At 38.8% G+C, this 72,089-nt stretch overlaps 2 pseudogenes; both read left to right on the top strand.

The window, feature by feature from the left end:
- The first annotated feature begins 41,652 nt into the window (after nucleotides 1-41,652).
- On the top strand, nucleotides 41,653-43,306 carry LOC101040055 (alpha-1,3-mannosyl-glycoprotein 4-beta-N-acetylglucosaminyltransferase B pseudogene; annotated as a pseudogene).
- A 23-nt stretch (nucleotides 43,307-43,329) lies between these two features.
- Nucleotides 43,330-44,279, top strand: LOC101028966 (condensin-2 complex subunit G2 pseudogene; annotated as a pseudogene).
- Nucleotides 44,280-72,089: the final 27,810 nt, after the last annotated feature.

Genomic DNA, 72,089 nt, shown 5'->3' with positions numbered 1-72,089 from the left:
AGAAATGAAGTGGAGAGAGGAAGAAAAACTCTATATAGTGTCTGTGTGTGTATTACCCAAGAGAGGGATGGATCTTATAAATCTTTAAATTTTAATTAAATTCCTGGTGTCTTGTTGCATTAGAAGAATAGTGGGGCCACTGAGGCTGGGATATTTCAGCTACAACAAAGAGACCGCCTTGAAATGCTTTCTGTATAGTGTCATTTGATATTCATGTTTTTCTTTCCCTCAAAGGTACGTTGAGTTCAAATGCAGTTCTCCGCATTCAAACTGCATAGACTTGGGAAATGAAGGTTTTTCAAATAACATGAAATGGTTACTAAAACTCCAGTTTTATTTTATTTAGATTGGGTGAAGCTAATTCAGTTGGATTTCATTTATTCCTTTTTTTTTTTCACACTGTGTAAAAATGGAGATTCAGGTTACTCGATTATTTTAGAGAAACTGACAAACTGCATGTGACATTTTCTTCCCTGAGCATTGATCTTCTCATTTGCAATAACAATAATTTCTCATGAATCAGATTTTAGGACATGCACATTAGCTGCCTCCTGAGGACTCTGTACTCAAAGTCTTCCCCTTGACCCATTCTCTCAAATGCCCCTCATTGATCCATGAGCAATTTTCTCATTCAGTTACTGTGGATAACAGCCACCCACAGATTCTCTTTTTGGATATTCTGTCAATTTTTTTGACTTTTTGTGACAAACTAAAAGATAGAGTGAACAATGTAAACCAAAAATTTTCAGAGAAATGGAAGAGACATTGAAATATATAAGCCTTTCTCATAAAACCCAAAGCCAAAATCCTCTGAGACTTGAATCAAAGAAAAGCTCCCCAAAGTGAATAAATAGGTTTGAAGTGATTGCAATGCTGTTCATTCATTAAAGATTTGGCACAGAATAATAATACTAAGATGCTTTTGCAGCTGATATATGAAATGGTGTACTAAGTAGACATAGATAAACTTTACTTAAGAGCCTACTGATTACAAATTTAAACTCTTATAACAATGTAAGTTTGATGTGCAGCTATATTACAGAAAAAGTTTTAAAATGAGAGATTTCAGCAACAAAGAGTCAAAATTTGAAATCTACAAAATTTTAGGCAATATGATGTGACTTAAATATCTGAATTGTCCTTGTACATAATTACTGAACCATGAAATTAAAAAAAAAAGTGGGAAGGATTTTCTCTTTTAAAAGAGAAGATGGAGGAAAATCAACCCTAGTCTCAGCGAAGTTTTGTGGTGCACATGCAGTCTACATATATGTCACCTGGGAGCTTGATAGATAGATGCTCAAATGCCCAGCCCTGTCCCTGCCCCATCTACTGAGGAACCCAAGCACACGAAGTTCCACAAATGCTGCAGGTGATTTCTATTTACACTGTTATTTAAGGAACACTGATTTAAAGTGACTCTCAAAGTTTCACGCAAATTGCTTCAGTAAGTTTATTTTTTCTCAGCAAACTAATTCAGGAAGTAACTTTTAAAAGCCTGCATGATACTCATTACCTTATTGAACTATGCTCTCGTATTTTCACTTACTGGCTTGGTTTTTAAATAGCCATAGAGTAGTTATGGGACACAGTGTTTTGCTATGGCACCTTAGCAGACCAATGTGGACCCCAATTCTCTAAGCCCAGAAAGGAAAATAAGACGTTATTGTAAATAAAATCTCTTGGCCAGAAAAACAAAGTAAGGTTTCCATCAAGATGAGGCAAAAATTTCCTAGGTAGTTCTGGCTAGAAGGTAAGAACCCCAGAAAGAAAAGACTGACTTAGACGACACTACAGGCAGACTCATCATAATGTTCGACAGTGGAGTTCTCTTATCCATACTTTTATTTTCTCCAGCTTACAAAATGTCACATTTCTACCTCCTGTCTCTCTGTTGGTCATTAAAAGTTTCTTTTTCTCAGCTTTGTATGAGGGAGAGCAGTACTTTGACATCTCAGCTGCAGATACTTACTTTCCACCTTCTCTTGATACCGTGTATGATGTTTATTGTCACACACTTGTTAAATGCTATTTTAAAAAATAAAAAATTATTTCCCCTATGGATTTTAACTTTTTCAAGTAAGAAGGTCATTCTGAACTCGGGCTACACAAATATTTTCCTGAATTTTATTCTAACATTTTATAGTTTTATTTGTTATATAGAGCTCCCACTGGGGTTCATTTATATGGCGAAAAGTGAGATGCTAATTTTACTTTCTTCCACATGAAAAGGGAATTTTGTGAACATGAGTTGTTAAAGAATTTACTTCTTTCAGTGATTTGTAATGCAAACTTTAACAAATATATTTCCATATATATTTGTTTCTCTTTCTGGAGTAATGTATTTATTGTTCTCTTGGCACCACAGAACAATAATGGCAAGTCAATTTAAAAATGAGACAAAAATTTTAATTGGCATTTCTTCAAAGAAGATATGCAAATAGCCAGTTAGTACCCAAAGAGGTGTTCAACATCATTAGTCATTAGGAAAATGCAAATCAAAACCACATTAAGATACCACTTTATACAAATTATTAAAAAGATGGGAAATAACAAGTGCTGGTGACAACTTTTACAACTTTCTTGGCATTATGTTTTTCTTCTTTTAAAATTGAGGTATATTTTTCATATACTATAAGATTCACCATTCTAAAGTGTATGACTCAATGGTTTTTAGTGGATTCGCAAAGTTATGCAAACTATCACCAGCTACCTAATTCCAAAATGTATTCATCACCCCAAAAAGAAGCCCTATACCTACAAGCAGTTAATCCCCATTTCTCTTCCCCTCATTTTCTGGCAACCAATAATCTACTTTTTGGTTCTATGAATTTACTTATTGTGGACATTTTATATATTAATGGATGGAATTACACAACTTGTGGCCTTTTGTGTCTGGCTTCTTTCACCTACTTAAATGTTTTCAAGGTCTATTCATGTTATGCCACATATCAATTCCTCATTGCTTTTTAGAACAATGTTCTATGGTATAAATATACAACATGTTATCTATTCACCGCTGAGATACTCAGGTTGTTCCTACTTTTTGGGTAAAAAATGTTGCAATGAACATTAGCATACTAGTTTTTGCATAAACATGTTTTTAATTCTCTTGGTTATATGCTTAGAAGTGGAATTGCAGAGTCATATAGTAAGTCTATGCTTTAACTTTTTGAGGAACTACAACATTGTTTTCCAAAGCCACTACAACATTTTACATTCCCACCAGCAATATATGAGGCTTCTAGTTTCTTCATATTCTCACCCACACTTTTTATTTTCCATCTTTTTAAAAATAATATTTGTGTAAAGTGGTATCTTAATGTGGTTTAGACTTGCATTTTCCTAATGACTAAGGATGTTGAACACCTCTTTAGCTGCTTACTGGCTATTTGCGTATCTTCTTTGAAGGAAAGGTCAATTAAAGTTTTTTGTTCTGTTTTCAAATTGACTTGAAATTTTGTTGCTGAATTGTAAGACTTCTTTATATGTTTTAGATATTAGGCCTTTATCAGATACATGATTTGCAAATATTTTTTCCCATTACGTAGACTGTATGTTCATTTTCCTGATAGTGCCCTTTGAAACACACAAGTCTTTTAAAATTTTTGATGAACACCATTTTATCGATTTTCTTTGGTTGCTTTGTTTTAAAAATCACATCTAAGAAACCCTCGCCTGATCTAAGATTACTAAGATTTACACCTATGTCTTCTTCTAAGCATTCATAGTGTTAGTTCTTACACTTAGGTCTTTGATCCATTTTGAGTTAACTTCGAGTACGGTGTGAGGAAAGAGCCCAGCTTCTTTTTCCATGCTTATATCCAGTCCCTCCCTCACCATTTGTTAAAGACTATTCTTTCACCAGTAAATTGTCTTGGAACCCTTGTTGAAAATTAATTGCTCATAAATGTATAGGTCTATTTCTGGACTGTCAATTGTATGCTACTGATCTACATATGTATCCTGATGCCAGTACTACAGTCATGATTACGGTCATTTTTATTGTTTTGAAATTAAGAAGTGTGTATTCCAACTTTGTTTTTTTCAAGATTGTTTGGGCCATTCTGAGTCCCTTGCATTTCCATATGAATTTTTTTTCTTCTTTTTTTTAGATGGAGTTTCACTCTGTTGCACTCTAGGCTGGAGTGCAGTGGCATGATCTTGGCTCACTGCAACCTCTGCCCCCCTGGGTTCAAGGGATTCTCCTGCCTCAGTCTCCCAACTAGCTGGGATTATAAGCACCTGCCACCACGCCTAGCTAATTTTTGTATTTTTAGTATAGATGGGGTTTCACCATCTTGACCAGGCTGGTTTTGAACTCCTGACCTCATGATCCAACTGCCTTGGCCTCCCAAAGCGCTGGGATTACAGTCATGAGCCACCGAGCCCGGCCACATTTCCATTTGAATTTAAAGTCAGCTTGCCATTGTTATGCAAAAAAAAATCTATCTGGGTTTCTGATAGAATTGTATTAAATATGTAGATCAGTTTGAAGAGTATTGCTGTCTTAACAGTATTACGTCTCCTAATCCATGGTTGTGTTTCCATTTAAGTCTTCTTCAATTTCTAGCAATGCTGTTTTGTAGTTTTCACTGTACGAGGCTTACACTTCTTTTCTTAAATTTATTCTCAAGTACTTTATTCCTTTTGATGCCATTATAAAAAGTTGTTTTTTTTTGTTTTTGTTTTTGTTTTTTGAGACAGAGTCTCAGTCTGTTGCCCAGGCTGAAGTGCAGTGGCTCGATCTCGGCTCACTGCAACCTCTGCCTCCTAGGTTCAAGCAATTCCCCTATATCAGCCTCCTGAGTAGCTGAGATTATAGGTGCCCACCACCACTCCGGGCTAATTTTTGTATTTTTAGTAGAGACGAGGTTTCACCATGTTGGTTAGGCTGGTCTTCAACTCCTGACCTCGTGATCCACCCACCTCAGCCTCCCAAAGTGCTGGGATTACAGGAGTGAGCCACCACGCCCAGCCTAAATATAATTATTTTTAAATTTTATTTTTGGATTGCTTTTTGCTGGTGTATAGCAACGCTATTGATTTTTGTATTCTGAAAACCTTGTATTCTGAAACCTTGCTGAAAGTATTTATTAATTCTAACAATTTATGTTGTGTATTCCTTAGGATTTTCTGTATAGTTGGTCAGGATATCTGCAAATAAAAATAGTTTTATTTCTTTTTTTCCAATCTAAGAATCTTTTATTTCTTTTCTTTCTTTTTTTTTTTTTTTTTTTTTTTTTTTTTGGCTTAATTGCCCTCTAGCTTTATTGAAGTGGCAGAAGTGGAAATCTTTGTCCTATTTCTAATCTGGGGAGAAAGCTTTTAGCCTTTCACCATTAAATACTATGTTAGCCATGTGTAATATATTGTTTTGACTATAGACATTTTAATAATCATTAGCGTAAATCCCCACCAAGAATTTTTTGAGATTTTTAAAATTATCCATCAACGTTTATTTTTCCACATAAAGTTTAAAATGAGTATATTACCTTCAAAAATGTGGAAGATTCTGGTTGGATTAAGCAGATACTGAATATGATAGGAATGTACATTTTTACAGCATTAGGGCTGATCACGCAGGAACATGGTATATATTCTGGCTTGCTTTCATGGCCTTAATTATCAGTTTTGTACTCATCGTCATATAGGTATTATACCACTATTAAAGTTCCTCATAGATGTATCTATATCTTTTTAAGTTGAGAATATAAGATTTTAAAAATATACATCCAGTATATAGAGTTGCTCATTTCTTACCCTCTGCTTTGTCTTGACCAAACCTTGGTCAGGTTTCTTTCTTTGCTGTAGTGGCCTGAACTCCTCTCGCTCCCCAAGCCTGAGAAAGCACACACAAAAAAGTGGAAAGCGTCTCCTTTCTGAGTTTCTCCTGGGAACCAGGTGGCCACACAGAGAGCCCTTTTCCTGTGAGACCCCGCAGGTCTCTTCCCTTTGCCTGTCCAGCCTTGCCTTTAAACATTCTGCTAATCTCTGCTTGCTTTTCCTTTACCCTAGGACAGAAAAATGTTTTTCTGCTTGATTCTGAAGTGCTCGTGAATTTCTGAGACTGGAGCATTCTTCCTATTGCAATAGTCTTTCTTTCTAATTAGTTTCCTTAGTGCATATAAAACTTTAGATCCACCTATCATACTGAAATTTTTATTTGGGTCAGTACATTGCTTTAATTGAGTTTCTTATGTTTTCTCAGTTTATAATCAAATTATCCTCAAATAATTAGAATTTGTCTCTTCTTTTTCAATATTTATGCTACTTATTTCTCTTTCTTATCTTATATTGGTGAAAACTGCTAAAAACACTGTTGAATAATAGCACAATTAGCAGGTATCATGTCTGTTTTTCAGTATGATGGAAAAAATCTATTATGTTCATCAATTTAATGTATTAGTAGAGGTTAGATATAAGTTGTGTTGAGTTTAAATGTGTTTAAGAAAATGATTTTCCTTTTCTATTTTACTTAGAGTTTTTTCATCTTAATCATGACTGAAATTTTATCAAAGGCTGTTTTAATAAAATGTTTTAATAATTTCACATTTTCCAATAATTCATTTTATATAAATATATAGAATAAAATCCCTACATACAATAAAATCCTTATATAAATATATAAAATAAAATCCTTATATTTATAATAATATAAGGAATTTTACTGATAGAATCCTAATGATAAAGCCTTGTAATATATCTGAAATAAAACATATGTATTTTTCAATATGCTGCTAAATTTTGTTTGCAAATATTTTATCTAGATTTTTTTTCCATATTTACAAGTAAGATAGACCTATAATTTTTATTTTTGATATTGTATCTTTATCAGATTTGGCATATAGGATATATCTTTACCTTGGAGAAGTAGATAAAATATACCATAAAACCATGTTTTAAAATCATTTCAAATCCTTTTACGTATATTGATATTAGTCCACGAAAAAGATTTAATAAACCATGGTAGTGGTGTCCAAATTGTTAAATGTCTAGGATTGGAGAGGCATTAGATCCTGAGAGTCCATTTCCTTCACCTCCTTTAAATAGCATCCTTCCTAAATCCAGGGCCTGGTTCTCCTACTAGTTTCTGACTACACCGCCCATACTTACTATCCTTCTACTTGAATTCCTTTTTTTCAGCATTATGTTAGTAGATCGTACTACATTACCACATAGTATATCATCTCCCAGAAGAGATTACTGTCATTGTAATTGCATTTTCAAGGCCCCATTGCTTCCAGTGGATTGTCACCATATGTCCTCTAAATGTTTAGCTGAATTGAAAAAAAAAAGTAATTATACAAAAACAATGTGTTTCATATTCTATTACTATTAGACCACCTTTCCAAGAAGCATTTTATTACCACTTTAATTCTTCCAGAATCATTTTTCAAATGTATCTCATGGATTTATTACACTGATTCATAATTAAAGGTATGTGTGTCTGTCTCCCAGATTCAAGGGTGAAGCCCAAAGTTTGTTTACGGTTGTGTACTCTGTACACAGTGCAGCGCCTGAGTCACATTAAATCTGGTTGAGAAAATTAACAAATTATGTCTACAAGCCTCTGGGGTCAATTAACTCATCAACATTCATTAATGAATTCAAAAAAGCTGATGAGTTTGAATACAATGGAAATAATTTACTTCAAATAATCACTCAGTCATGAGTCCTATATTAGAGACTCCTCCAAAGCATGGTTCAACATTAACACTAAACCTTCTCCCCTTAACAAAACAAACATTAAAGAATTCAAAATAGCATTCATGTAAGCATTCCAGACAGATTAAATTAGTTGACTTCTCATTAAAAATGTTTGATTATAAAGAAATTAAGAATATGTTTGATTTTGTTTTAGAATCTCCATGAATGGCATATTGTTCTACTTTTACAAATAGACCTGCCAGCTAACACTTGACATTTGCTTCATTGACTACGTAAAATAAGTTTAAAAGACATGTAGCAATGTAGACACACTAGCTTTTTCCAACTTGGAAATTTTATTTTATTATTTTATCATCTAATCTTCAAATGCTAAGTGACAATCAGAGTCCATATTGCTTTGTCATAATAGACGCTAATTCCAGTGACAATTCTGAGGCCTCTGTTCTTTAAAAAGGGGCACAATTCTTAAAAATAAAACTGTAATTCATTTTAAGGAGGAGTTAAACTTGTCATTCTCTGTATAATCCCTTACAAGGTGTGAATAAAGCATTATTCATGGTTAAAGAAAAAAAATTAAAAGCCATAAAAGGGAAAAAAGATTCTTGTTTAAGCAAGAGGTAGCAGAAGTTGTATGGATAGAAAAAAATAACTCTTGTTTCCCTGCATAGAATGAATCACCTACAATGAGAGGCCGTAAGTTCTCCTGCCCTTGAACTAACCTCACATAGGACAGATCCCTATGTTTCTCTGACATTTTAGCAGCCATCATATCCAGTCTTGTGGGGAGGGCCTGAGGAAATGTAGGGACCCTATCAACTATTTGTCCTGTGAAACACACATGAAAGGCAAACAGCTCTGAGTATTTTATAACTGATAAGGTCCTGGACGTGCACAGAAGACACAAGATTCACAAATCAGAGAGTGTAAAGTCGAGTCCCTATCTCCTTCCTTACCCACCTTAAATTCCATCCACCATCAAGCAATGAAATTACTTCCTAGGATACACTCATCCCTCATGCCTTTCCCCAACTCACCTTTCCTGAGCTAAGCCACCACACACCTTCTGTCTGCTCCCACCCTGCCCAGCTGGATGTGGCTGGAGAAAACAACACAGCCTTGCACCGGATCACTTTCAGCCTTGCCCAGGACCACTCACCACTGGGGCTGCCTCATGGCTGCCTGACTCTTTTTTCATCCAGTCTTTTCCCTCTTTTCCTCTTGCAAGAAGAGTGTCACTCTCTGCTAATGACTTCTGCTCCCTGCCCCACTGAGAGTCTTCCCAAGCATTCCATCCTCCTGCTTTTGTGCTCACAGGCTGGACTTTGCTGCACAGTGCGCCTGTCCCTGCTCACTGACCTGACTCTGGCAATTCTCCTTCTTTCTGCTGTATCAGCAGTTCCTCCTCTCCATTCCCTTTTGTAAAAATCACACAATGAATATGTTATTATTTCTCCCAAGTTCAAAAAAAGAATCCTTTTGGTCCTATTTCACTCCCCTGCTGATATTCCACTTCTCTTCTTCCCTAAACAGTCAAAGTCTTCAAAAGAGTTACCTATATTTGCTGTCTCTGATTTACGGTCTCCCTGCTTTTCTTTTGACCCTGCTCCCACCAGGCTGTCACCCCGACTACTTTAGCTAACATCTTGGTTGAGATCACTAACGGTGAATTCACAGCATTCAACTTATTTGACCTAAGAGCATTTGAGATCACAGACGACCCCTACAGCTCTGACCACCACTTCTCAATGTTTTCTCAGCCTCACGTTCTCTCTCTGACCCCTCAACACTGAGTGCCCTAGGGCTCCCTCCTTGAACCTCTTCTGTTTTCTTTTTGTGCTCATGCAACCTCATTCTAATCTGGTTATTTTAAATATCATTATATACTGAGGCTCTATCATCTCTGTGGCTATCCAGGAGCTCTTCCTTGAATTCCAGGCCCACATAGCCAACTGTGTACACAGCTCTGCTTGGGCACATTTTGAGCAGCTCAAACTTAATATGTCCAATATTAACCTCTTAATTCCTTTATCCCAGATATGCTCTCCTATTGTTTCCTCCATCTGTGATGAGAAGTCAATTATTCCTAGTGCCCAGGCCAAGCACCTTGGAATCACACTTGACTATTTGCCTTCTGTTATATTCCTCATTCAAATCCTATTGAAATGCTGTTAGATCTACCTTTGAAGACATCCCAAATCCTACCACTGTTCACCATGTTTTCTGCCATTACTCTGGTTCAAGCAACCGTCATCTCTCACCTGGATTATTGCTTAAGTAACACCAATGACTGGTTTATCAAATCAGGCCACCAAATCAAAAGTGTTATTCAGTATCAAGCTACACTACTACGCATAATATCAAGGGTACAAGTACTCATGAAATGAAACACACACACAGAGAGACCCAATATCATTATTTCTTTCTCTGTATCATCTCATGATTACTTGAGATTCCCTGATCCTTCCTTCTCTCCTCAGAAGCACTCTAGCCCAGTGTAGCAATGAGGTTTTAAGTGAGGGCTGCAGTAACCAGATTTTCACAGATGGGAGAATTTTGATCATGAAACGTAGCATGCATAACATATTCCAGGAAAGCTATGCCTCATAAATCCACAAATGCAGGTTTGTTTACCACAAGCAAGGCTAGAAACCAGATATATCCTTGTGAAAGCACTCCAGAGATGACGACAGTTAGCACAAACCACTTTGCTTTGTGGCCAGGAGGCCTGCCATTACTCTGTTTGCAAGAACAGACTGAGTCAATGCCTTCTTTCTTTTCCAGGAGTGTGCTCCCTCCTTGATGTGTGGTAATTCCTACCTCACATAACAGAAGTGAGTGAAATACAGAATTCTTGTTTTATATAAATAAGATCTATTTATTTCCCAGTAGCAATAATCTTTCTCAATAATTTGATTTTCCTTTTCTTCGCTTGGCCCCCTGCTCAGTCTCTTCTGAAGCAGCAGCCAAACTGATCTCTGTAAAAAGTCAGTCAGATCATGTCACTTCTTTGCAAAAGCCTTCCAACAACCAGACCCGCTTCTGCCACAAGACCTGAGTTTTGCTTTCCTCCGGGTTGCATCACTTCCTCCAGCTGCACCCTGAGCCTGCTCCTTACTAACCTTAGGTCACTTTTCAAATATCACTTCTGTGGCCACCCCATGGAAAATTACAATTCTCCCAAAAACAATCACATGGCCTATCTCTCTTTCCTGTATAGTTCTGCTATTAGAACTTATCATCCCCGTGGGAATGCAGGCTTCATGAGGTTTTTTGTTTTTTTTTTTCTGTCTTATTCCCTGTTATGTACTCAGACCCTACCTAGAAATATGCCTGACACACTGGCATGTAAAAAGAACTCAATAAAGATTTGCTGAATAAATGAATACATTTTCCCACTCTCATTTTTAATTCCCTTTAAATGTGTGAGTTTTTAAACAATTATTGATAAGGTGAATGATGTAGTTTGGATGTGTGTCCCCACCCAAATCTCATGTTGAAATGTAATCTCCAGTGTTGGAGGTGGGGCCTGGTGGGAGGTGATTACATCATGAGGGTGGATCCTAAACGGTTTAGCACCATCTCCTTGTTGCTGTCCTCATGAGAGTGTGAGAGTTCTTGCCAGATCTGATTGTATCAAAGGGTGTGGCACCTCCCCCTTCTCTCTTGCTCCTGCTTCGCCACATGCCTACCATGCAAGCTCTTGCCTCACCTTCTCCCATGGTTGGAAGCCTCCAGAGGCCTCCCCAGAAGCAGATGCTAGTGTTAGGCTTTCTGTACAGCCTGAATCACTCTAAGTCAATTAAACCTCTTTTCTTATGAATTACCCAGTCTCAAATACTTCTTTATAGCAATTCTAGAATGGCCTAACACAGCTACTAATTTAATAGTGTGATTCCTTATTTTCTCAGGGAAGCAACTCTTGGTTTATTCAAAATTTTTTGTTCTTTTCTTGTGCATTACATTCCATTTTAAATTTTATTCCTTTTTCAGATCTGTTTCCTAATTCTTAAGATGAAAGATTAATATATTACCATCCTTTTTTAGGTTATATAAGTATTTTATAATATACATGCTATACATATACAATATAATGTACCCATCTCTCTGAGCCCAGCTTTAGCTGTAGATACATATACATATGTATATACATATACATATATATGTTGTGTTCAACACTCTATTTTTGTCCAATTTTAGTTTTCAATTTCCTTTTAACCAAGAGTTAAGAGAGCATATATAAAGAAACGATAAAAATTTCTAGCTTATAAAAACTTTCATTTTTCTGACATTAATATTACAAACAAGGTCAAATGACTAGAAGACACATACACCACCCAGCAGAGGGAATATTCACTTAGGAAATCTCATGGAGACAGAAGCAGAAACGGATGCAGGGGTCCTTTTGCCACTGCATTCTAGGGCATAACACATGGATTTAGAAGGTTTGGACTTTTGACTCTGGGCAAGTAATCCCAATCCTTAGATCTGGAGCTTTTCAGTTTCCTGATTAGGGAAGTACCAGCCCCTCCCCTACCATGATCAAGAACCAGGACACAAGAGCAGTACAAAGTGGTAGAGCTTTGACTCCAGCCCTGTCCTGTCAGCTTAGCTTCAATTTGGGAAACTCGACCAGCTGGTCCCTGGCATGGCTGGAGGCTGCGGTCCAAGCCTTTGGGTTGTAGCTGTATGACGTGCAAGAATCAGTGCATCAGGATTTATGGTTAGGAAAACATCAGCCTCTCTCCTGGCATGATTGCTGAGGACAAAGTTTCAAATGGGAGAATGTCCAAGATTGATTGCCTGGGTACTGGGCTAAAGCTGGACTCCATGGATCTTTTCAGAAGGCCAATCCTTTTTCTGGAATGTTAGGCTGTAAGAAGTCAATCTCAGTCAAGTAAAACCTTACATTTCAATTTTTAATTTAATATTAGCAATTTAAATTTTTGCCTGAATTTTTCCTCTCTTTGTAATTTACTTAAATTTTTTGGGGGGCCTATATATGTTTGGTTAAAATTTAATGGCATTTGAAATGGAAGTTAATTCTCTAATTTCAGTGTGTAAAGTTGGATAAGTGTATGTGTTTGTTCAACCCTAATAATTATGTTGTTTAGATTCAGAGCCTTATTTATTTTTTGACTACTTGATCTTTTATGGAATAAAAGACTTGAGTTAAATATTTTAACTACTATTTTTCCCATGCCAGATCTGTGTATATTTTCTGCAGTTTTGCACTTTCAAATGCTTTGTTATTTAGTAGGAAGAATATAATGAACATTAGATCTTCATTTGGGTTTGTACAGATTATTCTAAGCATTAGGTTAGGAATTAGTTAATTTTTTATTTCAACTTATCTAAACATCCTGTCCTCTATTTTATTTTGTCTTTGTCTAACATATTTTTATCCTTTTAATCTTTCTATGCCATTTTGTTCCAGGCATATCTCTTGTAAATAGTTCATAACTTTTAAAGTCATTCTGAGAGTCTACTGTCATTGGTGTTTTATTTATATTTGTAGTATAATATGTTAGCCTTAATGCTGGAGATTTATTTTATAATATAATTTCTTGATTTTATTACTTTCTTTTCCCAACTATAGTTGCAATGTGTTCTGTGTGTTCTTTTTTCTTTTGTTTGGTGTATTTCTGGGTAGGATTTTTCATTATGCTAATAGGGAGGATTTATAATTACATTTCGTTTTGTTGGCAAATTTTTTTCTCTTTTTTAATAATGGCATTTTATGAATTCTTTCTCTTTTTAGAAATTAAAAAATAACATTAGGTATTTTATTTAAATATCTCTGTGATGATTCATTAAACTTTTAGACAGCATTTATTTATTCCCAACTATAAAAAGGAGAATGTGAACACATTTATAGTTGCCCCTGTAACAAAAAATACTCTTAATCATCCTAATAATTGTTTTTCTCATACTGCAGGCCTGTACTATTACCTCATATTATGTAATGAGAAACTCCACAGTTGTTTGGCCCTATTTCTATTTCCCAGTGGTCTCAGGGCACATTGCCATTCCTCAACTTCTTTTCAGCTTTTTATTCTCTACTTAATTCTATTTTTGTTTGGCTATATTTTATTTTATCTTCACAGATTTTCTTTTCAAGAGATTCCATGGCCATTATATTCCTCAAGCCTTTGCAAGTGGAATAGATCTGTTGCGGTCGTCTATCAATAACAAAGTAGCCACTCAGCTGTGTAATCCCTGGGTCACTCTACCTTTTCCCTTTCTGGACCCATAGGTACTGCTCTGCTGTCTTCTGGCCCTGACTGCTGCCCTGGAAAACTCAGTGGTCTGTGAGGTCGCACCCCTCACAGGTTACTTCCTCCTCCCATTGTGTCCCCAGAAACCTTTGTTATGTCGTTGCTGACATTCACTAACTTTATAAGGATGCATTTCATTCTCTGTAGTTTTTCTTGGAATATCTTTGCATGTACAGATTTAGTTCTTTGTTTTAGAAAACTGTTTCTCTTTAATATCACTGAACATTTGGGAGTGTCACTATCTCTTCCCATTTTCAGAAATGCAATTCTGTTTTCGAAGATTTCTTTGTTTCTCTGTTTCATCTTTTCTCAAAACACTTTTCTCTTATTCTTTCCATTGTATTTTTATGTAATATTTTTGTGTTTATTCCATATCCTGATTTTTTTTCAGTTATTTTTTTTCTTTCCCTCTTTGATTGTAGTTTTATTGCTAAATTCTGTGGTAGTTTTATTGCTAAATCGTAGTTTATTGCTAAGGTCTGTCAGCTTACTTTTCAACTCTTTACATGGGCTTTTCTCATTTTATTTAATCAACATTTTCCCTTTGAAAAATTATTTTAAGTTATTATTTCTTTAAAATATTTTGCAAGTATAGAAATAGTCTTTCTTCTAATTTTTTTTTTTTCTGTTTCTTGGAGTAATTCTTCTAATGTGCATTTTTCTCCCGCTCTGCTTGTTATGCTTATCCCTGAGTATTGTTTTCAGATAATATCTATGCAAAGCATTCATGTGGATTCTTTCTGCTTGCTTTTCAGTTTTAAACTAGGACCATTCCTTCTAGGTCTGCTGTTTACTCAAGCCTGGGATAGGGGACTTGTTCGGAGAAAAGAAGTCTGTGAGCAGAGGATGTGAAATTTTCTTCTTCTTTTTTCCTTTTTCCTTCTTTTCTTTCTTTCTTTTGTGGCCTGGTGCACTATATCTGCTACTTCCTGTGACTGGGTATGTCTCTCTGCGAGTGTATTATGCTGCCCACTCTGGGGTGCGCATTTCACTCAGAGACATCTGTGTGGTTCCTGGTGTTACACTATGTACGTACGGATCTGTGTATGTTAAACACTGAGTGTTGTTTTCTCCTGTTTCCATCAGCTTATCTCCAAACTATTTCTCATTATAAGGAGGATAATTAGCAGAATGTTAGGAAAACATGGGATTCCTCTTCAGAACCGTCTCCTCTGCTTTTCTGCAGTGGGGAACTTTAGTTATCTCCTCCCCGCCTCACACACCAAGGATGTGCCCAGTTTTCCTCTGGACTGTCCACCTTCTCCAAATGGCAGTTGTTGAAATCAACTTAAAATCTGGAAATGTATGCCCTGGCTCTCAATGGTTTTCCTCGATTGGTTCAAGGTTCACCATATTTGGGTGTGTTTTTCAAAGGCTGTACTTAGGAGGTTTAGCCAGTTCCTTATTTCTCCAAGATGTGGGTTTGCAGTTCTTGTTCTCTTTGTTGATACTGTGGGTTTCGGAGAAGGGAATAGAAAAAAATACATGCTATTTCTTACCAGAAGCATTCCAGTTTTTTAAAGCTAATAAATCATTGTCATTACGCTTGACTACACTCCTAGTCTCTGGTCACATGTCACGTGGGATGGCATCTGCGAACTCTGAGGCGCTCATAAGTTGCCTAGCAACGAGAAGTTCTTTCATTCCTCCCAACAGCCTGCCCCAACCCTATCCCTACATGGCCCAGCCCACCCTGCCTTAAAATAGAACGTGTGGTACCATGAGTCACTTGAAAATGGTTCTCTCACTAAGAGAAAGCCCTGGGCTTCCAAAGGGCAATGCTAATCAAGAGGGGATGGGGTGGGGAGTGGTGTTGAATAGGAGAAGGAAAAGACACCAATATTGACAATAGATATAAAATAAACTATTAATAAATTAAGGAAATGTATATAGGTCAGCAGAACCTTAGAAAAAAGGCAAGAAAAGAAGATGGAAACAGAATGTATGTATTCTTTTTGTCACAAAAGTGAGATGATCATAGCACATATTTGGAGTTTCTGCAAAATAAAGCAAAGTCCAGATGAGAGGAAGCTGACTATGCCCAGACACTCTTGGTTGTCTTAATCACAGAATTTTTCATACATTAAAAATACTAAAAAGAGAAAACGTACATGTAATTGTGATAAATAGTAAATAGGAGGTGGAGAATCACATGGTCTAGCCAACTCACTTTCGGGTAAAGACTGGAGGGGGTTCATGCCCAGAGATGATACCATGAGGACCAACTTTGACCTGTGTTTAAGTGGATCAGGTGGGGTGTTGCACACAGGGGCTTCTGGGACTGTGCAGATGGTGAAGGCTGCCTGGGGCAGGGCAGTGGCATGAATCTCTGGTTTTGGTGCCCTGTCAGTACTTTGTGAATATGTCGGTCTGCTCTGTAGGCACAGTAGGAGTAAGATAGGGACTCATCAGAAATGTTTATGCCCCAGAAGTGGCTACTAATAGAAAGGAATAGAAATAAGTGTACTTGGGTGAGAACATTATATTTTTAAAATGCTTAATCATTTTACATGCTATTTTATACACAATAAGTCATGTGTTTTCCAGATATAGAAGTAGCTTGATTCTCAGGCATCAGATAACTTCTACATGGGATATGCCAAGGGTAAGAGATAAATCTTTTTTGTTTCCAAATTAATAAATATTTTTGTGAGGCTTATTTAAAACCTGTAAAATAAAAACTAACTACAATGCTCATGGGAGGTAGAAAAATTTTAATAAGTGGAATTTCTGTACATTTCTTCCACAAGTCATGAGGACTTCCCATAGTTGTCTGATTCATACATTTAACTTCTTTTTAGTTAAAAAAGTGATTACTGATATTTACAAACAGACTATATGTTTTCTGTCTTTTAAATAAAGTAAGAGCCCTAAATATAGAGTAGTTACATAGAAAAATGTAACAGTCGATAAACCATGTCTAGATTGTCATACCACAATTGCCACGTGGGCAGATGAAGACCCCAGGGCTGGAAACTGATTCATGCTGGACTGTACCCTCCAGGTAACGCATCAGCAATACCAGTCAAATTCCACTCACATTGTAAAGAAATTTACATTATTTTTACTCTGCAAAAAAATAATTTTAACAGGTCTTCTGTGCTAGATAGAAACGAAAGGAATAGACCTTTGCAATGGGTAAGGACAAGTCGCTTTTAAGCTATACTCAGATAAAACCTAATGTCCTGATCAGCAGAACTAGAAGATGATAGTAATTAATCACAAATATCATTAATCATAGTTTCCCACATTTGACAATATAATTTTACCTATATTTTCTTGGGTTAGTATGCTTTAAATTTCTGTGCACAAGTCTCTTTAGCATCCCTTAAAAAAACTACTTTCTAATTTCATGTCATTTGATGCTAAGACTCTATGAGATTTCTCTCTAGCCTCTGAAACACTGATCTGTATTAGCTTCAAGGTCTATACAACTCATATAAAGAGTCAAAATTACAGACATGAAAAATACATACAGAAGTTTTTATGCCTTTAACAATTTTGAAATACTGTTTCCTTCCCTGGGAGTTTGGGCATGGGATTTCTGCATGATTATTTTATGCTCATTTCCCTCTACTATCAATTACAATAATGATGTTCATCTACCTGTTAAAAAATGGATGAAGCATCTTCTTGAATTCCATCCATTCAAATTTAATTTCTGTGATTCTAAGATGCTTTCTTCATTTGAGGCACATTAGAAAAAAGTGAACTTATTCAAGGTGTCTGCAGTCATTTGGAAGGAAGCAAATGTAAAGGAATAATCATAAAATATTCTAATAATACTAATATGTTCACACTGATATTGTATTATAAAATACATTTTACTGTTTTAAGAGTTTTAAAAAAGTGAACTTACATAGAACATCATTGCTTCAGATTTCTTTGGGGAGAAATATTTACCTTCCTTTGAAAATCTTTTTCCATGTGTAAATTCTAGAATCCTAAAATAGTGACAGTATTTGTTTACTATATATTTTGAAAAAGTAGGACAGGAAAAGATAACCCCCTTCTTAATTTTTTTCCGGGAATATTTCACTCAAAAGCTACAGATGAATAAATGAATATTTCAACCTTTTTTTAAGAAAACTTTTTTCTCACAACTTTTAAAGGAATTAAAATTGATTTATACAGAATTAACCAGTGGGGTGAAATACAGCCATTGTCAAATTTTAAAAGCCAGATAAAATTAATTATAAATGTAATAAATTATGAGGTGAAAGTATTTCATAAAAAATAAAATAAAATTCAGCTCTCTACCAGAGCAAAACTATCCATCAGATAATTGCTAATTACTCCTGAGAAATGAATTGAAATGTATTAATAAAATTATAAGACTGAAGAAAGGTTTCTTTAAGAGCTGTTTTAATTATCAGCCATTCAGATGACTTCTCAGATCACATGAGCGTGGACATGAGGCGAATACATGCAAGCAAGTCGATCACCTGCCAGCAGGAACAGGAAGTGTTTTTCATATATTAGAGCAAGGCACACAGGCCAAGGCAGGCCCTAGTGTGAGATGACATTGGAGTTCTAGTTCTGCTGGCCTCCTCCTGGTTACATTTTCTGCAGCAAAGCCTTGATCCCTGGTTAGCCTTAGCTTAGTGTTTAAAATGAAGATGCTGGTTACATGTGATCACAAACATCCCCTGCACATCTCCCAGGCTATGATTAACTCTCTAGACTGGACGTGAAGCCACAAAAATATAGAAGAGGCAGGGGACATGCATTTATTCATTTATTTATATTTAGAGACAGAGGCTCTCTCTGTCTCTAAATATAGTGAGCTATGATTATAGCTCACGGCAGCCTCAAATCCCTGGATTCAAGTGATCCTCTCACTTCAGTCTCTGGAGTGGCTGGGACTACATGCATATACCATCACCCTGGTTAATTTTTGTTAATTTTTTTAAATTTTATTTTGTTGAGTCAGGGTCTCACTATGTTGCCCAGTCTTAAATTCCCTGCCTCAGGTGATCCTCAAGAATATGGATTTATTGAGTGCCTACAGTGTGCTGGGCACTGAGTCTAGCACTTCACATGTGATAATTTATTTAAACCTCTTAAGAATCCAGTGACTCAAGTATTGTCACTCTTCTACTACGGAGGCACAAACATGTCCCAAAGATCACTCAACTTGGAAGTCATCAAATCAAAATTCAAAAGCCTGTTCTCTATTTGGAGAATAAAGTCAGAGAAAATGGCAAACACATGCAATGAAGTTTTGATGTCCCAGGATCAAATAAAAAGTAAATATTTCTGCAAATGAGAGATCTCAAGGAGAAAATTTCAGAACAAGGCACACAATATCTCATTGACTTATTGATCACACAGCTGCAAGCCTAGAAATTTCCCCCAGGTATACACACACACACACACACACACACACACACTCACTCCTCCATTCTTGAATATATGTCTGTTCAGAGTAACACACTTTGATCTCAGTGGGACTGGAGGCATCTTTAATTTTGGTGGTGGATGTAATAAAATGTCTCAGGTTCCATTTTCACTGAATGGCTGAGGTGTTTGCTCAATCACGGTTCTACTGATTTTGTTTTCTTTATAATTCAGTGTGTTCTAGGAACAAAAATTGTTTAATTTACAGGTAATATCTCATTTATCTGCCTGAGACATACTAGCAGTGTTGGTTCTAAATCACACTTCAAAGTCATATAACAAATCTTCAAACTTTTGTGTTTAAAAGGCTGACATTGGTCTTCTAGCAGGGAAGCACAAAATCAGACTCCAAGATTTTCCTTAGAAATTATTTTTTCTTGCTTTCATCTTCTTCCTGTATTAGTTTCAGTCTCAATTTTCATGACTTACACAATGTTCTATCAATCGGCCCAATGCGCATTTGCTCTGAAAAAAGAGAGCCATGCTGGCCTCGATAGCTCATGATTCAGGTTTCTTTAAGAATTATTAAATATATGATATATACCAAACCATTCCCAACATATTCATAAGCCATGGAACATAATAATACCACAAACACCCATGAACCCAGTATTGTAATGTATAAAATCTAAAACATTTCATAAACCTTATATCTAGTCATGTTCATTTCCTGTCTCATCCCCTTGCCTGCCACCAACAAATGCTTCTGTTATCTCAACTTCAGTGTAGATCATGCCCTTCGTTTTTATATAATATAGCTTTATTAGACATTTTTGTATACTTAAGCAATGTTATTTAATGCTGTTCAACTTTTAGTTTCATAGAAATGATATCACACCATATGTGAACTATGTCAATCTACTTTTCTTCTCTTTCCAAAAACAACCTAAGTTTTTGTTTGAAGCTGTGGGTCATTCATTTTCATTTCTGCAGGTTATTTCATTTTGTAGATTTATAACAATTTATCCTTTTCCCCAGCTATGGTCATTTGAGTTGTTTCCAGGTTTTCCGATTAGGAACAATGCTCTGGGGTCATTCTTTTTGTGTTTCCCGGGGCATGTAAGTGTAAGACTTTCTCTGTGGTAGAAGCCCAGGTTTGGAATGGCTGAACTGCAGTGTATGAGTGCTCATCTTTCCAAGATAATGCTAAGTTGGTTTCCAAAGCGGTGTAGCAATTTGCTGTCCCACTCACGGTACACAAGTCTTCCTGTTGATACACATCATTAACAACTCATGATTTACCAGAAATCTTAATTTTACGCAAGCCAGTGGTTTCAATTTTTATTTTTCTAACTACTAACAAGGAATTATATTTTTAAGCTTTTGACCATTCATATTTCCTTTTCTATAAATGTCTATGTCTTTTATCTTTTTTCTAGAGACTAGGGCTCTTTTAGATTATTGTTGTATACGTTCTTTACATTCTTTATGTATTCTGAGTAGTTACTCTTTATCGCTTGTTTGTCGAAAATATCTTCCAGTATGTGGCTTATTTTTTTTTTAGTCTTATTAAGATTTCTTTTGATGATCAAAAATTCTTAATCTTAATGTAATCAGATGTGCCAATCCTTTTCTTTCATGGCTAAAAACTTTTGTCTAATTTAAGAAATCTTTCCTGATCTGGTGTCATAAAAATCTTTCTCTAATTTCTAAACATTTTGAAAGTATTCTTTTTACATTTAAGTCATTAACACATCAGAATTTATGTGCATAATGTGAGGTGACAAATCAGTTTCATTTTTTCCATATGAATCAGTGATACCACCCGCCTTGATCGTATGTCAAGTTTCCTCATGTGTCTGGGCACATTACTAAGCCCTCTGAGCTGCTGCATTTTCACCCTGCAAATCCTGGTGCTGAGACATGTTGTGCTTACTGTGCTAACTATAAAATAATTCTTGATAACTGATAGGAAAACTCCCCTAACTTCTTCTCAGCAAATGTATCTTAGGTCTTCTTGACCATTGTTCTTCCTTATAAATTCTACAATTAACTCTGCTGAGATTGGGAGAGGGACTGCTTGAATTACAGAAAAATGTAGAGGAGATGTGATATCCTAATGATACTGGGTCTCCATAGTGATAAGCATGGTATGTTTCTCTGTTTATGTAATTGTTAACATCATCTAATCAAATTGTATAATTTTTACCACACAAGTTTTACATATTTTTAGTTAAATTTGTTCAGTTGAACTTATATTTTCCATGGCTACTCTAAATGCTATATTTTACTTTATCATACACATTTCTAATTGATTTTTACTGGTGTATACAAATACAATTAATTTGTGTAATTTCATTTCATCACTAGGCAGAGAGGTAGACAATCTTATTATTGCTATTAATTTATTTGTAGATTATTCTGGAGGTTTAGATAGGTAGCTAGATCATCTGCAAATTATATTTATTTATTTTTTTAATACACATACATTTTATCTTTCTTTTTTTTTTTTTTTTTTTGGCCGTACTGCACTGGCTAAGGTCTCCAGTACATTGTTGAATAGGAGTAAAAGCAGTGAGCATGATTTTCTGCTTTCTGTTCTCAGTAGGTTTACTCTAAGTTTTTAGCAGCTACCCTTTACTGGTTAAATAAAAATCCCTTCTATTCATATTTTGTTTACAATTAATTTTTTCAAATAAATTTTTTAGCAACTATTGAGAATATAATATGTTTTGTTTTGTCTTTTGAGATGGAGTCTCACTCTGAGCCCAGGCTGGAGTGCAGTGGCACCATCTCAGCTCACTGCAACTTCTGCCTCCCTGGTTCAAGTACTTCCCCTGCCTCAGCCTCCTGAGTGGCTGAGATTACAAGCCCCTCCACCACCCTCTGCCACCACGAATGGCTAATTTTTGTATTTCCAGTAGAGATGGGGTTTCACCATGTTGATCAGGCTGGTCTCAAACTGCTGACCTCAAGTGATCTGCCCACCTCAGCCTCCCGAAGTGCTGGGATTACAGGCATGAGCCACCTGGGCCTGGTTAGAGAATATCATATAAATGAAATAATGACATGATCATTTTCCCTTCAATTTGTTCATGGAAAGAATGATATATTAATTATCTAATGCTAGATAGACTTTAAAATTCCAGGAAAAAAAAAACTGAATGTGATCATTATGTATTATCTTAACAAACTGAATTCAGTTTGCTAGTAAGATTTCTATCAATATTCATGAGATTGACCTGTAATTTTTCTTTCTCATACTTACTATTCTTCTCAAAGTTAAACTAGCTTCAAAGAGTAGGAAAATATTCCTTCTTTATCTGTAATCTGAAAAGATTTTTATATCCTTTGAAATTTTGGCAGAATCTGCTTGTAAAACCTCAGGCCTGGTGCTTCCCTCCCGGGAATATTAAACCACTGATTCAAATTCTTTAATGATTATAGAAGTGTAATGTTCAAATTTTCTATTTTTTTTTTTCTGGACAGAGTTTGGTGAGTTATATTTTTCTAAGAACTTGCCTATTTTATTTAAGTCAGTGGTTCACACCCAGGGGTGATTTTTGTTTGCCAGAGACATTTAGCCACATCTGTAGACAGTTGTGGGTGAGGTTTGGAGTGCTATTGGCAACCGGTGAATAGAGGCCAAGGATGCTGCTAAACACCCTACAAAGTACAGGGCAGTCCTCTACCTTCACACACACACACACACACACACACACACACACACACACACACGAATTACTCAACCTAAACAGCAACATGGCTGAGGTTGAGAAAACCAGCTAAGGTTTTAAATTTGTTGGCTGAGTTACAGTATTAGCATTCTTTTAAGTTTTGGCTAGACATGTTTATGTCTTAACTTTTCATTCCTAATGTGAATTAATACCTTCTTACTTCTTATTTTCCAGTTAACATCACTCGTGCTTATCTGCTTGACTTATGTTCTCAAAGTACCAATTTGTAGCCTCGATGGTTCTCATTTCTACATGTTTGTTTGCTGCTTCTACTTTCTTTGTAATTACTAGGTTAATTTTTCATTTTTTTCCTTTCTTTCTTCTAATATGAAATTTAAACCCATATACTTTTATGTAAGAAAATATTTGCTATATTCCACGCTTTAATGACATATTCCCTTTAGGGTTCAGACCTTGGTATTTTTAACCACAATTACAGCTTCTTTCAATCACAGTTGTATAGATTTTTAATTTTTAACTCAAAGCATATAGAGATTTTCTATTTATCTTTTGATTTTCGGTGAATAATTTAATTCATCCTTATGGTATACAACACTGATTTTTTTTTTTAATTTCTTGTGACTTGCTTTTGAGCTCATTATATTGTCATTTTTATAAATGTTTGATGTGTTCCTGAGAAGATTGTGCACTGTTAAATTCACGGCTTCACATAGGTGCAATAAATTAAGTTTGTGTGTTGTATTATTCAAATAGTCCCTACTTCTAGCAATTTTTTTGAATATTTGAGATCCCAGCAGCCATGACTGAGCATGGTGATCTGCAATCGCCTGGAATAGTTGCCTCAGAACTGACATGTATTTCCCTTCAGAGAAAACAATGCAGTGAGGTGGGTGGGAAACTCAGAATCCCCAAACTTCAATTTAGTTTCTATAGCATTCGAGATGACAGATCTTGGGGGAAAATGACAATGACCATAGTCATTATCATCAAATTATCCCTACCCCAAATCCAAAGACTTAGGTAGAGGGGAATTGACATTGATCAGAGGAATGTGTGGGGGCAAAAGCAGAGCTGGCCTTTGCAGTCCAGTTTGTCTTTTTTTCTAACTAGTGTTATTCATGAATGATTGAGGAGCTGGAAGGAACATTTCCTTTCTTCTCTGGGGTGTACAAATACTGATATGAATAGCTGCTATACAAACATCCATGTACATACACATATATATATCAGTTATGTTACTACTGACTAGAGGTATGCAATAGCCTCTCCTCTGATTAGGAAAATTTACTTTTTCATCCTCAGAGGTAAAAGAAGACTTACCTAGGCATGTAACTGTATTTGGAGGAGTATAAAGAGACATTATGCCCTTTGAGGTGACATAAGTTTTATAGGCATTTTGTAAAACAAACAAACAAACAAGACTGTCCTAGTGTTTTCATCTATCATTTAGTAAAACTTTCAGTGAAGATAAATCTCAGAATTAATAGGTTAGTTGGTTAACTTCAGTTTACACAATTTCTTCTCTTTGGAGCTTTTGTGTGTATATATATATATATATATATATATATATATATATACACACACACACAAAAGCTCCATATATATATTATATATATATATTATATATATATATATATATATATAAATCCTCATTTGTTCACTGAGAGGCAGTTAGAGACAGTTAATATTTATGAACTGTGTGTGTTAGATGTGCACTTTAGAGGATGGGCACATTAAATTCTAACCATGTAAAATGACAAACCTGGGTCCAGAAACCCCAGCTCCCTAACTGTGACACAGATCCCATCTATTAACTTAACCAGTCCATCTACTTTAACGCTCTCTTCGGGCTTCAGTAATTTCATAGACTATATTTGAATGACTCCATCATTTTCAAAAGATATCTTGAAGACGACCAGCAGTTTCATCTCAAAACATTTCTAATTCTCATCCCAAACTGTCAACAAGATTGAGCTCAATCTTGTCCATAAATGATTACAATTTTCTAACTCCATAACACTACTTGAAGTCTTAGGCACTAGCCGTAACTCAGACATAAATTAATTTTGAGTTACAAGTTTTAAGAAAGACAAATTACTATCATAATTGTCTTCTAACACTTAAAACATTTTCCTTATTTATGGCTTTTTAAAAAAAAAATAGATCTGTTGCAGAAGAGTGACTGGGAATTCAATTATGGCAACTGGAAAATTCGGTCGTTGTAATTAAAATGCCTCGAAGATAAACCTGCATGTTCTTACAAAGACCTCAGAAGACAAATGGGAGCCCTTCCAATGAGCTCCTGTCTCTCTTACTACCCAGCCATAGGTTTCCTGTCTCTCTTACTACCCAGCCATAGGTTTCCAGAAGTATCTAGGAGTCATCACTAATGCAGCTGTGAAATGCCTGTGTGCGAAGCAGGAAGGTAAGAGGGAATGTGGCAATTAATTTGAAAAATGGATAAATACTCTTAAGTAAATTTCAGTCAAAAAAACCCTAATACGCTTTTGTTAAAACGTTAATCCAACGTAGTATCTAAATGGATCAAATGACTCCCAGATGTATATTTCATTTTGCACTGGAAATACATAAATGAATATATTAGTTTGCATGTAGGGGCCGGGTGCGGTGGCTCAAGCCTGTAATCCCAGCACTTTGGGAGGCCGAGGCGGGTGGATCACGAGGTCAAGAGATCGAGACCATCCTGGTCAACATGGTGAAACCCCATCTCTACTAAAAATACGAAACATTAGCTGGGCATGGTGGTGCGTACCTGTAATCCCAGCTACTCAGGAGGCTGAGGCAGGAGAATTGCCTGAACCCAGGAGGCGGAGGTTACGGTGAGCCGAGATTGTGCCATTGCACTCCAGCCTGGGTAACAAGAGCGAAACTCCATCTCAAAAAAAAAAAAAAAAGTTTGCATGTAGGAGCTCTAAACCAGTTGGATGAAACAGGACTAACTGGGATGGAGACCAACACTTCGTTTTATATATGTCTTCAGTTGTGTGTGTGTGTGTGTGTGTGTGTGTGTGTGTGTGTTTCACTGACAATATGTGCAGAAGCTATGTATTAGTCTGTTCTCACACTACTAATAAAGACTTAACCGAGACTGGGTAATTTATAAAGAAAAAGAGGTTTAATGAACTCACAGTTCCACATGTCTGGGGAGGCCCCACAATCATGGCAGAAGGCAAAGGAGGAGAAAGGCCCTGTGTTACGTGGTGGCAAGCAAGAGAGAGCATGTGCAGGGAAACTCCCTTTTATAAAACCGTAAGGTCTTGTGAGACTTATTCAATAACATGAGAACAGCTAGGGAAAGACCTGCCCCCATGATTCAATTATCTCCCACTGGGTCCCTCCCATGACATGTGGGGATTATGGGAGTTACAATTTGAGGTTTAAGTGGGGACGCAGCCAAACCGTATCAAACAGAAATCCCATTTGGATTCTTCACTACGAAATGATAATCCTGTAAAAGTTTGTAAAGTTGTAAAAAATGTGTAAAAATATGTTGATGCTTCTTTCATCTTGGTATTTCATAGAGGAATTTTATGTTTACTTCTTTCTCCAGCATTTTTTCTCCCTTCTTTTGGGAATGAAATTTCTCATTCTTTTAAAAGCCAATCTCTCTCTACTCTTCATCCATGTAATCCTGCTGGAACTACACCACCACCCCCCAGGGCCTAAGTGGGTGTGGCTCTGGGTCAGGTCTGTAGGAATTGAATCAGGTAACAGAATGTTTGTCTCTCTAGTAATTGAATCAGGGTGGTTATGGGAACCATGCTGGGCAAACCAGAGTAACCATGATCGTCACTGCAGCCATGGAGAAAGAGACACACACACTTACCTAAGGTTTAAGACACGGTGAACACTAATGCTATAGCTATTGGTAACATTCTCTCTTATTACACAGCAAGTCTTGGCCTCATTATACACCTGACAGGGTGAATAGTAGGCCTCAAAGATAAAAAAGTTCATCTTGGCAAGACATCATTTGAGCTTCCAGTTCAAACCACACATGAGCCACTAGATTCACATTTCCTTTTCAGCCGTGAGTCATGAAATTCTTTTTTTAATGAAATTTCATTAGGGTTGTATTTCTGCTACTGGCCAAAGGACATTTTCAGAAATACCAGAGTTGGTACTAGGGCTAGCATATTTCAAGGGACAGACTCAAATACTTAGAATTGGATGAGTCAAGATAGGATTGGTTAGTGATGATCCCCACATTCTCAGATAAAGAGTAAGCACTGAACCTGTCTTGTAGCATTTCTGAACATATTTTAGCTAAGTATGGAAGAGTAGATTCCAGTTTTGACTAGTTTTGTGAAGATAGCTTTCTGGCATGTTTTTGACTGTAAGAAACTATTCTGATCCTTGTTCTCTTGTTTTCTTATAACAATTTCATATAGGTTTTCATTTTGAAAGTTATCCATTCTTCATTTTTATGTGAAACTAGTTTTTCTGAACTTTCAGCATGTGCCTACATGTGCACATGTGTATGTCTAGGAGTGAAAACAAAGCCTCTTCTTAGTTGCCAAAATCTGAAGCTACTAGATTATTTGCCACTAATTCTTTTTTGCATTCACTTATCACAGACAGTGTACTTTTTGGGGAAAAAAAAAACCAGAAACAAAAACACAATGTCTTGTCTTTAATATTTTTAGACCCAGATATTTTGCCAGATTACGAATGTTCCAACAGCCATAGTGCTCCCTGATCCTCATGTTACAAACCAGAGGTGATTTGCTTTAGTGCACAGTGTAGCCACCTGCTTCAGAAGGCCCTGCTGTCTACAGGCTCTGTCTCTCAGACTTCTTCATGGCTTAATTGCCACTGTATTCAGCAGTCATTCTCCATATCTTGAGTTTACGTTCATGGAGAAGACGGGGGCAATATCTTTATTCCACCATCTCCAATAGGATGGCTGCCTCTGTTGTTGGGAAGAAAATATTTCGGAAGTTGTCCCTGACCTTGGCTCTATAATTATGCATAATTTAACATTTATTAAATTCATAATAAAGCTGCCTCTAATTATTATTTGGAAATTCAGATCAGGAAATAAATCTTTTTTCTCTAAGGTTAAAGAATGTAATTTGGTAAACACGGTGTTTCACAATTTTATTTAGAGACCAGTTATGGCAACACAACAAATTAAGTTTTCCTGAATCAATTTATGTATACCCAACCGATATTTATGAAGTTTAGTATTATGTTGGAAAATTTATATAAAATGTATCTAAAAGTAATAATTAAATGTTAAAAATTCACCACATATAAGTATATAGTTTATACGGATTGTTTTAAGACACAAACTTTACATTTAAAATCAAGTACTAGCCAGGCATGGTGGCTCACATCTGTAATTCCAGTGCTTTGGGAGACAAAGGTGAGCAGATCATGAGATCAGGAGATCGAGACCATCCTGGCTAACACGGTGAAACCCTGTCTCTACTAAAAACACACAAAAAATTAGTTGGGTGTGGTAGCACATGCCTGTTATCCTAGCTACTCAAAAGCCTGAGGCAGGAGAATTGCTTGAACCAGGGACTCAGAGGTTGCAGTGAGCCAAAATCGCACCACTGCACTCCAGCCTGGTGACAGAGCAAGACTCCGTCTCAAAAAAAAATAAAATAAATAAAATCCAAGTATTATTTTCACTCCACTTAATGATTGCATCATCTTAACATTTTATTTTAAAATGTCTATAATTTATTTGCATTAAATGAGGTTCACTATTTATGCACAGATGGTGTGTTCTGTTTTAGAATCCTTAAAACTATCTGATATGAAAACCAATTTAACATGCCTAGATTACTGGAAATGTTTCTTAAGTAAATAAATATATTAAACATATGCATAAGATTTATTATTATAGATGTATAAGCTGTATTCGTTGCAAGAATGAGTGAACAGAATATCCATCTATGATTCTTACTGTACCTTGGGCTATATCATTGAGAAGTACTGTCTTGTACTTTATGCAACAAAATTTTAATTGGCTAGTAGACTCACATTTTCCTAGTTAAGTCAATATGTTTTAATCAAAACAACAAGAAAATATTTTGTTTCAAAGTACAGTACAAAAAAGTCCTTTGGCAATGTATATTGATTTTCATTTCTGCGTTCATTAATAGAGGATGGAATAGTAGACAGTGCCATGATATATATATATACAATATGCACATACACACAAATCTTGCCTGTCTAACATAGTCACTAGCATATGGTCTTTGCTCCACTATTCCCTTCCACATTCCACCTTTGCCTCTTTTAATCTGACATTCAAGTAAGAGAAGGAACCAGCCATACAAAGTCTAGGAAAAATTCTAGGTAAAGGAAACAAGCACAAAGGCCCCAAAGGTGGAAAGGACTCTTGTTTGAGAAGCTGATTGGAGGCAATGTGTGCAAGAGGTGAGGGTATGAGAGAAATGGACAGCTAGGTAAGAACCGGATCATGCAAGGCATCATACATCTGGACGTTTTTCCCCCAAGAGTAACGGATGCAGAGGAGTGACATTACCTGATTTACTTTTGAGAATGTGGTCACTGGGTAGAGATGGCTCTGGGGAAGCAAGAAGGGGAGTAGCAAGGGCCAGGAGCAGCAGCTGGAGCTGGGTTAGGGGCAGCTGTGCAGCCCAGAGAAGTAGAACAAGAGACACTTGTCACTTAGAGGTGACTGAGGTACAGCAAGACAGAGGGAAAGAGAAGAATCAAAGACAACTCAAGATTTCTGGCTACATAAACCTGACAGGTTTACAAAGGCAGCCAGTGTGAGAAAAACAGGGTGACTGAAAATTCGAAAGTTATATTCAATCTAACAGATCTGTAAGCCATTTAAGCGTCAATGTCAGTCAATTGGCTATGGGTGTCTAATACAAGCATACTGACAAGAGTATTAATACAGTTTAGACAGCCTATTTTAATTCTGATTTTATGCATACATATCCTAGGACTTAATTACTTATATTGTGTTAAGTGGTATTTTCGCATTCATTGAAAGACATTTGAGTCCCCTAAAAACTTCTCACAAATATTTATACAGAAAGTAGACAGTCATAAAATCTAATCCGAGATTTCAAAATAATTATGTGAGGCAATATCCTTTATTTACTCTTAATCAGATGAAGGAATCACAAAAGTAATTTCAGCTAACAGGAGCTTTTTGGATGTGATGAAAAAGAAAATCCTGGATTTCACTGGGGTTAACCAGCTCGAACAGGTGAAGATGTTAATTGTAGTCTTTGCCTGTCGTTTTGCCTGTTATCTATCATTCCTGGTATCTTGAAATAACTCAGGAAAGAAATGAGATAACTTTTTTTTGGCACAGTTATAAATAATAGCTGTTTTGCAAGAACGTTCATTTTTGACAGCTGCTCATTTTTTCTGGAAGATCCTTTGACATCAAAAATCTACAAAGTATTCACTATTGTTTTAGGGAGAATTAAATGTGACAATTGACATATTAAAATCTTCTCATGACTGGACTTTAAATTTGAACAAATAAATGAATAATTCATTCTGAAATATCAATTGGCAAGTCAAGAACTAAAGAAAGATGAATTAGTTGCAATAATTTTGTTCAGTGTTGACTTTAAGATTGTCAGTGTACTTTGATTTCTCGACAGTTTAATTTCATACTAACTTCAAATTATTGGAAAGTACAATGATGAAAAATTGGACTCTGCTGTACTTGCAGAAAATCCATAAAAACTATTAAAATAAGCTGGAAGGTAATGCTACAGAAAAGGGGAACTGATTAATTTTCTCTCAAAAAGTAGTTCTATGTAACTAACTTTGCAAATATGTAGGAAAATATACATAATTAGTAAAAGAAAAGCATGTATTACATAGAGATAAAGCAGTTGCACAAAAACAGTCACAGGAAACTGATACTAGAATATATCAGTATATACATATAATCATATACAATATGTATACACACGTGCATAATATTTATATGTAACACATATCACTAATCATTCATTCATTTATACATGAAACCCAGTAGGAGTTTCTTCTGTGCAAGGCATGCAAGTAGACAAAGTGTACAGTGGTTTTAAAAGAAAGGAAGGAAGAAGAGAAGGAAGGGAGCAGAGAAGGAAGGAAGGAAAGAAGGGAAGGAGGGAAGGAGGGAGGGAGGGAGGAGGGAAGGAAGTTATGCTCCTTCACAGTCCATTTCTCTCTCAGTTCCTGGCACTAGGCAACAACTTATCTGTTTATGTCACTGAAAATTGGTTTTCCTTTTCTAAAATTCAATATATACAGAATCATATAATGCATACTATTTTGTATTTGCTTCTTTCACTCAGCATAATGATTCTGAGATTTCTCCATATCATTGCTGTATCAGTAATTTATTCTTTTTATTTCTGAGTCTTTGGAATGGGCAGCAGCTGGGCCTGCAGTTGCCTGCCTTGCCCTGGTTTCTCCCTCAGCCTCTTCATGTTTTGCTTGAGGTGTATGTTTTAGTTCTCTGAGAGCGCCCAATTTTCTCATTAAGGACTAAGTTTGAGTTATCAAGAGACTGACCCAGGGTCCAGGCCATCCTCATGGGTTCCAACTCATGTATGTGGGTTCCAGCTCCACCTTGTCTCTCTCTCTTCATATGTATCTGTCAATTGCCTTCCCTGGAAAACTCGAGGTCCACATCAGGCATGAAGAGACAGCAGCCTCACCAAGACTACTTAAGCAGCTCTCACAGCTGTGTGAGGTCACGTCCATGGAATAAATCCCTTTATATACATATCACACGTTATCTGGCTTCGTATCTTATATATTATTAATATTATATAATCAGTAGTGCATCTATTAATACATGTTACGTTATATACTCCTTAGTGATTCTTCTCTGGCTGAAATCTGATGCACTACTTTATATAAAAAATTACATTTCTATAAAATACAACTTCCAGGAAGAGTTTGGGCTTAAAAGTGGTTTTGCTTATGTCTATGTACAAACAAGATAAGATAACTGGTTTTCCATTTGTTATAGCAAGAATCGGTTTTAAGACATAATTTCCATTTCAAATTTTCAAAAGCGCAGTTTGTATTTCTATGCGTGAAGTCAACCTTTAAGCATTTTCTAGATAGCAAAGAAAAAGTGTGATGTAGAAAAACAAGCATCATCGTTTTTCTGAAGGGCAGCCTGGTATGTTTTCTATTGTACTTGAGACAGTTGTAATAAGTTTAGGAAGATATTGACTCATTTCTACCATCAATCCAGCCCATCGACTTTTACATTTGATTGTTTGCACTTGTCATTTGTCAATCCATTTTAACAGGTGAGGTGACATTTTTAGATGTAGGATTGCGGATTTGAAGACACAGCCTCCCCCATGGTGCCATATCCTTTTCCCTTGGTGCTCCAGTGAGTTCCGCGTTCCCTCTGACTCTAAGGAGCACACCATGTGCAGAGGCAAAGCTGCGATGGGAATGCATCTGGCCTCATACTCTTCTCTTGGAAACTTAGACATACTGATATCCCACTGCTAACCAACTGTCACCATCACATATAATTCAGACCACAGTGCAGAAAAGCCACATACATTGACAGACCTTTTAACGCAATCAGTACAAAAACCATTTAAAAACAAATTGGGGTATTATTGACTGTGGACTTGGCAGGGCCTTTTGTGTGTGGTTGGCAGCAGGCAATGCTGCTGCTGTTTTTCCCCAGTAATTTTCTACCCTGAAGATGGCCAATAAAACACCAGCTGGAAGCAAGGAGACAACATATCCGACAAGTTTGTTACCCAGATACTGAGACCCAGAATGCAGAGAGTCATCAGACAACACCGGCTCTTTTGCTGAACCATCTGTAGACACGTCTCTTTTGTACCACAGGGGCAGTGTCAGTGAGCTGTGTTTGGTACTTTTAAGAATTGCATTAACTGGCACTGCTTTTGGAAAAGGCTTAGATTAGATCAAGATAAATGCCAAGAATGCTTCAAATGAGCATTACCAAAAATGTTTCAGTATTGCTATTTAATTGTACAATGATCTTTGTGTCAAGATCATTGTGCAATTAAATGATATAAAGCTGCTGGTTTTCAAAAGTTCTGAGTACGTTCTTTGAAGGAAAAGGAACAGCGCACATACGTGATGTCTCACTGCGTAAGTTGCTTTATATCCCTGTATGCTTATTAGGCAAGCTCAGATGGTTCGTGTACACTGCCTAAGGGTAGATCTTCCAGGCCAACCCTCTCCTTACTTCCACCACCTCCATTCCATAGTAGCGTCATTTGGCAAGAATGCTGATTTTCAAATCTTTTTTGAATCCTCCACTCTGAAACTTTTACTATTTATCACTGCTTACTTCTCACAGTGAAACCTCAATTCCAGGAAGCAGAACTGCATCTCTGTCTCTAAAACTCTTTTACTGTCTCCTGTAGAAGGTCCCCAACAGCCAACGTCCTCCTCGGCACCCGTGGCCAGGGCAGATCTATGTTCAGGTGCTCTGTTTGAGAATAGGTGTCATTCATGTCCCTTGTACTATCACTGTTGGAAGTCAAATAACATGTTTTTTCTGTCTATCCTTAAATGTTTTTCTTCATGGCCTTATTTAATATACTACTCTGTGATTTTTTAAAATTATTATTTATTTATTTATTCATTTTGAGACAGTCTCTCCCTGTCACCCAGGCTGGAGTACAATAGCACAATCTTGGCTCACTGCAACCTTTGCCTCCTGGGTTCAAGCAGTTGTCCTGGCCCAGCCTCCCAGTAGCTGCGATTACAAGCACTTGTCACCATGCCCCACTAATTTTTGTATTTTTAGTAGGGACGGGGTTTCACCATGTTGGCCAGGCTGGTCTCGAACTTCTGACCTCAGGTGATCTGCCTGCCTCGGCCTCCCATAGTGCTGGGATTACAGGTATGAGCCACCATGCCCAGGCTGTGATTTTAAATATTAGCACTAACCAAATGCTTTTTGGGAAAATTACTATGAACAGATTCTAGCAGTCTTCATATCTGAAATACTTCTAATCTATCAAGAAGGCTACATATGCACTCATAAAATGACTTTCAAAATAACCGAACTGTGGTTTTAAATATGATCCCTAAAAAAGTCATTTTATATTATTTGTATATAGATTACTTTTCTTCTTTGCCAACTATTTCCATTTCTGCTGCTTCACCAAAACCAATACCAACTCACTATTCCCCATTTTTGTTGTTGTTCTCTAGAAGATTTTTGATCCTGAATGATCTGAATACTATTTCATCCTTTTACTCTGCCTGCATTTATCCCCTCCCCGCACCAAAATGATGTCGGCTTCTTTTTTTTTTTTTTGAGATAGAGTTTCCCTCTTGGAGTGCAATGGCGCAATCTCGGCTCACCGCAACCCCCGCCTCCTGGGTTCAAGCAATTTTCCTGCCTCAGCCTCCCGAGTAGCTGGGACTACAGGCATGCGCCACCATGCCCAGCTAATTTTTATATTTATAGTAGAGACGGGGTTTCACCATGTTGACCAGGATGGCCTCGATCACTTGACCTTGTGATCCACCCACCTCAGCCTCCCAAAGTGCTGGGATTATAGGCGTGAGCCACCGCGCCTGGACTGTCGGCTTTAAAATAAATGTATGAGGTTAGATGTCAAGACAGTCTTATGAGATGGAAGGTGAGGGATGGCAGCTTAAAAGGGGCCTGATGGCAGGGGTCTGAGATGTTGGTAATGTTCAGTGTCTTGATATGGGTGGATGGGTATTTTCTGTTTGTGGAAATGTATCAGTATATTTTAACATGATTCATTTACTTTTATTTTCATTCAAAACATCAACTTAAAGAAGAAAATCAGTTCATTTGACCATCCTTAAATTTTCATGTACTCCATTTCTCATCTCAGCCTATCTTTCCAGTTTGCTCACTAATTTAGCAAATAAAAAAATACTGAATTCATTATAAACAATCTGAGGCAATCATTATTTTTATCATTGATTTCTTCCATCTCCACAGTCACAGTTACATTTTTACCCAGGTAGGCAATATGAATGTTTTTCAAGCAGAAGTAATTTATCCTAGAGTTCTTCCCATTGATCATCTTCCCAACAAGCTACCATGTCACGTGGTCTAATTAGATGTCTAAGAAAGCATCCATTGAGGCTGCATTTGAATTTGTATTGCAGATGACAGACAACAGAGCATTGGAACACAGTAATGACTCCCATAATCAATACCATTCAAAAGAACTCACATGGGTGGTGTGGTGTTATGTCCTTCCTGCCAAATGTGATCAATAGTCCTCAGCCACTGCAGATGATTCATCCTGGTGCTCCTTCATACAAGAATAAAATGGAAAAGTAACTAAAGATGGATTTTGTTAGGAAGTCTTTTACAAATCCATATGTATTTGCTATACTTCTTTGTGCTCACACACACACCATACATGCATGTGCACACACACCATGTCCACACACAGCCATGTATGCACACATACACATACAGCATGCAGGTATGTACATACACTCTTTCTATTTCTTTTTTGGAAGAGCCATAATGTTACAAGCAGCTAGGCCAAACTATATGACAGAGAAAAGAATTAGAATGAGTAAGCTTTTCAGTCCTAAATAACTACATTTCATGTGGCATATTCTTCTATTACTTTAATAGTATTCTGATGAAGAGAAAATATTCAGGCCAAAACTAACATTTCCTTCAGTGGAAATAGAATAAATGATCCACGGGAAAGAAACCTGTCATATATCTGCCCCCACTGTACAGATGGACTGAATTTAACAAAGATAAGCATTTAGTGAGTGCTTCCTGTGGACCTGGTCCTATGTTAGGCACAAAGGAAACCCATGGGGAAATACACAGCTTATGTCCCTAAGAACTGTAGAGTCTAAAGGAGGAGGCGGACCTATAAACATTTAGTTACAACATGGTATTTGGTAGATATTTGTTGATAGGTACTTTTACCCTGCTTCTGGAATAGTAATCCTTATTAAGCACCTAACATAGCAAGTTGGATCATGTATTGCCATCTCAGCCAGCAAATCCAAGAAGTGGTTCTTGCCTATGTTTATTTATTGAAATAAAATAAAATTTTATTTTATTTCAATAAATTACTGGGCTGATACCTATAGGAAACTTGCCTGGGCTTCATAGATCCACTGGCCAATCTTTTGCTAACTAGGCCCAATCATTGCATCATTTCCAATCCAAATGGCCTGTTGATAACAGCCCCGATGACATTCTCCTGTTCTAATTGGCCAACTGCCATCGTGCAACATGGAAGATAAATTTCAAGTGGAGCCAAGAACAAAGTACAGATGACTCTGAACAAATTCTTCTGACTTCTGGGTAAAGGACAACTCAAGTCCCTCATTCCAGTGGCAGTGAATTGATGTGAAGCTTACTATGTGAAGGCAGAGCACGCGTCTGTCTCTGGAGTTTCCTAGAATAAGGGTGTAGGCAGGTGATCACCCATGAAAGGAAATGGCATTTAGCTTCGGGTTTTCAGAGTAAGAAAAAGGTCTAGTTCCTAATACAGAGAGAAGGGAGAAAACCAGAGGAGCAACAAAACCTCTACTGGGGTTTTCCACTTTTCTTTGTCCTTAAGAAATTGACCAACAGAAGCATAGGATTTCTTAAAGCAGTGAGCCCTGGAATATAAGCTGACAAATAACCAACAATTTTTCAATAGTGAAACATTTTGTAATTTTTATATACTCTAGATCATCATAATGTAGTACCCAATATTTCGTGGGCTCTGAACAAATATGTGTTGATTGAAGAAATAAATGAATAACACCTTTGGTACATTAGATAAAAGGAAAGAAAATATATATCAGGAAAAGCTGGGGAATGGGAGTCACATCTCTTGAATTCTATAGCAACTCTGTTACCATAGTCATGTGATTTGGGTTGTCTCATTTGTAAAGTTGGGCGACTGGTTTACTCTTAGCAACCCTTTCTACTTAGATGCTTCATGTTTTTTGAGAGAGAAGCAACTATGTATGTATCAGAGAACTGTACAATACAGTGTATATAAAAACCTAAAAGATTTTATGTCTGCAAAGAGTAGGTTCATTCTAAAACTGTGGCTCAGACTAACTAGGCAGTCCTCAGAATTGGTAATTTATTATGCACAAAACTTATATATTTTACTGCCTCAAATGTGTAATAGGTAGGTAATTTATTATATAGATCTGTGAATTTAAAGAGAAAGCATTTCTGCATTTGGTAGACGTAGAGGATTGAATGGTGGCCCCAAATGGCACGTCCCTCTCCTAGTCCCTGGATCTCTTGCATAGCAAAAGAATGAGTATTACTTTGCATAGCAAAAGATATGATTAAATTAAGGATGGAGAGGAGATCATCCTGGATTACCTAAGTAGATTCTAAATGCAATCACAAGGATCCTTACGAAGTAGACACATGGAGAAGACAGATACAGAGAAGGCAATGTGAAGACAGGATAGAAAGAGATATGGTTACGAGCCAAGGAATGATGACAGCCATCACACATTGGAAGAGGTAAGAAAGAAATTTGCCCCTTGAGCCTCCCAGGTAATTTGTTATAACAGCAACAGGGGCTGAATGAGGTAGACTAGGCTCCAGTTTGAGGGGGAAATATCTAACTACTTTGTTGAAATTTACTGATTCAGAAAAATCCACTATAATATAGTCAATGCAATGCTCCAAGTATGAGTCACATAATAGAATCCTAACTGCAGAACTGTGGGCCAGAGGGCCTTCCATGAACATCCAATGGCCACTCAAAGGAGTGGTTTAGATCCTGGAGGTGCTTCCACATACAAGCAATGTGATTCAGAACAACTTATTTAACCTTTTTAAGCCCAATTTTTAAAAATCTGTATAATGAGGATACTAATTTATATTGTGAAGATTAAACAAATTAATGTATACAAAGCACTTGATAATGCAGTGATTGTTTCATGTATTAGATATTCTTATCAATAGCATTATTAGTAACCACTCCCAGTAATGATAGCTTTTGTAGGAAATACCTTCTAAGGAAGCAGATACTATTTCCAGAGAACTGTATCTATTGATAAAACTGTAACAATTAAACAAATTATGTTGCAGATATCTTCTTTAAAAGGCAGTTGGTGCTGTGCTGTGGATTCTAACAGAGCAGATGAAGGAAAGATACTGTCCAATTTATCACATTCTGTTTCTCATATGGCCGAATTTCTTACATTATTTTCTCATTGGGGTGGGAAAAGAACAAGAATTGATCCTGTTATTAAGTTACACCTCTCACACTTTATCATTTTGTTGGCAAGTGGAATCACGTGTATAAGAATGAATAAAAAAAGTATAAGTTATGATAACGTGACACTTATTTTTAAAATAGAGACATGCAAATTGCAGTTTGTTTAATGAAAGATCTTTTTATAAATATTATGAGGCAACATCTCTCAGGTATCATTGTAATCTGTTAGATTTGAATACCTTTGACAAAAAAATAACAATGTTCACACTGGAAAGGATCACATCATTTCTCATAAGGGGTTGCAGCCTGCAGCGTGGCCATTCTGACAAGCTGAGAAGCATAGCTTCTTGTCAGAAGCCACCAAGAGAGTCCTCAGGGGAGGGGCAAAGGGAACAGAAATTTATGCTGAGCAGAGTAGCCAAATACACACATTTAATAAGCCATGGGAGGGGTCATGAATATTTATGAAAGGAGAGATGCACCATGCACAGTTGAGCTTCATCCCTCTCAGTGGGACACATGTTTTTAAAATGGTGACATTAGCATGATCTGAGGGTGGAGTTTTCAAGCCTCTGGCATCAGAAGGTGAAGCAGGGGACATGAAAAGCCTCACCGCACAGCCTCCTACACTGGCCAGACCAGTTTATGGCCAGTGGTCTCTTAACAGGAAGGAATCCTGGTTATTCATGCCGAAAGCAAGGGAGTGGGGTAAGGCAGAAGAATGGGGTGTGAAGGCAGGGAACATAAGGCTGATCCACACTGACTTCCTCGAACTAAACCAGGCGTCCCCAAACTACGGCCTGCGGACCGCATGCGGCCCTCTGAGGCCATTTATCCGGCCCCCCGCCGCACTTCAGGAAGGGGCACCTCTTTCATTGGTGGTCAGTGAGTGGAGCACAGTATGTGGCGGCCCTCCAACAGTCTGAGGGACAGTGAACTGGCCCCCTGTGTAAAAAGTTTGGGGATGCCTGAACTAAAGGAACATGAACTAAATGAAAGCACCTCAGCAATGACAGGAATGTGAATGACTTTGTAACTTCACTTCATCCTCTCCATTCACACTTTGTTAAGTTCACATTCATCCTCTGTTTACAGAGATCACACACCAAGTAACATCCTCTCCATTTACAATAGGGCGCATTCTGAGTAAATGACCCTGTGGCTTCATTCTCTTCATTTACATAGAATATTAGACAAGTAACCAATGGGAAACCTCTAAAGAATTGAAACCCCCAAGAATTCTGCATGTGGGGCTCTTGAGCCTCCTCTGTGCTGGAGCCTGCTCCCACACTGTGGAGTGTACTTTCGTCCTTAATAAATCCCTGTTTTTGCTTTCGCTGCTTTGTTTGTACATTTTGTCCAATTCTTTAAGATGCCAAGAACCTGGACACCTTCTACCAGTCGTGGGGAGAGGGGCATCAGGCAGTTGGTTGATACCAGGTGGGGAGTGAGTCTTTCAAAAGGGCTGATTTCTAGCCATGCTCAGTGGCTCATGCCTGTAATCCCAGATCTTTGGGAGGCTGAGGCAGGTGGATCACCTGAGGTCAGGAATTTGAAGTCACGACTTCTTTTTTTTTTTTTTTTTAGGGCTGGAACTGTGATTTAATATTAAGTCAAGAAAACGACCTTGAGAGTGTATTTTTGAAACATCTGTCTCTACTTTTAACCTTGAGAGTGTATTTTTGAAACACCTGTCTCTACTTTTAACCTTGAGAGTATATTTTTGACAGATTTGTAGTAAATTCTGCCTGTGTCTTTTTACAATGATGTCTCTTTTATTTAGTGTCTCATGGTTTTTCTCGGGTTCAGAGGGGAATGGGCCTCTGCTTGGGCTGTTTGTCTTTGCCCTGGACGTGGTAGCTTCTCATTTCATGTCTTCTTTTTTTATATTTTCTACAGTTAACTTTTTTGTTTTCCTTAGGGTCTTGCTCTGTCACCCAGGCTGGAGGGTCACCGTGTGATCAGCCTCCACCGCACCCTTGGCCTTTTGGCTTCCACCGATTTTCCCAAGTCAGCATCTTGAGTAGCGTAGACTATGGGCATGTGCCACCATCCCTGACTGATTTCCAATTTTGTCTGAGAGGTTGGTTCTCACTCTGTTGCTTAGGCTGGTCTTAAACTTGTGGACACAAGCAATCCTCTGGCCTGGGCCTCTTAATGTGCTGAGATGACAAGCATGAGCCACCATCTGTGGCCTGTCGTGTGCTTGCCATGAAGTATTAAGAATTTACTTTTTGATTAATATACTATGATTATATACGTTTCTGAATATATAGATATTTTAAAGTTTTCTTTAAAATTTTTTAAATTTTAAAGAGATTTTTCCTTTTTTTTTCAAATTTTCCTTTTTTCTCTTTTTTTTTTTTTTTTTTTTTTGAGGCAAGTTACTGTTTTGTCATTCAGGCTGAAGCAGTGGTGTGATCTTGGCTCACTGCAACCTCTGCCTTCTTGGCTTGAGTCATCCTTCCATCTGAGCCTCCTGAGTAGCTGGGACCCTAGGTACAAGCCTCCATGCCCATCTAATTTATATATTTGTTGTAGAGATGGGGTCTCACCATGTTTCCCAGGCCAGTTTTAAACTCCTGAGCTCAAGTGATCCTCCCCTCTCAACCTCCCACTGTGCTGGGATTACTAGTGTGAGCCACCACACCTGGCCTGCCATTCTCTTTCCATGGATCATTAAGAATTTATCTTTTAATTAGTACACTATAAATATATATGTAGATATGTGTGTATATATTTATATGTGAATATGTGTGTATATATTTTCATAGCATACACATACTCCCACATATACATTGTGAAAGAGAGATTTTCAGATCTAGAAATTGAGAAGCTTCTTCCAGCTTTTGAAACCACCCTTAGCACAAACACGAAAGTACAAAGTATCATTATTAATGACGATGGACCAAGGTGACCATGAATCAACAGTACTTTGCACCTCAACCACCTTGCGGCAGAGCATCTCAAAGGGCTGAATATATCTGAACATCGTACCCTTTCACATAGATGAGGATGCTTTGTAATTATTACTTCTCTTGAGACCTCAGTGTGACCCTCATCAGTGTGAAATCAGAAACTATTCCTGACCAAACCTGTTATTTGACATCCCAAATCATTGAGATGTCGAATAACAGGTTTGGTCAGGAAATAGTTATTGCATTTAGTTTGTCATGACAAGCTCCTGGCCTAGGCAGATGGAATATTGCAGAAATGTGTGTGTGTGTGTGTGTGTGTGTGTGTGTGTGTGAACATTCTTGCACTCAGATATGGGAGTAGAAGTAGGGGGTTGAATTTCATAAAACCGTAAGTGGGCAGGGGCCCCAGTGTCCCCCGCTCCCCGGCCCAGTCCCCATCCCGGGCTGACCACGTCCCCGCCCCTCCCTGCCCCGGGGCCACCGCCTTCCCGGCCCCTGCGCCCAGGCCCCGTTCCAGGGGCCACGCAGCCTCGGCCCCGCGGGCGCCGGCCGCTCACTGGAGGAGATGGGGCTCCGCAATCGCACCTTCCTGACGCTGCTGCTCTTCTGCCTGTGCGCCTTCCTCTCGCTGTCCTGGTATGCGGCGCTCAGCGGCAAGGAAGGCGACGTCGTGGACGTTCACCAGCGGGAATTCCTGGCGCCGCGGGATCGGTTACACGCAGCTGAGCAGGAGAGCCTCGAGCGCTCCAAGGAGCTCAACCTGGTGCTGGATGAGATCAAGAGGGCCATTCCGAGAGGCAGGTGCTGGGAAAGAGGGCAATGGCACCTGGGGCCGCCTAACAGAGGACCGCCTATTGAAGCCGGCAACGGCTCGCACCGGCAGGTGCTACACCTGCCCATTGTCTTCCACCACCTACCACACCTGCTGGCCAAGGAGAGCAGTCTGCAGCCCGCCGTGCGTGGGCCAGGGCCGCACCGGAGTGTCGGTGGTGATGGGCATTCCGAGCGGGAGGTGCACTCGTACCTGGCTGACACTCTACTGGCTCATCTCCGAGCTGAGCCCACAGGAGAAGGAGGACTCAGTCACTGTAGTGCTGACTGCTGAGACTGACCCACAGTACACTTCAGCAGTGACAGAGAACATCAAGGCCTTGTTCCCCACCGAGATACATTCCGGGCTCCTGGGGGTCATCTCACCCACTCCCCACTTCTACCCTGACTTCTCCCGCCTCTTAGAGTCCTTTGGGGACCCCAAGGAGAGTCAGGTGGAGGGCTAAACAGAACCTCAATTACTGCTTCCTCATGACGTAGGGCAGTCCAAAGGCATCTACTATGTGCAGCTGGAGGACGGGGTTGTATCCAAGCCCAACTACCTGAGCACCGTGAACTTCGCACTGCAGCAGCCTTCAGAGGACTGGATGATCCTGGAGTTCTCCCAGCTGGGGTTCATCGGGAAGACCTTCAAGTCGCTAGACCTGAGCCTAATTGGAGAATTCATCCTCGTGTTCTACCGGGACAAGCCATCGACTGGCTCCTCGACCCTATTCTGTGGGTGAAAGTCTGCAACCCCGACAAGGATGGGAAACCCTGGAACCAGCAGAAGGCCAAGCTGCGGATCCGCTTCAAGCCGTCCCTCTTCCAGCACGTGGGTACTCACTCCTCACTGGCTGGCAAGATCCAGAAACTGAAGGACAAGGACTTTGGAAAGCGGGCACTGCGGAAAGAGCATGTGAACCCACCAGCAGAGATGAGCGCAAGCCTGAAGACATCCCAGCACTTCACTCTGGAGAAAGCCCGCCTGCGCGAGGGCTTCTTCTGGGCCTTCATCCCAGCCACTGGGGACTTCATCCGCTTCTACTTCTTCCAGCCCCTGCGACTGGAGAGGTTTTTCTTCCGCAGCGGGAACACTGAGCACCCAGAGGACAAGCTCTTCAACATGTCTGGGAGATGCTGCCTTTTGATAACCCTCAGTGGGAGAAGGAGGCCCTGCAGGGGTCCGCGCCGCCACCCTCCGGTACCCTCGGAGCCCCGACGGCTACCTCCAGATCGGCTCCTTCTGCAGGGGAGTGGCAGACGGAGAGGTGGACCCAACCCTCGTCCCTCTGGAAGCGCTGCGCCTCTCCATGCAGACGGACTCCCTTGTGTGGGTGATTCTGAGCGAGATCTTCCTGAAAAAGGCCGACTAAGCCGAGGACCTCTGAAGGTACCCTGCGACCAGCCCTGAAGCCCACATTTCTGGGGGATGTCCTCACTGCCGTCCCCAGAGGGCCCCCTGCCCGAAGGGTTCTGCCCGGCGCCAGGCTTGGGCCATCCTGGGGTCCGCTGCTGGCCCGGAGGCCCCAGGAGCTGGTGCTGTCCCCGCCCCACAGGCTGCAGAGGAGGCAGGTGGCCCCCACACTGTGCCTGAGGCCGGGGACCGTTCGCACCCTGCCTGCCCCAGCCAGGTCATTTTAGAAGAGCTTTTTCTTGGGCGCCCGCTGTCTCTGCCGAGAACACTGGAATGCATGCATTACTCTATGTGCTATGTTTTTTATTCTTGGATACACTGGATACATTTGATTTTTTTCACGTAAGTCCACATATACTTCTATAGGAGCGTGACTTGTAATAAAGAGTTAATTTTAAAAAAAAGAAAGAAAAAAAAAAAAAAAAAAAGCACGGAGCCTCAAGAAGCAACCGGAAGAAGGCCTGCGGCTGCTTTATTCTGTTCAGAGGCCTCTTCACGAGTTCATTACCGCTGTTCAGTCTTGGCACGCTGACACCCATGTGCACCAGAGTGTACTTTCCACTCTGATCCCTGGGCCTGTTTTTGAGATAAGTCACCAGCTACAGAAGGTGTCTGACATAGAAGAGCTTACCCCTCCAGAGCATCTTTCTGATCTTCCACCACTTTCAAGGTGTTTAATAGGAATAATAATAAAGTCTTCGAATGTGGTCAGGTCATTTTTGGATGAGTTAAAGGCGTGTGTGGCTTCTGACGATATTCAAGGCATTGTGTGCCTCACAGCTGCTGTGCATATGATTCTGGTTATTAATGAAGGTAAATATGAAAGCTTAAAAGTGAAAGAGGTTGCAGCCACTGTTCACAGAAAACTAAAGATGCTCATGGAAATTTCTTTGGAAGAGGGGAGCATTAAAATATTTCTCTATGAATCATCATCAAGAACTCTCTGAGAACTTTTGAATTCATAACCAAGCCAACATCTCCAGACATGTAAAAATAGGGAAAAGGGACTCAAAATGAAATGCCTGTGTATTTTCCTGTTGTTTTTATTGTTAATAACCCATATAATAGGGAAAGGGTAGGATTTTTTTTTTGTGGGAATGCAGGAGGGTGTAGGTTATGGAGTAGAGAACTCAAAACTTCTTCCATTTTTGCCCAGTGCCTGTGTAAATAAAATATTTAATATAGAGGCCTCCAGGTATGAATGGCATAGAAACACATGATTTGAAGAAAAGAAAGATTCTTTTCTAGCAAACCTGGTTGTTTTTAAAATGACTTTTATATATGTAATATTGCTTGCAAACTATGAGTAATAAAGCAATGACAACAAATAACATGGAAAAAACCCTTTCTACTAAAAAATATTAAAATTATCCTGGTGTGGTGGCACACACCTGTAATCTCAGCTACTGGGGAGGTTGAGGCGGGAGAATCGCTTGAACCTGGTGAAGATTGCAATGAGCCGTGATGGCGCCACTGCACTCCAGCCTGGGCAGCAGAGCAAGACTCCATCTCAAAAAAAAAAGAATAAAAAATAAGAAAAGGGCCGGTTTCTGCTTAACCCTTAAGGAAGAAAACCTTACTGCATTTGGCAAGGGGGTTTAACAAGGCATATTTGACCTCCTATCTCATCATGGCCAGAAACAAGTTTTTAAGGTTTTCTTTGGGGTCCCCTTTGCCAAGAAGGGGCTATTCAGTCAGTTGGCAGTCTTAGGATTTTATTTTTATTTCTCAAGATTCACGACTTTATAGTAATCGATAAATCAGCCACAGGGCGCAGAAAGTAAACAAGAAATTGTATGATCACACGTTGAAAGAGAAAAAAACCTTTTGACTCAAAAATTAATAGTCCAGTTCTGAATTTACCATTCTATGTGTTACTGACTATGGATTCTCGAGCTTTCATGTAACTGTAACTGACACGTGTCTGTGAAGGTTTTCCAGGTAATGCTTTCTTGCTTATGTCCCAGTACAGGGGAGCCAGCTCCCTGTGGGCAGGTCTTCGTGGTGTTTCAAGAAGGGCAACATGAACAGTTGCGAGGTCCTGTGTGAGGCAGAGCTGCGGAGTGCGCAGGCGCAGTGAGAAATCATGTTAGTACGCGCATTGCAGGGTGAGGCTGGAGGTCAGGATCGTCATTCTTCTAGTCTTCTGTGCATGTGAGTGGTGGGGTAAACTCCCTTAGGGGAGATTTATGATGGGCTGGCTGCTGCTTACCTTAGCTTTCCCACATGGGTTGCAAGGTTTTGTGGTCAGCAAGAATGGCGCCAGTGGGGGTGGTGCAAAGTCTGATGGTTAGCAGGTGTGTGTGGAAAAATATGTCATGGGGTGGTGAGGGCTGGGTCCCATCCTTACTCTGTCTCATATGGAAAGAAGAAAGATTAAAAGTAAAATATATTGAAAAAATATTTTCAAAGAGTAATTCTTGTTTGAAAAAGAATACATTGAAAAATATGTTCTTTCTGATTCTCTTATTGGGGATTTTGAGGCCACTTTTCTGATGTGATCCCATGTCCCAGGCCCCTAGTTCCTCTGCCAATGAGGTTGACAATATTTCCTGAGCAGAACTGGGATTCCTTACAGAGTGTGACCAGCTGGTCCTCACATTGTCTCACCCAAATAACAGGAATGGACTAAAAAAATATTCTCGCTCATAGGCGGGTGTTGAACAATGAGAACACATGGACACAGGGAGGGGAGCACTACACACTGGGGTCTGTTGGGGGGAAATGGGGGAGGGGCGGGGGGTGGGGAGGTGGGAAGAGATAGCATGGGGAGAAATGACAGATACAGGTGAGGGGACGGAAGGCAGCAAAGCACACTGCCATGTGTGTACCTATGCAACAATCTTGCATGTTCATCACATGTACCCCAAAACCTAAAATGCAATAAAAAAAAAAGAAAAAAAAATACCCTGTATTCATTTTCAAGGCTGACATAACAAAGGACCACTAATTAGGTGGCTTGCAATATGTTTTCTCTCAGAGATTTGAGGCCAGATGTCACAAACGAAAGAAACAGCAAAGACAAGCTCCATCTGAAACCCACAGGGGAGAATCCCTCCTTGCCTCTTGAAACCCACAGGGGAGAATCCTTTGGCTCCCCCAGTGTGTTTGTCAGCGGTCCTGGCACTCCCTGGCTTGTGGATGCAGCACTCCAGCTCTGCCTCTGTGGTCACGTGGTCCTCCACTCCCTGTGTGTCCCTGATTTCTCCCCTTATTTTTTGAGAAGAAGTCTTACTCTGTCACCCAGGATAGAGTGCAGTGGTGTGGTCTCAGCTCACTGCAACCTCTGCCTCTTGGGTTCAAGCAATTCTCCTGCCTCAGCCTCCCAAGTAGCTGGGACTACAGGCATGCACCACCACACCCAGCTAGTTTTTGAATTTTTAGTAGAGGGGTTTCACTATGTTGGCCAGGCTGGTCTTGAACTCCTGACCTCATGATCCGCCCGCGTTGGCCTCCCAAACTGCTGGGATTAGAGGTGTGAGTTATTGCACCTGGCCTCTTCTTCCTTTATTATAAGAACAACATATATATTGGGTTAGGACCCACCCTACTGATCTCGTCTTAACTTTGTTACTTTTGCAAAGTCTCTATTTCTGAGTAATGTCACATTCACAGATACTAGGGGTTAGGACTCCAACATATTTTGGGGAGACACCATTTAACCCAGGGCATGCTCTACTGCCCACATTGCTAGTGTCTGCTCCTCTCGGTATTCATTTTTCCTCTAGCCTTTCCCAAAAACAGTGCAGAAGATGGAATACAGAATTTTTTTTTTCCTCTGGTCTGTAAAGTTTCATCCCTCAAACAGCCCTTCTCAAAATTGCCCGCATTAGAGTCATGCCATTCACACTTTGTAAGTTCACATTCATCCTCTATTTACATAGATCACACACCAAGTAGCATCCTCTCCATTTACAATAGGGTGCATTCTGAGTAAATGACCCTGTGGCTTCATTCTGTTCATTTACATAGAATATTTGACAAGTAACCAATGGGAAACCTCTAAAGAATTGAAACCCCCAAAAATTCTGTATGAAATTTGGGACTCTAATAAGACTTGGACTCTAACAAGAGCAACAGAACAATTCCTTGCTTAGCCAAACGCTCCACCCCAACATGCATGCACTGTGGCCCTGGGGACTGCTTTGTGCTGGAAATGGCCTTTGGGAAAATCTGCACTGCCTCTGCTCCCCAACCACAGCATGGAGAACTCTGCCTGCTGCTCCCCAGCAGGCACTTGCTCTGGCTTGGGAAATGTACAGTTCTGTGGGATCAGTTTTCTGGCCAAAGCGGGAGCAGCTAACTACTAACATTCAGTTTTCAATCTAGAATTACCTACTGAGCTTTTAAAATGCAGATTCTAGACCCATCCTAGACCTTCCTTTTGAGAATCTCTCAAGCATGTGTATTTCTCAAAAGCTCCATCAGTGATTCATATGTGCAGCAAATGCCCCGTCCTTTCTAAAATGGGAGCCACACAGGAGCCAGCTGTCCTTCCACCTGCTCTCAAGATTGCCAGTATCATGGTCTCCTCCCTGGGGGAATATGATCTAAATTACTTTCCCATATGTCTGGCCCTCCCAGCCTATGGCCCTGGACACCTGCCAGAGCCCCAGCCGAGCTATGTGCCGGCAGTCTTAAAGGTATCAGTTCCCCTAAATGGAGACTCCTTCAGTGTCTGTGGGATTGAGGGCATTTGGGCCTTGCCTCTCAGTGGAGGGTGGGCACGTTACTGCAGAGCAACCACACGAGCAATGTTACAGTTTAGCTTGTTTGACCTCTCCAAATCTCATGTTGAAATTTGACCCCAACATTGGAAGTGGAACCTGATGCGAGGTGTTTGGGTCATGGGGGCAGATCCCTCTCACATGGCTTGGTGCCCTCCTCGTGGTAATGAGCTCTCACTCCGTCAGTTCCTGTTGAGAACAGCCTGACACCTTCCCCCCATCTCGCCTCCTCTCACCATGTGATCTCTACACATACCAGCTCCCACTTGTCTTCTGCAGTAAGTGGAAGCAGCCTGAGGCTTTCACCAGATGCCCAATTTTGAACTTTTACAGACATCAGAATCGTGAGCCAAACAAACCTTTTTTTCTTATGAATTACCCAGGTTCGGGTATTCCTTTATAGCAACACAAGTAGACTAAGGTAGGTCAGTTTGCTCACCTGGGCACACTCTTTCAGCAGGATCATGTGTAGAGTAAAGAATGTACAGAAAGGAAATGTGGCCTCTAGCGCATTCCTGGAAAACTGTAGGCTTGAGGTGATGGGATCAGGAAAAGGAATAAAAAGCAGTAGACTAAACTGAGCAAAGTGCTAGGCTGGAAAGATGCTGTTGAGGAATGATTGGCAGGTGCTATGGACCGAATGTCTGCGTTCGTGTCCCTCAAAAATATATATGTTGAAACTCTAATCCCTAATCTCTAATGTGTTGGTATATGGAGATGGGACCTTTTGAATGGAAGGTAATTAGACCATGAAGGTCTCATGACTTAACAAGATGATGGGATAAATGCTGTTTTTCTTTCTTTGAGATGGAGTCTCGCTTTGTCGCCCAGGCTGGAGTGCAGGGGCACAATCTTGGCTCACTGCAACCTTGATTCAGCCTCCCGAGTAGTTGGGATTGCAGGTGCCCACCACCATGCCAAGCTAATTTTTGTATTTTAGGTAGAGACGGGGTTTCATTTTGTTGGCTAGGCTGGTCTCAAACTCCTGACCTCATGATCCCCCCGCTTTGGCCTCCCAAAGTACTGGGATTATAAACCTGAACCGCTATGCCCGGCTCCTTTCTTTTCTTTCTTTTTTTTTTTTTTTTTGAGACAGTCTCCCTCTGTCAGGCAGACTGGAGTGCAGTGGTGCGATCTCAACTCACTGCAACTTCTGCCTCCCGGGTTCAAGCTATTTTCCTGCCTCAGCCTCCTAAGGAGTTGGGACTACAGGCACCCGCTACCACACCCAGCTAATTTTTGTATTTTTAGTAGAGACAGGGTTTCATGATGTTGGCCAGGCTCGTCTTGAACTCCTGACCTCAGGTGATCTGCCTACCTTGATGTCCCAAAATAAATGCTTTGATGAGAAGAGACACCAAAGAGCTCGATTTCTTTCTTCTCTTATGTGAGGAGATAGTGAGAAGAAGGTGGTCTGCAATCCAAGAGGCAGGACCTCACCAGACACTGGACCTTCAAGCCCCTTGCTCTTTTATGTCTCAGCCTCCAGAACTATGAGAAATAAATGTTTATAGTTAAGCCACACGGTCTCTGGGATTTTTGTTATAGCAACCTGAGCTAACCAAGCCTGCAGGACATGGAGACAGCCTTCTCACTAACAGACCTGAATTGTAAAACACACTGTGCCTTCTCCCAAGAATCCAGACACATACCTGCCATGTTTTCTCTTTTACTCTTGCCCCATTCTTCAAAGTGGAATCTGCGCTACAGACTTCGTGTCACTGGCGTTGACATCCACTCCTCTCTTCCCTGTTAGATTCCACCACCCTGATGGAGCCAGGCCTAATTCCTAAATGCTACCTTCTCAAACACCACTCTCTCCCTGCTGCGGTCCTACCGAAATCTTCTTTCAGACAAATCTTCTTGAAGGACAGGCCTTTTCATGCTCCCCTCCCCAAACTCCTCAGGAGGTCTCCACGGGAAAACATCCAATTCTATAACGTGGTCCAAAAGATCGGCATGGTTTTCAGCCGAAATCCCCAACTTTATTGCTGCTGCTTCTTCACATATGACTTGTATGCTTACAAATTAAAGAAATTGCTGGCCCCAGCCCAATAGTTTCTACTTCTGTGTCTTTGCATTCTACTTTTCTACATGAAATGCCTCCTCTTGCACTAGGTCTCCCACATTCCCCTCTTCTCTTATCTAAAATCTATCCTTCATTAAAGGATCAATTCAAGTGCCTCTTCCTCCGGGAAGTCTTTCCAAATTTCTCCTGATTGCAGGTAATGTCACCTCCCACTGAACTCATAGCTTTTAGTTATTCCTCTGAGGCATCTGTCACTTTCTCCTTGTTTTGTGGGTACTCATAAAAAGATTGTATCTCCCTAAGTTGATTGGAATTAATCTTTTTATTTAGAGAATTTAGCAGTTTCCTGTACTTTACCTAGTTATTTCATATTTAGAAAGAATATTTTTTAAATTCTATTGGATTTGTATATTATGAGATTGTGTGAGGTTTTGGAGAGAGTGAAAAAGCAGAATATAAAATCTGAGGGGTTTTTTGGGTCTCTATCTCCTTCAGTTCTGCTCTGATCTTAGTTATTTCTTGTCCTCTGCTAGCTTTTGAATTTGTTTGATCTGCTCCTCTAGTTTTTTTAATTGTGACAAAAGGGTGTTGATTTTAGATCTTTCCTCACTTCTCATGTGGGCATTTAGTGCTATAAATTTCCCTCTAGACACTGCTTTAAATGTATCCCAGAGATTCTGGTACATTGTGTCTTCGTTCTCATTGGTTTCAAAGAATATCTTTATTTCTGCCTTCATTTTAGTATTTATCCAGTAGGCATTCAGGAGCAAGTTGTTCAGTTTCTATGTAGTTGTGTGGTTTTGAGTGAGTTTCTTAATCTGAGTTCTACTTTGATTGCACTGTGGTCTGAGAAACTGGTTGTTAAGATTTCCATTCTTTTGCATTTGCTGAGGAGTAATTTACTTCCAATTATGTGGTCAATTTTAGAGTAGGTACGATGTGGTGCTGAGAAGAATGCATATTCTGTGGATTTGGGGTGGAGAGTTCTGTAGATGTCTGCTAGGTTGGCTTGGTCCAGTTCTGTGTTCAAGTCCTGGATATCCTTGTTAATATTCTGTCTTGTTTATCTGTCTAATATTGACAGTGGAGCGTTAAAGTCTCCCACTATTATTGTGTGGGAATCTAGGTCTCTTTGTAGGTCATTAAGAACTTGCTTTATGTATCTGGGTGCTCCTGTATTGCGTGAATAGATATTTAGGATCATTAGCTCTTCTTGTTGCATTGATTCTTTTACCATTATTTAATGCCCTTCTTTGTCTTTTTTGATCTTTGTTGGTTTAAAGTCCATTTTATCAGAGACTAGGATTGCAACCCCAGCTTTTTTTTTTCTCTCTATTTCCTTGGTAGATCTTCTTCCGTCCCTTTATTTTAAGTTTATGTGTGTCTTTGCACATGAGATGGGTCTCCTGAATACAGCACACTGATGGATCTTGACTTTTTATCCAATTTGCCAGTCTGTGTCTTTAGATTGAGGCATTCAGGCTGCTTACATTTAAGGTTAAAACTGTTATGTGTGAATTTGATCCTGCCATTTTGATACTAGCTGGTTGTTTTGCCCATTAGTTGACCGAATTTCTTCATCGTGTCAATGGTCTTTACCGTTTGGTACATTTTTGCTGTGGCTGGTACTGGTTGTTCCTTTCCATGTTTAGTGCTTCCTTCAGGAGCTCTTGTAAGGCAGGCCTGGTGGCGATGAAATTTCTCAGCAATTGCTTGTCTGTAAAGGATTTTATTTCTCCTTCACTTATGAAGCTTAGTTTGACTAGATATGAAATTCTGGGTTGAAAGTTCTTTTCTTTAAGGATGTTGAATATTGGCCCCCACTCTCTTCTGGCTTATAGGGTTTCTTCAGAGAGATCCACTGTGTGTCTGATGGGCTTCCCTTTGGAGGTAGCCTGACCTTTCTCTCTGGCTGGCCTTAGCATTTTCTCCTTCATTTCAATCCTTGTGAATCTAACGATTATGTGCCTTGGTGTTGCTCTTCTTGAGGAATATCTTTGTGGTGTTCTCTGTATTTCCTGGATTCGAATGTTGGTCTGCCTTGCTAGGTTGGGGAAGTTCTCCTGGATAATATCCTGAAGAGTGTTTCCCAGCTTGGATTCATTCTCCCTGTCACATTTAGGTACACCCATCAAATGTAGATTAGGTCTTTTCACATAATCCCATATTTCCTGGAGGCTTTGTTCATTTCTTTTCACTGTTTTTTCTCTAATCTTGCCTTCCTGTTTTATTTCATTGAGTTGGATTTCATTCTCTGATATCCTTTCTTCTGCTTGATCAATTCAGCTATTGAAACTTGTGTATGCTTCGTGAAGTTCCTGTGCTGTGTTTTTCAGCTTCATCAAATCGTTTATGTTCTTCTCTAAGCTGGTTATTCTACTTAGCACTTCGTCTAACCTTTTTTCAAGGTTTTTAGTTTCCTTGCATTGTGTTAGAACATGTTCCTTTAGCTCAGAGACGTTTGTTATTACCCACCTTCTGAAGCCTACTTCTGTCAATTAATTGAACTCATTCTCCGTCCAGTTTTGGTCCCTTACTGGTTAGGAGTTGTGATCCCTTGGAGGAGAAGAGGCCTTCTGGTTTTTGGTAATTTCATCCTTTTTACACTGGTTTCTTCCCATCTTCATGGATTTGCCTACCTTTGGTCTTTGAAATTAGTTACTTTTGGATGGGGACTCTGAGTGGATGTTGAAGCTATTTCTTTCTGTTTTTCAGTTTTGCTTCTAACAGTCACGCCCCTCTGCAGCGGGGTTGCTGGAGGTCCACTCCAGATGCTGCTTGCCTGGTAATCACCCACAGGGGCTGCAGAACAGCAAGGATTGCTGCCTCTTCTTTCCTCTGGCAGCTTTGTCCCAGAAGGGTACCCACCAGATGTCAGCCAAAGCTCTCCTGTGTGAGGTGTCTTTTTGGATATATGGGGGTCAGGGAGCCACTTGTGGAAGCAGTCTGTCCCTTATCAGAGCTCAAGTGCTGTGCTGGGAGCTCTGTTGCTCCCTTTAGGGCTGCTTGGCAGGGACATTTAAGTCTGCTGCAGCAGAACTCATAACCCCCCTTTTTCCCAGGTGCTCTGTCCCAGGAAGGTGCCTATTTTCAGAGATGCCCTGCCCAGCAAGGAGGGAATCTAGTCACAGTCTGCCTGCAGAGGCACTGCTGAGCTGCCAGAGCTCTGTTCAGCTGCTGTGTAAACTTCCTTGCATTTTATTTACATAGGTAAGATTAGAACTGCCTCGGCAATAGCAGATGCCCTTCCCCCAGCCGAGCTCCACCGTCCTAGGTCAAGCTCAAACTGCTGTGCTGGCTGTGAAACTCCCAAGCCAGAAGGTTTTAGTTTGCTGGTCTTTGTTGGGGTGGGATCCGCTGAGCCAGATCACTTGGCTCCCTACCTTCAGCTTCCCTTATTTCAGGGGAGTAGGAGGCTCTGTCTCACAGGTGTTCCAGGTGCCAGCCAAAATGGCCACCCAGATTTGTGCTGAAAACCCTCAGCACTAGCTGGAACAGCTGCTCAAATCTGTGCTGGAAACCCATGGTGCTTGTTGGCTGGTAGAAATTTCTTGGTCTGTGGGCCGTAAAGTCCACGGGAGAAGCACAGGATCTGAACTGGAGTGCCAGAGTGGCTGGAAAAGCCCAAAGAAATTATTAATTGAAAAAAAGCTTTTCTTGAGAAACTTAAGACTAGTTATTGGCATAGCTCTCTATACATATAGGGCATATAGGGTTTTTTAAAATGAACCTAATATCAAAAATACGTTGATACAAACCTCAAAGCTGGTTTTCTGTCTCTTAAAAGAGTAAAGTTTTCTTGGCTCATTAATCCTATTTGAAAGGTTTTTTGGTTTTTTGTTTTGTTTTGTTTTGTTTTACATAACTCTTTGATCTACCTTGAAAACAAAGTTTTTCTTTATCTTATAAGTTCTTGTATTTCATGTTATCTTTTATCAGATCTTAGATTACTTAAGAAAATTGCATTCTCTTTGTTAAAAGAGATACTTTTTTTTCTACAACTGTGTAACTTTCTCGCTTTTGAAGTCTTTTAATCATCACTCTGGATAAATGGATACTGCTTCATAATAACCTGTGATCCTATTTGATCAAATGTCTTAAACATTTAATGTTTTTGACAAACTTCCCAAAATCAAATTCTAAATTAAGTGTTTTTGATCTCTAATTTTGAGATGTTCTAGAGGGCTCCTTAAAAATTGCAAAGGGCTTCTCTCTCACCTTGCAACTGAGGAATATTAAACTAGTTAGGTTTATTTAATATGTTAAGTTATATGGGAAGCAGTACCAAGTAAGTAATGCTAAACCCTATTTAAGTTCTATCTATGGGAACGTTATTGATATGAATATTGCAGAAATTACATAATAATCCTAGAAAACTGAAATGTCCTGGTATAATGTTATCAGTTGTAATTTCTATTATTGTGTTAAAATGCTGTATGCCTCAGAAATAACAAAATTTCCTTGTCAATTACATCATTATTATAATGAATTTTCATCACATTTTTGACCATGGGAATGTTAAGTCTTGTCATCCACAGTTAGTTGTTTTACTCTAGTACTTTTCTGAAAGCTTTTGTAAGCAGCTATAATCCTCAAGTGTTTCATCTTTAATGAGACTCGTGAAAAGGACTCTGACAAGTACAAGTACAACTTTCTGATGTTTAAGATCGTATCATTAGACTGGGTAAGAATTTCTAGAACTCCGATGAAGAAACTGATAGGCTCATGGAACAGTTAATCAAGATCAAGCAGATTAAGAATTAGTTACGTAAGACTGAATAAACTGATGAAGAAAAAGTATGGGTTAGAATGAGCTTTTTATTTGAAATTTTGTTAGTCCTTTAATGTTTCATTTTCCAGATGTTCTTTTCTCATAAGCTATCTATAGCTTATAGCAATTTGGCAAATTATACCTTTGTAAACAGAATTAAAACAATTACTTTTTCTCTCTACCTAATTCCCTCCAGAACTCAGAAACTGTTAGCAAGTATTCTTATTTTCATGGTAATATAGTTATTTGCATAAGTTCAAAAAGAATCTATTCTTTTTATAAAAGGGCACCATAGAACATTGAACATATTAGAACACCATAATATTGATTATATTACCAATGCTTAAACTGGAATATCATATTTGAGAATGTGTATAGAATACTTGCCTTCAAGGGGTTTTGAGCCTTGTGAAATTTATGTCCAGGAAGCTTAAAAATATTTGGGGGATCTCAAGAAGAGAGGAGTTTACCTACATTTGTAGATATTGCAGGCAAAATCTGATGATGAGTCCTTGGCATGGCTTTCTGGTCTCAAGAGGCTTTTAAAAGTCTCATCTGAGACACGTCATCAAAAGTTCCAGAAGACTTAAAGAGTCTCTATGGCAATCACGATCCTTGTTTCACTTATATAAAAAATTAGGCCAGGTTTAATGAGACTAGACTTACTTTACAAATGATTTAGTCTTAGTGTGATTATATTTGATAGAAATGGGGGCAACTCTAGAGAGAAAAGTTATGTTTCAGAAGAAAACTATAATTCATCTATTATTGGATTAGAGTCCTATTCATTGTTTTTCAGGTTTCTATTATCTAACTGTAGACAGGACTGGATCCTGTATCTTCTAATTTCCTCCAATATCTGTGTCTTTCCAAACTCATGTTTCCAATTTTCTCCCTGCTTTCTAACTTGGAGTCACTAAGGGCAAAAACTTCTATATTCCTGAGGCCCTACAAGCTGGAACTAGACAACTCAATGTAAATTTCAGGAGACAAACTCCATGCTTGATATGTGGGCCGCTAAGGGAATTCATCAAAATGTCCAATGCCATAACCAGAGACATTCAAACTACATCAGGAAAATATGCCTTAAGTTCAAATCCAGACATCTTGTCAACTAACTGCCCTCTAGACTCAGAGACCAAGTTTATAATTTGTCCTAAGCCATTAAGACATTAACCTTTGTTTTTCTTTTGTTTATTTTATCTGGTTTGGTTCATGAGAGCATTTGTTAAGAAGCATACTCTAATCCCTTGGTATAGTCTCCTGATAGTCCCTATTGTAATCTCCCCGGTGCATTTTCTCAAGGGTTTTGAAGGTGTATTTGCAGCCATCAGTGTACACCAGGTGGTCTCACTGTGATTAGTGCAACAAAAGCAAGGTGAATAGAAGGAATGTGTCTTCCACAAGCCTGACATTGTGACTTATGAGTTCCATGCTAAGACAAAGACAGCCATGATGGGTTGTGATGAGTAGTGCTGATGCCATAAATTTTGATCAAATCTCTCAGTATAGGTTGAGCCTGATAAACAGGGGAAATCTGATATGTAGGAGGTCATTGTTTTGGATTAAGCTCCCGCACTAGTCCCCAACAGACCAGATCAAACCAGAATGGAGTCACTCATGCAGATGCCACATTGTCAAACTTAACATAAAAATGGGCCAATTGTTCAAAAAGAAAAAAAAAAGAGAGAGAGAGATTCACAGCAACCAATTGAAAGAGGCCCAGTCAACCTGAGCTCATATGTTAAGGAAATATCCTCTAGTTTAACGTATGCAAAGAAAGTAGCTTTGAAATGACGGGTCCACTTTTTGTTTCTTGTTTCTACTTTCTTCAGTGTTTTCCACTATAAAGCCCACCCATCTGCTAAGCTCAGTAGGGTACCTTTCTATTTCACAGACGGAATGTCACTTGAAGCATGAATCACTAATAAAAGCCAATTCAATGTTTAAAACTCAGTTTGCTAAAATGTTGCTCTTTAATAGTACTATGGACTGAATTATTCAGTGTCAGATACAGGGCCCCAGGAGAATGTCCCCTCTATAGTAAATTCTGAGCAAATGGCCATAAACACAAGTGTAATGTTGAAATCAAATAACATAGCAGATTTATCGTTTTTAGCTTGACTGGTGTTTAATAATCTACACTTGGCACTCTGTCATAAATGGTGGGGGAACCAAACTGCAAGAAGTGGAATGTGAAGTGGATTTGGTGAAGGAGGTGTTTGAGTGCTGTACTGTGCAAGAGGACACACAGCACAGGACCAGGTGGGACACCAGGGGCGTGGAGAACAAGAAGAAGAAGGCCAGGAGGGGGTTTCAGATGGAAGAGGGAGCAGGGTAAGGCAGCTAGGTGAAGAAGAATCAAAGACACAAATGTGGAAGAAAAGTCTATGAAAAACTATAAACAGTTCAAGGTAAGCGTTCATTCCATATATGCTACCGTTAAGGCATACAGGGAAAATCAGGCCAAACGAATTGATTTTTAATGAATTTTGCTGATGTTATTGAAGAAAAGCAGGAAATGAGAGATTTGAATGTCAATTCTCCACTAATTTTCTACCCTGAATACCTCCAAATTCTACCTTCTTGTTCAGATCATTAGGAAACTCTAAAAATGAAAAAATACACATTTCACATTTATTTCTTAGTTAAGTAAAACTGTTTAATTGAGAGTACATAAAATTCTATTTTTTTAACCCAGAACCTAAAATGCAATTTTATATATATATAAATATATATATAATATATATATAATATATATAATATATAATATAATATATAATATAATATAATATATATATATAATATATATATAAAATTCTAAAAAGACTATTCAACCACTTGTAGGTAGCCCATATATATATTCCACAATTTTGCTTTAAATTGAACAAATGATTCTGGCAGTAATAGGAATATTTCCATGACAAACAAACTAAATTAAAAGTGACATTCATTTTATTATGTAGAAAATATAATTTGCATTTTGTTCCTTTGCAAAATTTTGAAGTTACAAATTAAATAATGCAAATGAAAAGCCTGTCATTTGTAATTTATCCAGATTCAACTCAACTATGAAGTCCCTTTTTCTATGCTACAGTAACTTTCAACTTGAGAAAAATTGGCAATTACAGTCAATTGATTATAGTTAATTACTACAGCACTTTAAAAGACAGAGATTTTGAGACCTGAGAAGATGATACAGGAATAGGAACAGCTCCGGTCTGCAATTCCCAGTGAGATCAATGCAGAACACAAGTGATTTCTACATTTCCAACTGAGGTACTTGGCTCATCTCACTGGGACTGTTTAGACTGTGGGTGCAGCCCACAGAGGGTGAGCCAAAGCAGGGTAGGGCGTCGCCTTACCCAGGAAGTGCAAGGGGTTGGGGAACTCCATCCCCTAGCCAAAGGAAATCATGAGAGACTGTGCCGTGAGGAACTGTGCACTCTGGCCCAGGTCCTACGATTTTCCCACAGTCTTCACAACCCACAGACCAGGAGATTCCCTAGGGTGCCTACACCACCAGGGCCCTGGGTTTCAAGCACAAAACTAGGCAGCTCTTTGGGCAGATACCAAGCTAGCTGTGAGGTTCTTTTGTTCATACCCCACTAATGCCTGGAATGCCAGCAAGACAGAACAGTTCACTTCCTTGGAAAGGGGGCTGAAACAAGGAAGAGAAGTGGTGTAGCACAGCAGATCCCACTCGCATGGAGACCAGCAGGCTAAGACCCACTGGTTTGAGATTGTTGCTGCCAGCACAGCAGTCTGAAGTCAACTGGGATGCTCAAGCTTGGTGGGGAGGGGGTATCCACCATTACTGAAGCTTGAGTAGGTGGTTTTCCCCTCACAGTCTAAACAAAGCTGCTGGGAAGTTCAAATTGGGCAGAGCCCACCGCAGCTCAGCAAAGCTGCTGTAGCCAGACTGCCTCTCTAGTTTCTTCCTCTCTTGGCAGGGCAACTCTGAAAGAAAGGCAGCAGCCCCAGTCTAGGGCTTATAGATAAAACTCCCATCTCCCTGGGACAGAGCACTTAGGGGAATGGGTGGCTGTGGTTGCAGATTCAGCAGACTTAAATATTCCTGCCTACCAGCTCTGAAGAGAGCAGCAGATCTCCCAGCACAGTGCTTGAGCTCTGGTAAGGAACAGACTATCTCCTCAAGTGGGTCCCTGACCCCTGTGCCTCCTGACTGGGAGACACCTTCCAGCAGGGGTGGACAGACACCTCATACAGGAAAGCTTTGGTGGGCATCTGGTGGGTGCCCCTCTGGGATGAAGCTTCCAGAGAAAGGATCAGGCAGCAATCTTTACTGTTCTGCAGCCTCTGCTGGTGATATCCAGGCAAACAGGGTCTAGAGAGGACCTCCAGCAAACTCTAGCAGACCGGAAGCAGAGGAGCCTGACTGTTAGAAGGAAAACTAACAAACAGAAAGGAACAGCATCAACATCAACAAAAAAGATGTCTACACAAAACTCCCACCTGAAAGTCACCAACCTCAAAGACCAAAGGTAGATAAATCCACAAAGATGAGGAAAATTTAGTGCAAAAAGGCTGAAAATTCCAAAACCCAGGATGCCTCCTCTCCTCCAAAAGATCACAACACCTTCCCAGCAAGGGAACAAAATTAGACAGAGAATGAGTTTGATGAATTGACAGAAGTAGGCTTCGAAAGGTGGGTAATAACATACTCCTCCAAGCTAAAGGAGCATGTTCTAACCCAATGCAAGGAAGCTATGAACCTTGAAAAAAGGTTCGAGGAATTGCTAACTGTAGGGAGCCAGCCCTACATCACCCACAGGTACCCTGAGTTTGGTGGCGACAAAGTAAGGTAAAAAAGACAGATTAAGAGAGACAGTAGGACCAGGGGGCCATCACTTTATTACTCTGAAGGAGGCAGTGAAGGCCCCAAGCTCTGATCATCCACACTTTTGATGGATTACAATCACTTTGATCTATAGGGTAGGGGTGGAGTGATGGTGGAGTGAACCAGTGAGCCGGAAGTGAATCAGTGAGCTGGAACTGGTGTGTCATCCTAAGGATTGATAACAGTGGTGGTTTGGGAGTTTCACAAAACAAGAACATGTGGTTATCTTTAGCTCATTATCTATGTAGTTGATGGAACTCGGGCCTTACAAGGAGCCTACAAGTCTGGCTATGTCATTGTGCTATAAAGGCGTTTTACGTCCTTGAATACAATGTTTATGGTAACAGAGCCTAGGTCACCCTGCACTGGAACATGAGGCATAGAGAGGCCTTCCTCCTCAGAGGCCTCCTGTGGCCTTCCACAGTTTGTTGTTCCTTGTATATATGTTACTTATAACCAATTTATGTAGGCACTGTGTAAGTCCCTTCTCCTTTGCAGCTTTTCCCAACACTAACAATAGTAACCAGTTTAGGCAAGAACATAAATGACCTGGTGGAGCTGAAAAACACAGCATGAGAACTTCCTGAAGCATAAACAAGTATCAATAGCTGAATTGATCGAGTGGAGTAAAGGATATCAGAGATTGAAGATCAATTTAATGAAATAAAGCATGAAGACAAGATTAGAGGAAAAAGAATGAAAAGGAACAAACAAAGCCTAGGAGAACTTCCCTGACCTAGCAAGATAGGTCAACATTCAAATTCAGGAAATACAGAGAACACCATAAAGATACTCCTCAAGAAGAGCAACCCCAAGACATATAATTGTCAGATTCACCTAGGTTGAAGTGAAAGAAAAAATGCCAAAGGCAGCCAGTGACAAAGGTTGGGCTACCCACAAAGGGAAACCCATCAGACTAACAGAAGATCTCTCTGAAGAAACCCAAAAAACCAGAAGAGAGTGGGGGCCAATATTCAACATCCTGAAAGAAAAGAATTTTCGACTCAGACTTTCATATCCAGCCAAAATAAGCTTCATAAGGGAAGGAAAACAAAATTCTTTGCAGACAAGCAAATGCTGAGAGATTTTGTCAACACCAGGCCTGCCTTCCAAGAGCTGCTGAAGGAAGCACTAAATATGGAAAGGAAAAACTGGTACCAGCCACTGGAAAAATATTCCAAATTGTAAAGGTCATCGACACTATGAAGAAACTGCATCAACTAACAGACAGAATAACCAGCTAGCATCATACTGATAGGATCAAATTCACACATAACAATATTAACCTTAAATGTAAATGGGCTAAATGCCCCAATTCAAATACACAAACTGGTCAATTGGTTAGAGCCAAGACCCATTCGTGTGCTGTATTCAGAAGACCCATCTCACCTGCAAAGACACACATAGGCTCAAGATAAAGAGATGGAGGAAGATTTACCAAGCAAATGGAAAGAAAGAAAAAAAAAAAGCAGGAGTTGCAATCCTAGTCTCTGAAAAAACTGACTTTAAAACAACAAAGATCAAAAAAGACAAAGAAGGGCATTAAATAATGGTAAAAGGATCAATGCAACCAAGAAGAGCTAACTATCCTAAATATCTATACACCCAATACAGGAGCACCCAGACTCATACATCAAGTTCTTAGAGACCTACAAAGAGACTTAGACTCCCGCAGAGTAACAGTGGGAGACTTTAATACCCCATTGTCAATATTAGACAGATCAACGAGACCAAAAATTAACAAGTATATTCAGGACCTGAACTCAGCTCTGGACCAAGAGGACATAGTAGACATCTACAGGACTTTCCACCCCAAACCAACAGGATATACATTCTTCTCAGCACCACATTGCACTTATTCAAAAATTGATCACAAAATTGGAAGTAAAACACTCCTCATCAAATCCAAAAGAATGGAAATCGTAACAAACAGTCTCTCAGACCACAGTGCAATCAAATTAGAATTCAGGATTAAGAAACTCACTCAAAACCACACAACTACATGGAAATTGAACAACCTGCTCCTGAATGCCTACTAGGTAAATAATGAAATTAAGGCAGAAATAAATAAGTTATTTGAGACCGATGAGAACAAAGACACAATGTACCAGAATCTCTGGGACACAGCTAAAGCAGAGTTTAGAGGAAAATGTGTGGCACTAAATGTTCACAGGAGAATGTAGGAAAGATCTAAAACCAACACCCTAACATCACAATGAAAACAACTAGAGAAGCAAGAGCAAACAAATTCAAAAGCTAGCAGAAGACAAGAAATAACTAAGATCAGAGCAGAACAGAAGGAGATAGAGACACAAAAAACCCTTCAAAACCTCAATGAATCCAGGACTTTGTTTTTTGAAAAGATTAACAAAATAGACTATTAGCCAGATTAATAAAGAAGAGAGAAGAATAAAAAGACACAATAAAAATCAATAAAAGGGATATTACCACTGATCCCACAGAGAATACTATAAACACCTCTATGCAAATAAACTAGAAAATATAGAAGAAATGGATAAATTTCTGGACACATACACCCTCTCCAGACTAAACAAGAAAGAAGTCAAATCCCAGAATAGACCAATAACAAATTCTGAAACTGAGGCAGTAATTAATAGCCTACCAACCAAAAAAAAGCCCAGGACCACATGGATTCACAGCCCAATTCTACCAAAGGTATAAAGAGGAGCTGGTACCATTCCTTCTGCAACTATTTTAAACAGTGGAAAAAGAGGGACTCCTCCCTAACACATTTTACGAGGCCAGCATCATCCTGATATCAAAACCTGGCAGAGATACAACCAAAAAAGAAAATTTCAGGCTAATATCTCTGATGAACAATTATGCGAAAATCCTGAATAAAATGCTGGCAAACTGAATCCAGCAGCACATCAAAAAGCTATCCACCATGATTAAGTCAGCTTCATTTCTGGGAGGCAAGGCTGGTTTAACATATGCAAATCAATGTAATCCATCACATAAACAGAAGCAAAAACAAAAACCACATGATTATCTCAATAGATGCAGAAAAGGTCTTTGATAAAATTCAACACAACTTCATGCTAAAAACTCTCAATAAACTAAGTATTAATGGAATGTATCTCAAAATAATAAGAGCTATTTATGACAAACCCACAGCCAATATCATACTGAATGGGCAAATGCTGAAAGCATTTCCTTTGAAACTTGGCACAAAACAAGGATGCCCTCTCTCACCACTCCTTTTCAACATAGTATTGAAAGTTCCGGCCGGGTGCGGTGGCTCAAGCCTGTAATCCCAGCCCTTTGGGAGGCCAAGGCAGGTGGATCACAAGGTCAAGAGATCGAGACCATCCTGGTCAACATGGTGAAACCCCGTCTCTATTAAAAATACAAAAGAATTAGCTGGACATGGTGGTGCATGCCTGTAATCCCAGCTACTCAGGAGGCTGAGGCAGGAGAATTGCCTGAACCCGGGAGGTGGAGGTTGCGGTGAGCCGAGATCGTGCCATTGCACTCCAGCCTGGGTAACAAGAGCGAAACTCCATCTCAAAAAAAAAAAAAAAAAAAAGAAAGTTCTGGCTAGGGCAATCAGGCAAGAGAAAGAAATAAAGCCTATTCAAATAGGAAAAGAGGAAGTCAAATTGTCTCTATTTGCAGATGACATGATTGTATATTTAGAAGACCCCATCATCTCAGCCCAAAATCTCCTTAAGCTGATAAACAATTTCAGCAAAGTCTCAGGATACAAAATCAGTATGTAGAAATCACAAGCATTCCTATATACCAATAATAGACAGACAGCCAAATCAAGAGTGAACTCCCATCACAATTGCTACAAAGAGAAAAAAAACCCAGGAATACAACTTACAAGAAATTGTGGAAACCCTCTTCAAGAAGAACTACAAACCACTGCTCAAGGAAATAAAAGAAGACACCAACAAATGGAAAAAACATTCTATGATCATGGATAGGAAAAATCAATATTGTGAAAATTGCCATATTGCCCAAAGTAATTTATAGATTCAATGCTATCTCCATCAAGCTACCACTGACTTTCCTCACAGAATTAGGAAAAAAAAAATACTTTAAATTCCATATGAAACCAAAAAAAAAAAAAAAAAAAAAAAAAAAGCCTGTATATTCAAGACAATTCTAAGCAAAAAGAACAATGCTGGAGGTATCATGCTACCTGACTTTAAACTATACTACAAAACTACAGTAATCAAAACAGCATGGCACTGGTACCAAAACAGATATATAGACCAATGGAACAAAACAAAGGCCACAGAAATAATGCCACACATCTATGACCATCTGATCTTTGAAAAAATTGGCAAAAACAAGCAATGGGAAAAAAATTTCTATTTAATAAATAGTGTTGGGAAAACTGGCTAGCTATATACAGAAAACTGAAACTGGACCCCTTCCTTACACCCTACTTAAGAATTAACTCAAGAGGGATTAAAGGCTTAAACATAAGACCTAAAACCATAAAAACCCTAGAAGAAAACCTACGCAATACCATTCAGGACATAGGCATGGGCAAAGACTTCATGACTAAAACACCAAAAGCAATGGCAACAAAAGCCAAAATTGACAAATGGAATCTACTTATCACTTCCCAAACTTAACAGCTTCTGTACAGCAAAAGAAACTATCGTTAGAGTGAACAGGCAACCTACAGAATGGGAAAAAATTTTTTCAACCTATCCATCTGACAAAGGGCTAATATCCAAAATCTACAAAGAACTTAAAACAAATTTACAGGAAAAAAACAAACAACCCCATCAAAATGTGAGCGAAGGATATGAACAGACACTTCTCAAAAGAAGACATTTATGTAGACAACAAACATATGAAGAAAAGTTCATCACCACTGGTCATTAGAGAAATGCAAATCAAAACCACATTGAGATACCATCTCACACCAGGTAGAATGGCGATCATTAAAGAGTTGGAAACAACAGATGCTGGAAAGGATATAGGAATGCTTTTATGCTGTTGATGGGAGTGTAAATTAGTTCAACCATTGTGGAAGACAATGTGGCGATTCCTCAAGGATCAAGAACTAGAAATACCATTTGACCCAGCAATCCAATTATTGGGTATATACTTAAAGTATTATAGATCATTCTACTATAAAAACACATGCACATGTATGTTTATGCAGCACCATTCACAATAGCAAAGACTTGGAACCAACCCAAATGCCCACCAATGATAGACTGGATGAAGAAAATGTGGCAGATATACACCATGGAATACTACACAGCCATAAAAAAAGATGAGTTTATGTCCTTGGCAGGGACTAACACAGGAACAGAAAACCAAACACAGCATGTTTTCACTCACAAGTGGGAGCTGAACAATGAAAACACATGGAGGCAGGGAGGGGAACATCATACTCTGGGGCCTGTTGGGAGGTGAGATTCTAGGGGAGGGATAACATTAGGAGAAATACCTAATGTAGATGATAGGGTGATGGGTGCAGCAAAGCACCATGGCATGTGTATACGTATGTAACAAACCTGCACGTTCTGCATATGTACCCCAGAACTTAACATATAATAAAAAAAAATAAACAAAAATTTTAAAACACAGGTTCATCTGTTTCTTTGGGTCTTCATTTCCTTATGAAGTCTCCTATGTTACATAAAACTATTAAATAAATATTAAAAAAAGACATGTCTCATTCATTTGTCTCAGGTTACAGCTATTCAAATTTGAATAGTTTCTTGGGAAGATACATAACATAAAATTATATTACTTGTAAGTCATTTACATAATTGTTATTACTGATAATTGCTTATTCTAAAATAAATTAACTTTGAAAGTACATGCATGAGGAACATGCATATATTATATTTTCTAACTTCTCATATTGGTAAATATTAAGCATTTTACTCAATTATAATTGTGTAAAAAAACAACTAACAAACTATACTTGTTTTCCTAATGAGACAAGAGTTTTGTCATTTGTATTAGAAATTTCGATGTCCGAAGAATGAATGAAAATAAATTTTTGTTTTACAAATGAAGCAGCAGCACATGTTTTCCCATTGTGTTTTCACAGCACATGGCTTCTCAGTAAGAATACTGGAAATAAACTCTGATTTTCTGTAATTATTTTAATTATTTTCATTTCCCAAACCATGTAATTCATATTGGATTAGAAATGCAGAAGAATTATTCTAAGAATGGTAATGGCTAATAGAGCAGAGCTAATATATTTTATTAATATTTATTGTCTTTTTACTCTGTCCTGAAAAATTATTTAATCTATAACTGGGATATTTCTGGATTCCAAATTATACAAAATATATTTGGTTAATATTGAATAACAATTCCCCATGCATAAATAACTCAAAATCCAATCCAATGATAATTCTGCCATAGGATCAGACTTACGGTGCAACCAGAGATTCAGAAACTCATACAAATGAATGTCTCTATAGCCAAGTCAAAGTCAGATATTACAGATTTAGGAAGATTGACGCATTTGTGTTCTGAGGTAATGGTCTTCTTAGGAATACTAGCCAAGACTCCCAAGACTGTGAGTGATTAATTTCAAAGTACATTAAATCAAAAAAATGCATAGTTTGGTTTGTAGGACCTTGGAGAAAAGAATTTTAAGTTCTTCCATGATAAAATGTGGTAAAACACAGGATGCGGGAAATGGTGTATGAAAAGTCCACTCTATTCAAATTGGGACCAACTTGGACCTAAAACATATTCACTGGGGCCAGGTACCACTATTGAACCCACAGATAACTGGGCTTGCTCCAGTAATAAGGGCAGTAGAGTTGGAAGGAGAGAGGAGAGTGAAGAAAGAGATCAGAATGATTTTCAAGTGATCTTTTTGTTATGGACTGAATCATGCCCCTTCATCAAATTCATATGTTGAAGCTCTAATCCTTAGTACCTTAGAGTGTGACTATATTTAGAGATGGGGCCTTTAAAGAGGTGATTAAGTTAAAAAGAGGTCATTAGGGTGGGCCTTAATCCAATATGACTGGTGTCCTTATAAGAAGAAAACATTTGGATACATGGAGAAATACCAGTGATGTACACACAGAGCAAAGGCCATGAGAGGACTGTGAGAAGCCTGCCATCCACAAGCCAGAGAGAGACCTAAGGAGAAACTAAACCTGCTGACACCTTGATCTTGGACTTCCAGCATTCAGACTGTGAGAAACAAATTTCTGTTATTTAAGCCTCCCAGTGCATGATATTTTTTATGGCAGACCTAGTGGGCTAGTGCACACCTAAGTAGTTTTCGATTTTTATGAGCCGAATGACTTATTCAACTGAACTTGTTTTAAGGAACGTGGTATAACACGGTAGCAGAGGTTTTGTTTTGTTTTGTTTTGTTTCTGTTATTTCATAGAGATAGATTCAATGTCTATCTTTGTAGAAATTAGACAACATAAACCTCTGGGGGGTTTTTACTCTATTAAATATTTTATCAGATGTATTTCTCATGATTCTGGAGTAATAATATATGTCTGTAGCTAAAAGAGAGAGAGGACATTTTTCATAATAACTATATAATGTTATGATAGTGAAAATACAATGGAGGTAGTTAGTGGACCTCTCCCACACGTGTCATAGGCCTCAATGGAAATGCTTTCTGGAATGTCAGACAACTTATAGGCATTTGTCCACAGCTAAGTTCAGAAGGTTGGGCTGTCTTCTCAATTATCTATACATCTGTGTATTTTTTTTTTTTTTTAGCACCTTTAACTCTGAAAATGTTAGAAGTAGAGCTCAGTGAGTCTGATCTCCTGATCTGTGGAAGGATGGAGCCAAAGACAGCCAACCCCATGAAAGAAAAGTAAAATAATATTTTTTATCTTCCATTAGATTCAGAGCAACCTGAGAAAATCAACTCACATGGTCAACAGAAGAAACTTACGCTTCATATGATAGCGTCCAACTATAAAACTGAAGGAAATAATGATTAAGGATAAAATCGTGTCTATCTCAACTATATAGAATCATGTAGGAAATCCAATAAAAAGTCAACCAGATTTTACACTGTCAAGAAAACCAAATTTAAACAAAAGAAATACAAAGGTGATCTAATTTAAAAATGTCCAATTCTTCATTGTGAGAATATTTTAAAATATATATATACTAAGCCTTTCCCAGACCAAGATGTAACTTCAAGCTCATATTTCTGTTTCAATCCTTGTTTTTGTTTTGTTGTTTTTGATTTTTTCTTTTTTTATTTTCCACAGTAATTTTCGAGGTAACCAACTAATTCTGACATTTACACAGCTAATGAGTTCAGACATACTCAGGAAATAAAATAGTAGCACACAGAAGTTTGCAAAGCATATATTCTGTATTTTAAAACAAATCCCAGTACTAGCTGAACTACAGTCTAAGATGTTATTAACATACTGAAGGGAAATACTTGAATTAGCCTTTTATATAAAAGTGACCAAGAAATAAATGAAGTCTAATTCCACATCAGTAGTTGTCTTTACTTCATGTTAATCTGTCCTTGATTTTCTACATACCCATTTTGATTCTGTACTCTGACCTCTGTCTTATTCTGCTGTATAGAATGTCGGAGCCTAATTACGGGAGTGCTTAGTACTGCCATCCTGAGGACTTCAGAGTCTATCCATTGAAAAGGGGGAAGGTATTTACAGAGAGCAATGACATAACCAGAAACATTTTGAAAACACAGCTGGAAATTCTCTGGCGGATGAATTTAAGCAGAGAAACGTAGGCACATGATTTAATCCTCTTTCAGAAAACAACAACAAAAAACTTTTAAAGACTGATAGATTCATTTATTATTTCAAACATTTGTTATTCCCTATTTTCATTTTCCTATTATATCAGAAAAGTGATTTTCCTTAAAGAGTATGTTGATATTAATTAGAGTTCATTTGTCTTTTTAGAAAGAATAAAAATAAACTTGTAATTTTTTTTAATAAACCAACACAATTTTTATTGTACACCTGGCAGGGTACAACATAATATAAAAGACTGAATATAAACTATATCTAACAACAGATGACGTCAATGAGGGCACAGGTAATGGAATTGAGAAGGGAAATGCGCATAGGTTCTCTTTCCAGCATTCATGGGATAAACCTTCAGGGGAAAGTGTTTGAGACTAAAAACTGCTTGCTGTGATTTGGGTCTGCTGGTCTACCTGCAGTACCCTGGCTGAGCCACCAGCCTCAGATTCCCATTCCTCAAAATGAAAAGATAAGACAAAATGCAATTTCCTTCTGCATTGTCAGTGACTATGATTTTTTTTTGTTAGTTAAGAACACACCATCTCATGTAAAACTACAAAGATTTAGAGAATTAGCCCCAATTCATGTTAGAGGAAGAATCATCATTTTGCCAACATTCAGCTATGATTTTTAAATATCCTTTTGACCTTGCTTGGGACAAGGGACTGGAATAAGCTAGTGATGTTGCATGTAGAATTTATGCAAAATTTAAGTCATATTTTAAATAAACCAGAGGTAATTTTCCAACATAATTTAAAATCTTAATGAGGAGAAGCAATTTTATACATGAAATTTCATTTAATTCTGGCTATTACCTCTGCAAATGACTAAGAATGGATGCATAGCTTTGGTACTTTTTCAGATTGCTCTCTCACTGAAGTCTTATTCTGTTCTCAAATCCAGAAAGACAGTCCACGTGAAAGGAGCTATTGTGCCTTGATAATTACTCAGCTGCTCTCTGTATAATACTGCCTCTGTGCCATGTGGTTTAGCAATTTTAAAAAATGTCTTTAAATAGCAACAGCAAATGAACACAAGTGGGAAATTTCTAAATATAAAATCTGTTGATTTATAATTCAGAAGTGCAAATGTATAGCACATTAATATTTGCATTTAACATAGGCAAAAACATAACATTAATTATTTTGAAGCTTTGTTCTACTAAGAAAACAATAAATTATGTTGTTCTTTTAGAGTCGTGAGAACACCGTCACCCTGTAGCAACGCTAAGCAATCCAAAAGTTAATGTGCTTCTCTATCTTGAGTCAAGGTAACCCAGTGAATTCAGTACCAGACAGGAGAGATGGAAAGTACAATACAGAACGTGGGGCTGAAATCAGCCTGGGAAGAGCAAACTATGCCCTAATAATTCGTATGGAGAATTTGTTGCCAGAAGTAATAGTTTCAGTTTTTCATCCTTGTTATGGACTGAATGTTTGTGTCCTTCCAACATTTTGCTGTCTAGAACCCAAAAGAGAGTCCTCACCAGAACCCAATCATGCCGGCACCCTGATCACAGACTCAAAGCCTCTAGAACTGTGAGAAATAAATTTCTGTTGTTTATAAGCTGCCTAAAATACAGTACTTTGTTATAGCAGCCTAAACTAAGACACTCCCTATAAAACTAGTTTATGCTATTGTGAATAATGCTGGGCTTAATACCTAGGTCAAGGGTTGATAGGTGCCGCAAACCACCATGGCCTGTTTACCTATGTAACAAACGTGTGCATCCTGCACATGTACCCTGGAACTTAAAAAAATAAAAACTAGTTTACGTTCTTTTTATGATGGTATCCGACAAGGACCCCAAATAGATATCGAGGATAATCAGTATCAAGGATGAGGGGTCCTTGCCAAGCTGACTTATCAAGGCTCTTGATAAGACCAGGGTTTTCCAAGGAAATGTGCAGATGGGCCTAGGAGAAGGTTCTGGAAGCTAACTAAAGTTAGGTCAAGCAAAAAATCTTCAAGAAAGAAGAGACATTCTTTTCCTTGAACAATATAGATCCATTTATCACCCTAACCTCAATATCTGATCATCCTTGGTATCTAATTGGTTTCTTATCTTCCACCATACCCCAGGTGATGTCTGAGCACCCTGGACTATCTTCAGCAAGAGCCCTGTCAGGTCAGTTTAGCCAGAATCCCACTAACTCCTGATGCTTCCTCTTAGAAATTTTCCATTACTGTCCCCCACCCTTCTGCTTGGCTAGAGACTCCCTCTTGCCTATTCTGTATTTGGAGTTGAGCCCAGTCTGTCTACTGTCACTGCAAAACACAATTGCCAGGTTCTCTATATGTATTGGGACAGTCCTGTAGAAAGGCTTCCTTACTGTGCATTATTAACAAGTATCGTTGAATTATTTCTTTTCTTTACCGATGTTAAGATATTTATCCAAGAAACCTGACTTGTTTCAGATAGGAAGAATGGCCTTCATTTTCAATTCACTTATAAATTCGTGGAGCAAATAATAAAACAATCTTTGTAGAAATTAAAACAATGAGAAAATTATGACAGGAAAAGAGATCTGACATAATCAACTCCATCTTCCCTTTAACCTCCAAACTACATTTGTTAATTCCTGGGCATAAATCAAACTAAACTTTGAGAGGAACTTAGTTTATAGTTTAACTATGAAACAAAGATTTATAACAGCCTCTCCCTGAAACAAACCCCTTCCTTGCTTGGCAACCAGACTGTATTTGTAAAACTAACATATTAGCCACCAGATTAGAAATTATGGCTCAGGAGTCACGCAGCCAGAGGCCACACAATCACTAACCACCTCAACTGCTCCTATAGATAATGTCATTATTACGAAATCTAAGATTGGAGTGTTTTAGTTAAGATTTCCGTGGAACAGTTATTTGACACTCAAACAAAAATGCAGACAAAATTTACATGTATGAAAATAATGAAATGCAATACATAAAATTATATGATTGCACATAATTTTGAAAAGATAATACCTAGTTATAATTTGGTGCCCTTTCCACTAGTACTTATTTATTCTGATTTTTCATTCCAACCATATATTTCTATAAAGAAGTACCCGATTACCAGATTTTCTTTTTTTTTTTTTTTTCAATCCAAAGTTACCCCTGAGAGGGCAGGAAAAAAAATAAAAGCACAAATTAATAAAAATAGCATGCTATCTCCAGTCAAGTGAAACTGTCTATTGCCTCCAGACATAAGAGTCTCGCCAGACAATAGCCAATGCGCAAGATAAGAAAGCCCATCTCTCCACAGGTGAGCACCTATAACTGATGTCCCGGCATTATCACCTTAGCGAGTGCCTCCTACCAGACTCTGACTCTTCGCTCCCTCTCCTGCACTGCCTATCCCAGCTGAACTTGGGCAAGAAACTGCTGTGTAGATTACTGATGGGGACAGAGCTTCCTTATGCTTCACTCTCCTCCCTAACTGCCCCAACACAGATTTCCTCCACTGCTCCTTCAACAGACACCCCCATCTACCCAGGGACTCCGTGACATGCACAGCTTGCAAAGTACAGTTCTATTCCGGCCGCTATGGCCCCTACCCTCTTTCCCCTTTTTCTTTCTGGTGCGAGACGCACTATTCATATAAGAGATTTCCCTTTAGTACCCATGCTTGGGGGTCACCATAGCCTTCTGTGAGGAATAA

The sequence above is a fragment of the Saimiri boliviensis genome, chromosome 15, assembly GCF_048565385.1.
Source record: "Saimiri boliviensis isolate mSaiBol1 chromosome 15, mSaiBol1.pri, whole genome shotgun sequence".
Classification (NCBI taxonomy): Eukaryota; Metazoa; Chordata; class Mammalia; order Primates; family Cebidae; genus Saimiri; species Saimiri boliviensis.
The sequence above is the reverse complement of the archived record's forward strand: the minus strand, read 5'-3'. Positions and strand labels throughout refer to the sequence as shown.